Below are 72089 nucleotides of genomic sequence, written 5' to 3' on the forward strand. Positions count from 1 at the left end.
TCAACCTCCTATTGTTCTTATATTGTAAAGGGCCATACACACTAGAAGATTCTCTGAAGACTTTTTCGTGCAGATTTACCTTTTCTATGTAGTGCAAGGGCCTACCAGATTGCATAGGATTTGAAAGTGTTTGTTGGACCTCATATTATTTGGTTTTGGTAAATCGGAAGGATAAATTGTTCTGACAATCTTCTAGTGTGTATGGCCCATTATACTCACCAGCTAGAGCTGAGATTTACAAACTACGGCCCTCCAGCTGTTGCAGAACTACACATCCCATGAGGCCTTGTAATTCTCTGACATTCACAGATATGACTAGGCATGATGGAAATTGAAGTTCGTGAACAACTGGAGGGCCATAGTTTGAAGACCTCTGAACTTGAGCTTTGGTATATGCTGACTTTGAGATTTAGCATGTGGGTGGGGGATGGGTAAGTAAAACTGGGCATTTATACATCAATAAGGGCTTGTGGTCAGTGAAGGTTTTAACATCATTACATAAACATACAGAATCATAGGTGGGAATGGATGGACTGATGTATTTTAGATAAATCATTAACTAGGTACTAAAACATTGGCCAAGGAATAATTGTTTGAGGGAAAGCAATAAAATTTGAAAAATTCGACATACTGTTAACAGGCAATGCGTTTAGGGACACATAGGAGAGAATGGTGGGGTGGTTAGTGGGTAATTTTACAAATGGTTAAAGATAATCTACATCTTTACTACTATGTGCATGCGGACAGAGGGTAGTTTACAAATAATGGCCTGTGTCAATTGCTGTACATCCAAAAACATCATAATTCGGGTGAAACTAGTAATACATGTAATGTAATGTAAAAAATCAAACATACCTTGATATAGTCCTTCTGCAAGACCTTGATGATGGCAGAGCAGGTCTCAGGGATGATGACTCCAAGAGCTTGGGGGGAGATGCCTGTGGTGAACTTCAGATCCTGCAGGCTTCTCCCTGTTGCAAGATACCTCAACGTCGCAATTAACCTTTGCTCAGGAGTAATTGCAAGCCGCATACAAGTATCCTGCTTCAGAATATAGGGGGACACCAGGGCAAGAAGACGGTAAAAGATGGGATCCGTCATCCTCAAATAATTCCTGAAGTCATCAGGATTATTTTCCTGGAGCTCCCTCAGCAAGGACATATGAGAAAATTGATCACGGTTAAGCAACCAATTTTTCGTCCAGGAGGTCCGCTTCTTCTTCCTATTGCTCGTACGTCGTCTCAGAGCCAAAACTCCAACACTAACGACAGCAACGGACGAATTCACGGTCGCCATAATAAATTCTCGAACGATGTCTCGGAAAATAGCGAAATGTCGTCAACCAAACAAATGCTACCGAAATCAGCGCGAGATGCCCAGAAGGGTCACGGCCAAACACTCACTTCCTCTTTTGTAGCGGCGAACGTGCGTGGAACGTAGTGACGTCATTTTCTGTCGGAAGACAAATGTCCTGGGCAAGTTTTGAGCACTTTTCAACAGACAAACAACAAACACACCAGCCGCGAACATTTGTAGGACGTTCTGTCGGCCGACGATCGGTACGTGTGTACGGGGCTTAACTGTGAGGGGTTATGGTGTTCAGGTACCACCACCAATACCAAAGGCCCAATTTCAGTTTCAGTTCCTGCCGCTAATAACCTTCCAGGTACCCATCACTCCACAGGTTTGCATAGCTGACACCCAACCTTGGCCAGCTCAGATGACAGCACAGCTCCCACACTAGATCACTAATAAGAACACATACAACACTTGATCTTTGCCAATTTTAAATTGGTATGGAATTTTTAACAGCAGGACCCGTTCCTGCGCCCAGCAAGAGAAACTGCGAGGGGTTGCGGTGTTCAGGCACCACCAACAACCAAGGCCCAATTTTTATGCACCTGTTTGACAAGTACATGCGATTTCAAATTTGTATGGCATTTTTACCAGCAGGGCCCGTTCCTGCGCCCAGCTAGAGTAACTGCGAGGGGTTGGGCTGTTCAGGCACCACCAACAACCAAGGCCCAATTTTTCTGCACCTGTATGATAAGTACATGTGATTTGAAATTTGTATGTATATTTGTATATGACATTTTTTCCTTTAGAAATGTCAGTATTGCTGAAGCAGGCTACATACATGGTACAGATGCACTACTTTACATTAAGGGGACCCCCTAGACATGATATTTGAAGGAATTTTTCATTTTTATAGTTTCACATTAAGCCTCATTAAAATCAGTAAATCAGTGCTCCTTTAAAAATGATTGTTTTTAAAACGTTTTCTTGCATTGCTACATGTTCCCCTAGGTCAGTACCCGGACCCCCATACACTATTTTTGTGCAATAACTTGCATTTAAGCCTTCAAAATGAGGCTGTTTGATTTTTGACGTTTGAGTCCCATAGACTTCAATGAGGTTTGTTTGTTCGAACAAAATTTTCCCCTGTTTGTGGTGTTCTGGTGCAAACCGAACAGGGGGGTGTTTGGCTCATCACACACATATATACATATACATATACACATACACACACACATATACACAAATATATATACATACCGTATATACTCGAGTATAACCTGAGATTTTCAGCATGTTTTTTCATGCTGAAAATTCCCCCCTCGTCTTATACTGGAGTCACTGTCTTTTTAAAAATGGCGCCGTCCATTGCCGACGTCTTACCACGCATATGCCTAATGCCCGGGAATAGCCAATTATGTACGGGTTTTCCCGAGCTTTGGTGGCGCATTCACGGTGACGTATTGGCGCCGCGCGGCACGATTTTTAAATCAATGGCGTCTCACCGAAAGGTAAGGGAAACTCCTCCACAGCCCCTGCATTTTCTCATGCAGTGCTGTGGGCATGGTACAGGACATTCTCCTGTACCATGCCCGCAGCAATGCATCTCCTGTGCCATGCCTGTACCTACTGTGCCATGCATGTAAACACTGTGCCAGGCCTATACTATCTCCTGTACCATGACCTGTACCATGCCTATACCATGACCTGCGCCATCTCCTGTACCATGCCCGCTGCCCCTGTTTTGTGTCTCGTGGTGGTCCAGTTGGGTCCAGTAGTTGCTGCATTTCCCACCCTAGGCTTATTGACTCGAGTCAATAAGTTTTCCCACTTTTTTGTGGTAAAATTAGGGGCCTCGGCTTATATTCGAGTCGACTTATACTCGAGTATATACGGTATATATATATATATATATATATATATATATATATATATATATATATACATACACACACACACCCACATATATAGGTATATATATCCTGGAACATGTTCATTTGCAGAAAGTGTAATGTGGCTAGAATTAGGAACTGACGTGTGTGCTAAGCAGGAAGTGCATGTGTGGAGAGATGCACTAAAATACATTCCACCTCCTCCCACCAGCTAACTGACATATCCCCCCATGCCTAAGGGACAACAAGACCCCTCCCTGAATTACCCTGCAAATGAGCACTAGCTCGTCGGCAGAAAACAGGGAGGGAGCCATTGTTCGTCTTCTCGTGCGAGCAGCAGTGTGACTTCCGGGAACGTGTGCACACAAAAATAGGGACGTTTCTGGTCGCCTGTGTTGGGGCGATCACTTGTTCGTGAGAATGCCACGAAATGGATACATTTCACAATACACATCCAAAATACACAATATACACAATTACAAATAGTCAAATAAAAACGTGAGCTGTGTAGAAACAAATAAGCTTTATTGAACATGTATAGACATCATGAATCACTGTAGCAGTCATGTGAAATTACCCCCATCAAGGATTCTTTATTCAAATTACAGTGAAAAGATAAACTATGCTACATGGATATTGGGTACATGGATACATGGATATAGAGCTTACAATCTGCAAGGGTCGGGCCCAAGAAGTTGTACACACCTTAGCATTAAGCATAAAAAAAAGCAAAGGAGCAATGTTAAAAAAAAAAAACACATACATTTATGGTTAGTGTTTGCATGAACCTGCCTTTCCATTTAAACCACTATCAAATCACTAGAAGACATGGCTCCACAGAGGCATGAAAATAAAAAACACATGTTCAGATTTGAGAAAAACACATACTTTTTCAAAAACACTAATAAGCCTTTGGAGTAGCAAAAGGCAAAAGTATTCATCCAAAAACAGCCTTACTGGGGTATGGGTCCTTAGGCATGCTAGCAAACAGCAACCCCCCCCGAAATAAAAAGCCAATTCAGACACAAACACATGGTGGCCTCTTCACAGGCAAAGCAATCCACTCTAGAGCATGCCTTTATATAACATAGGTTATTCTACACCCACCCAGTAAAGGAAACGCCCAGCAGTATAATTAATTGTATCTGTTCCTGACTAAAGTGCTCACATCAGTTGACTAATGACTGAAAGTGTTTTTTTTTTTAAAAAAAAAAAAGGAAAATGGACAACAGCACATCTGTATTTGTGCAAGTAGAACCTCAGAGAAACTTGTAGGTAGGTAAGGGATTCGAACCCACAACGCCAGTTCTGCAAGGCAGAAGTACTAACCACTTAGCCACTTGTTGGTCATGACAATTTGAATTGGATTAATGATGTTGGTAGACGTTAGTGGTAGATGAAGTACATTTTTGTGGTGAAAAAAAGTTTATCATGTGGTTTGTGAAGACAGCTGTGTGTGTTTTAAGATAAGATTTCTGTGATATGGAAAGTAGCCAAGTTGAACTGAAAAGTGTTAGAAGTGGCAAAGTACTTGAGCATGCTCAATTGAACCCAAGAACTCTTTGAGAAAAAATAAGATATATATTTATATATATGTTTGCAATAATATATATATATATATTTTTTTTTGGGGGGGGGGGGGGGAGATATTATTCTTGCTTGCTAGCAAGAATAATATTTCTTACCCCTCAAAATAATAAATTCTTTAAACTTTTAGGCCCCGTTCACATAGGGGCGACGCTACTTCGCACCGCGACCTCAGAGCGGCCGCCACGGACTTCATAACATTGAAGTCTATGGCGGTCGCCTCCTGGTCGCCCCAAAGAAGCTCCGGACCCTTTTTCTAAGTCGGAGCGACTTGTGTCGCTCCTATTAGAACGGGTCCGCAGCTTCCCTATGGGAGGTGACCTGTGAGGCGACCAGGTCGCCTCACAGGTCGCCTTAGTGTGAACGGGGGCTTAAGCTATTTCTAACATTGTTTACAATAAAAATGCTTGAGCAGGGAACCCCAAAAATATAGCAAGGATAATTGTTTTTAAGAATTCAGCAATTGATAGGAATATGAAATGTCTGCATTTAAAACATTAATTTCTGTACTGCTCGCCTCTCATCGCCTGGTATTGATGGCCGAGTGCACGAATTTAGCAATCGCGAGCAATGGAATTCACTATATCGCCGGCTTGCGATTTGAAATTCATTATTTTTCAGGTCTATTCTGGTGTTGAGCAGCACATGTGCTTTCTCCCAGCCGTAGACTGCGGGAGGTATTTTTTAGCTTTTACACTTTTTAAGAAATCTCTTTTTATATTTCACTTTTGACACAGTTTAAAAGCAGCTGATCTCCAAATGATATCCCACATCTTTCAGAACAATTTGTGATATTTTTTCATGCTCAAAACGTGATTTCCAACAAAATAGTTGTACTTTTAGCTGTTTTTTGACTCTCGCGCTGACGTTATTTGAACTTAGTGAATTCGGAAATTGCAATAACGTTTCTTCCGGCATTATAGGGAATTCCAATCTCACCTTCTCTCGTTCGCCATCGCGTTAAAAAATAGTAGATCGCGTAAGCGCCGCCAAAGGCGATGTAGTGAATTAGGCCCATAGTAACATAGTCAGGTTGAAAAAAAGATACAAGTCCATCTGGCTCAACCAATAAAAAACAAAACAAAAAAAAAACAGTATTGAAAACCCAACCATACAATCCCATATACACAATCCTATACCCACTGTTGATCCAGAGGAAGGCAAAATAAAGTCTATACTTTTTACCTGCAGTAATGCTATTTTTTTAACTCTGATCAAATTGGGGGGAAAAAAAATATTTTTCAGTTTTATAATGAATTTTGTAAAATATACAAGAACAAAAGAGTGTTTTTGTCTTAAAATAAAAGATCATTTGTATGTGTAGCACCCTCCTAGGTAGGTGCTAGTGAGAGAGTATAGTTTTTGGCTCTGTCTGCCTATCAAAGGGGCAGCAGGGAAAATTATATTGTTTTCTGTCTACCAGAGAGCCGGATCTGTTAGTGAGGTCTGCTGTGCAGTCTAGAGGAGTGTTTCACACTGGTCCAATAGGGAGGCATGTTGGACAGTGGGAGGAAACCTGACCAATGGGTGCACAGGCTTTGATACAGTCCTGGTGATTGGTAGAGACAGGCTGTCTCGGTGCATTCTGGGATACTGTATAAAAGCCAAGAGCACATGTTTTGCAGGGTTTTTGGCTGGTGAGCAGAGTTCTGGAGGGAGGGGCCGGCTGTCTCCTCCTCTGTAGCAGTGGCACGTGGCATCAGGAGGTTGTACTGAGGGCCAGAGGAACAGAGCTGAACCCAGAGGTACAGGAAAGCCGACTGAGGGGGAGACACCGGAGACCCTATAAAAACAGTATCGTAAGTACAGGGGCTTGTGTCAAGGGGCCTGATCTGAGGGGGGCCACCCTGGAGTAGGATAGTCAGTGGACGGGTGTCAGTGGTCAAGAACAAGGATACTAGGAGAGTGCTCTGAAGAGAATTTAGTTCATCAAGTCATCTGGATAGAGACTTAATCCAAATTCACCTAGTGGCAGGGTGAATCAGCAGCCTGGCTGCATCATCAGATAGGAGTCCTCACATCTTGTGAATAGTTATTCTGGAGTATTCCACTATTCCCTTCTCCCATCTCTATTTAAAATAAAACACCAAAAACAACTACAAACCACTGGACTGAGCATTGACTGAGCCAAGAAGTAAAGTGTTAAATTGTGAATACCAGAGTTGCTAACGGTAACCCAGGGGGACCCAAAAGTGTGTTATCCAGCAGTCCTCAAGGGGGCACTGCAACATATGTATTTGCTTGTTATTTAGTAATCACAGCATTATTGCAAAATCAATAGGCCCACAGCATAAGGGTCCTTTCACACGGGCTTTACGCTCGGCGGACTCAGTTTTGCTCAGCCGGGATCAATCCGCCGATCCCCACTGAGCAGGCGGATGACAGGTTTGTCTCCGCTCACTGTGCTGAGATGGACCTGAGAGCCCCACTCTCCTCTATGGGAAATCAGGTGAAAACGGACCGCCTGTCCGTTTTCATCCGATCCGATGCTCCAGATGGATGGAAAATAGGGTGGCAGTTTCTGTTCTTTACAAAAGTTCTTATGTAATGTGATTCAGGGACAGGCGCTCAACCGCAAAAACACCCATTTGAATCTTTGGGCAATCATTTTTCCCTTTCTGGCAAAAGTTATTTATTTTTTTTAAATCCTTCCCAACTACAAATGAAAGCGGTATTACCCTCAAAACCAAAAATGTAATATATTGCAGCTTGCCAAACATTAGATTTGGTGGCTGCATTTGTTTTCTTTTTTTTTTTTTTGACCTGGTAATCTGGCCAGTAAAACATCTCTTCTATTAGAGTGCCCCCACTCTGGATGAGGGAGCACAGGGGGCACTTTTGGACAGCAGCATTGTCAGGCTAGGGGGGAGGGGAGTGTTAGATGTGCTAGCACATTTATATACACTTACAAATTAAAACCAAACACCAGCTAATACTTTATAAGTAGTCACAGCAAACTATTTTTTTCCTTTTGGGTTAAAGGTTTTACATAAATAAAAGCGGATCATTGTAAGCACCCCTGACTGTGGTAAATGGTTTGTCTTCTCCCATTAACTGCTACATCTGCAGGAGAGATTGTTCTTTAAAAAAAAACAACAGATTTACTGACCAGATCACCAGGTGGAAAAAAAAAACATAAAAAAGAAAACAAATGCAACCATCACACCCAAAGAAATGGTAAGCTGCAAAATAATTAAATGTTTGCTTTGTTTTTTTTTTTTTTGTTTTACATTTACTTAACCCCTTCTGGACCGGAAGGATTTTCCCCCTTAATGACCAGGCCGTTTTTTGCGATACGGCACTGCGTTACTTTAACTGACAATTGCGCGGTCGTGCGACGCTGTACCCAAATAAAATTTATGTCCTTTTTTCCCACAAATAGAGTTTTACTCTGGTGGTATTTGATCACCTGTGCGATTTTGTGCTATGAACAAAAAAAGAGCGACAATTCTTAAAAAAAAAAACAATATTTTTCACTTTCTGCTATATAACATTCCCAATAAAAAAAAAAATTAAAATCAAATTTTTTCATCATTTTAGGTCAATTTCTATTCTGCTACATATTTTTGGTAAAAAGAAGTCCCAGTAAGTATGTATTGATTGGTTTGCGCAAAAGTTATCGTGTCTAAAAACTAGGGGGAAGATTTATGTAATTTTTATTTATTTATTTTTTTACTAGAAATGACGGCGATGAGCGATTTTTAGCGGGACTGCGACATTGCGGCGGACACGTGTTTCCAACAGCAGATCGTCGTTCTGTCTCCACAGGGAGCGATCGCGGTGCCCAGCCGCAATCACGGCCGCCGGACCCACTGATCAGCTTCCTCTGAGGGAATGGGCCCACATGCGTGCCCCCGCTAGCGGTCCTGTGAAGGGACATACAGTTACGTCATTTCGCGGGACAGAGCTGACCTGCTGCATTAAAACGGGCAGTCGTTAGGGGGTTAAAGAGTCCCATGATAAAGGGGAAATTGTCACCAGGTGCTTTAAATGTCCATTTCTAGGATCATCTGTTCCTTAAGCACAGGGAACGGCGTCAGTCCTTCACACAGCTGGATGAGTTCTCTTCGGAGACCCTCCTCTGTGTACATGAAGCAGCATATACTGCTCCCTGCAGGTAAGGTTTGTATACACAGCTTTATCTGCTCTAAGACATGCCTTCTAAGACTGGCTGGGTCAACTCCATACAAGTCAATGTGGAAGACATATGTGGCATTTCCATAAGCCACCGGAAATGCTGGGGTGCCGAGACTGAGGAACCCAGCAGAAGAAGGTGGCTGGGTTGGTGGCCCTCTGCTCACAAGGCTTTCATGTTTAGTTTGATATCCATCTGTACTGCCAGCAGAGTTTTCAGCAGACAGTTCCAAAGATCCACTTGTATTACATGCTTCAGAGTAGATCCAAATGACTCCCTTTTCAAAAAGCATCTCCAAATTGGATCTGTGGGTGGTAAGAGGAAGCCAGTTCTGCACCAGGAGACCCCCAGGAAAGTGATCTTCTTTGATCTTTGTTCCATCAAAGAGTTTGAGCACCTCAGCAGGTTCCAGAATAGTGCAACTGATTGACTGTCCCACATTGTCCAGACGAGACTCCAACAATTTGATATCTTTCTCAAACTGGTCAGAGGGAACTAATATAGACACCAATGCCTGGTGGAGAGAAGATAAGAATGTATTTTATGTATGTCTGGCCAAAAAAAAATATTCTGTACATCGCTGCAATACATAGACTTTTTCCCCATGTTTTGTCTTTTTAAAAAATGCCGTAAGTGCAGACAATTTTCTGCTTATCCTGTCAGAAATCACTAGCTCCTAACTTCCCGTATGAGCTTGTAGTCAGGTGCAGTCTACTTTCTACACTGCAGGTGGCGCTAACCACAGCAGCCCTGCAGATGGAGAGCAGGTCAGGAGGAATGTGGTTCCTCTATGCGGTTTCCTGGGTTACTGGGGAAATGATCTGAATGGATGGCCGCAACCCCACGTGACTTTGGCGACCATCTTGAGTCAGGCAGAACCTTTTTAAGACCCTGGCTCCCCGGGTTGGGTACACTTTTGGTTAGTTGGTAGACTAGGGACAGATACCCCCACCTGTGAGTGACACAACTGGAGCTGGAGAAAGGTTCCTGATGAGGAGGGAAAGCGTAGGGTTACATCTTTCCTGGACACCTTCCCGATTGGGTAGGAGATGGCCACAGGGGCCTCGCAGCCGCCTAATTTGCCTAACGCGTTACCCCAGTTTTAAGGGACAAGGGACCTTAAAGTGTTTGCTACCCCAGCATGTCATATTCCTGATATGTGCCTGCTGTACCATATCCTTGTATGAGAAAGTCTCCTGTTCTTTTTGTATTGCTTGCTTTTTGTGAAATCCCTGGTTTTCCTGCCAGTCCCTCTGCTTTCCTATTAAAAACTTACCTTACTAAGCAGGAGAGTACAGCATGGTCAGTTCTCTAGCTATGCTGGGAACTCAGCCTGCTCTCTTCCAATGATCAGACTTGTCCTGACATGCCCCTCCTGCACAATCATTTACTGATACGCTCAGTGTGCTTTTTTTCTCCTTTCCCAGCTCTCATGCAGCTGTGAACAGAGGGAGCAGAGAGAATGTGATCATTTTTAAAAAAGGGGGAAAAAGGTATTTATTATGTTTTTTTTTTTTTTATCTATTCACAAATGTTATGCCTTTTGTTAAAATTTTTAATGGAATGGGTTGTTTTACAAGGTGATCATTTACTTTGAGGTTGCTGTGCTCAGGCACCTTTCCTGCGTGCACATTTCTGGAGCCGGACAATTAGTAATCAGCTGAGTTTGGCTTGGGTGGGGATTGGCTTGGCTGGAAAATGCCTCGAGCGAATGAGGGGGACAGGCCAAATGGTCAAGTGCAGGGTGACATAGCGCTTGGTGCCTTTTCAGCTAATTTGAAAGCATCTGCAAGGAGAGGGCGTGGGTGAGAGGTGGACCAAAGCCTACAGGCGATTACAGGTTAGTGTGTGACACAGGCAGTCAGTCACTTTATTAGGGGTCACAGATGTAAGAGGCGAGTGGAGAGCCTAAGGTAAGGGGGGACACTGATATAAAGGTCCCCTCTTTATATCCAGACTTGTATAAAGTACTCGAAATTTCTACTTGAGTAAAAGTACAAGTGCTCGATCAAAAAATTTCTTGAGTAGAAGTGGAAGTGCTCGCAGAAAAAGTTACTTAAGTAGAAGTACTAAAGTATTCAACATTTTTTTTACTTAAGTATTGCAAGTAGTTTTTTCAAAAAATTTGCTACTTAAGTACTAAAAGTAAAAAGTACCAGTAGTTTTGAAAAAAAATTTCTACTCAAGTACTGAAAGTAGAAGTACAAGTACTGTGTTATGTAGTTATTAAAGAAAGAAGTCAAAAGTTTGAACATCATATTGTTTTTATTATTTCAAATGATTTATTCAAATGATTAACCTGTGTTTGTTAGTAGTTTCTTGATGCACTTTAAGCGCTGTAGCACCAATTATTTGTTTGTTTCATATTTTCTTTTTATTGGAAAGATTTGGTATAGCAGCTTTTATTATACACAGCCTTTATTTTCCTATGCGCTGATTTACAAATGACATTATACACATTTTTTTGAGCTTTATGCAACCTGCCATCTACTGTTCTGGCAGTGGTAATTTTTTTAAAAGTAACGAGTAACTATGCAGCACAAAAAAAAATACTTGAGTAGAAGTATCAAAATCATCGAAAAAATGTAGTGAAGTAAAAGTAGAAGTAGGAGAAAAAAATTCTACTCTAGGAAAGTACAGATACCGCATTTCGGTACTTAAGTACAGTACTTAAGTAGTTCTACTTCGTTACTATACATCTCTGTTTATATCAGTGTCTTCACACCCCTCTTACATTAGTGAACCCCTTTACCTTAGTGTATTCACTCTGCAGACTCTGGTGTGTAAGGGAATTCTGCGGACCCTGATGTAAGGGAGAATGTCGTGGACTCTGAATTAAAGGGGAATTCTGGTGTAATAGGTTCTCTGGTCACCAGAGCCCTCCTTACATCAGAGTTTACAGATTTCCCCCTTACATCAGAGTTACAGTGCAAAGGAGAACTCTGCGGACTCTGAGGTAAGGAGGAACTCTACAAACTCTGATGTAAGGAGGGCTCTGGTGACCAGAGAACCTCTTACACCAGAATTCCCCTTTACACCAGAGTCCACAACATTTCACCTTACATCAGGGTCCGCAGAGTTCCCCTATACACCAGAGTCCACAACATTTCCCCATTTTTGTATTTTTTTGTACTGTTCACATTACTTATTAGGGATTAGGGATTCTATTGTATGTTGATACATCTTCATATGTTATGATACACTGAGTAGCGCAGCATTTCTGTTTGGTTTATATTATCCCCCTTCATGACCAGGCAATTTTTTGTGATACAGCAATCACGCCAATTTTCTTTTTTAATCTGTTTATTGGTTGGCACTGCGTTACTTTAACCACTTCACCCCCGGAAGGTTTTACCCCCTTATCCACTTTAAGAAGGGAAGGATTTGCCCCCTTCCTGACCAGGCACTATTTTGCGATTCAGCACTGCGTTACTTTAACGGACAATTGCAGGGTCGTGCGACCCTGTACCCAAATAAAATTTGATATCCTGTGCGATTTTTTTTTGCGCTATAAACAAAAAAAGAGCAACAATTTTGAAAAAAAAAAAAAAACAATATTTTTCACATTCTGCTATATGACATTCTCAAAAAAAAATTTAAAATCAAAATTTTCTAACATTTTAGGCCAATTTGCTTTCTGCTACATATTTTTGGTAAAAAAAAAAAAAAAATTGCAATAAGCGTATTTTAATTGTTTTGCGCAGTTATCTTGGACCACTGACATTTTTGACACTTTTGGGGGGACCAGTGACATTACTACAGTGATCAGTGCTAAATAGTATACACTGTTACTGTATAAATGACACTGGCAAGGAAGTGGTTAACACTGGGGGTGATCAAAGGGTTAAATGTGTTCCCTAGATGTGCTTACTAACTGTGTGGGGGATGGATTTAACATAGGCACAGAGAGATTGGTGATTCAGCTTAGCTTAACTGAATCACACGATCTTTCCCTGCCTCTCTGACAGGAGAGCTGTCTTGGCTTGTTTACACTCCAGACGGCTCTCCTGTCAGTTTTGCCAAAGATCGCGGGAGGTCGACGGCGATTGAGGTCTAATCACAGCGGGAGCGCAACTCCGGTGGCGTGCGCCGCCAAAACCGCATGCACATAATTACGTAGATTTACGTGATTATGCGCAGCCGAGCCGCCCTGCTGCAGTAAATATGCGTGGGGCAGTCGGCAAGTGGTTAACTGACAATTTTTGGGGACCAGTGACACTAATACAGTGATCAGTGCTAAAAATATGCACTGTCACTGTATTAATGACACTGGCTGGAAAGGGGTTAACATCAGGGGGGAATCAGAGGCTAAAATGTGTGCCTAAGATGTACATACTCACTGTGGGGGTGGTGCTTTGACTAGGGGAAGGCAAAGATCTGTGTTCCTGCTTAGAAGAAACACAAGATCAGTGCCTACCCCACCATAAGAATGACAATCTGCCTTGTTTATATAGGCAGATTGTCGTTCTGCCTGTGCCCTGCCTAATCGGCGGGCGCCGGTGAACATGTAGTCCACGGTATCCAGTGCTGGGCTCCCGCTGTGTAGAATCACAGCAGGAGTGGGTCACAAGTGGTGCGCACACACACCCCAGACCCGCAAGGATGAAATCACGTACTAGGTACGTGATCTGGCGCAGAGCAGCAACCCTGCTACAGTATATGTACGCAAGTGGTTAAACCTGACATTTTACCTAGTGAAGTCCGAAAAAGTAAATTTTAATGGCCCACAATAATATTACTTACAGAGATTTCATAGAAATAACGCATGTAGAGAAGGATCGGTTTGACTCTCTGAGAGGAGAGCTGTCTTGTCTTGTTTACTCTCCAGCTCTCCTGTCAGTTTTGCCAAAGATCGCGGGAGGTCGACGGCGATTGAGGTCTAATCACAGCGGAAGCGCATACACCATGTCACCATCTGGCGTGCGTTCCGCGGATACCAGGAAGTGACGTCACTGGTTGTAGCGTAACCGGAAATACATCTACGTGTTTCGCCCCACCTTCCAGTGCATCATCAAAGGTCTTTACTTTTACAGACTTCACTTTTGGCACTTTTCCACTGCAAGTACCGGCTCGTACCGGCTCGGCTCTACTCGGCCCTGCTTGGCCCGGTTTGCTTTTCCACTGCTGGTATCGCATGGTATAGTGTCGGAACGGTTCGGTACGGTACGGTATAGGTTTGCTTTTCCACAAAAGTAGTACTAAAGTTAAGTGGGTGGGATAACAACGGGGTGGGTGTGATTCTCTGACTAATCAGTGGCTAGTAGTGACTGCATGCAAAGGATTGTGGGATATGGTACCAGTTTGGTACCTGTTGGAACCACAATCGAGTAGGTACTGTTTTTTCAGAGCCGTACCGTACCGTACCGTTCGGTTCCATGCAGTGGAAAAGCAAACCTATACCGTACCGTAATGAACCGTTCCGACCCTATACCATGCGGTACCAGCAGTGGAAAAGCACAAAAGCGTGCCGAACCGGTACGGTTCCATGCAGTGGAAAAGCGCCATTATTCTTGCTAAGCTGTCCAGAGATTTGTTACAAAGGGGTCACAGGGACAGAGTGCCAGCATAAAGGGGATCTCTTGCATTTTTGTATCAGCTTCAAGCCCATTTAACCCTCAGACTGAAATAGCTGAGGGTCCATCATTTCTGGTGAGTGGGGACAAGTCAGATTTCTGGCATCCCCTGCAGAAAAAATGTAATTTCTCTTTTATTCATTGGCAGTATAACCCTACGGTCAAGAAGATTAAGTGCTGTGTCTGTCAATGAACATCAGAGAAATGGATTTTACAGTAAGTCAAAATACCATTTTCTCTTTCGTTCATTGACGGACACAGCACTTTATATTCTTGACTGTAGGGTTATTCTGCCCTACGGTCAAGAAGGTGAAGTGCTGTGTCTATCAATGAACATTAGAGAAATGGATTTTACGATAAGTCAAAAATCCCATTTTTTGGAGAGATACTCCCAATAGGAACACGTCTAAAGGGATCCAGACTCAGAAGCTTTCCTCATTAGTTCCCTGCAGCTGCACAGCTGATTGATAATTATGAAACCACTCCCATTTTACTCCCTCAGAACAGAGGAACAAACAGGGATTTCTTCAGAATAACAAAAAGGTAGGAATCTGCAACAAAGGTTGATTTAATCCTTGCAATGTACAAATATCACCCAGAGGGGAATGTTTTTTTTCTCAGCAAAAGTGGAGTTATGCTTTAACTTATACTTCAAAGCCCCATTCCAGGATATCTTTCAGGCTAAAGGCAGAAATCTGACAAATGAAGCGTTAGAGGCCTAGGCTCTTCATTGTTGTGTCTATTACACTATCTTGTGTACCTAGATTACTGATTGAATGGCCTTACCCATTTATGGCAGGTAGGGCATTTCACATGAATATACAGTCAGGTTTATAAATATTGGGACATCAACACAATTCAAATCTTTTTGGCTCTATACACCACCACAATGGATATGAAATTAAACAAACAAGATGCACTTTACCTGCAGACTTTAAGCTTTAATTTGAGGGTATTTACATCCAAATCATGTGAACGGTGTAGGAATTACAACAGTTTGTATATGTGCCTCCCACTTTTTAAGGGACCAAAAGTAATGGGACAGATTAACAATCATAAATCAAACTTTCACTTTTTAATACTTGGTTGCAAATCCTTTGCAGTCAATTACAGCCTGAAGTCTGGAACGCATAGACATCACCAGACGCTGGGTTTCATCCCTGGTGATGCTCTGCCAGGCCTCTACTGCAACTGTCTTCAGTTCCTGCTCGTTCTTGGGGCATTTTCCCTTCAGTTTTGTCTTCAGCAAGTGAAATGCATGCTCAATCGGATTCAGGTCAGGTGATTGACTTGGCCATTGCATAACATTTCACTGCTTTCCCTTAAAAAACGCTTTGGTTGCTTTCGCAGTATGCTTCGGGTCATTGTCCATCTGAGCTGTGAAGCGCCATCCAATGAGTTCTGAAGCATTTGGCTGAATATGAGCAGATAATATTGCCCGAAACACTTCAGAATTCATCCTGCTGAATTTGTCAGCAGTCACATCATCAATAAATACAAGAGAACCAATTCCATTGGCAGCCATACATGCAAACGCCATGACACTACCATCACCATGCTTCACTGATGAGGTGGTATGCTTTGGATCATGAGCAGTTCCTTTCCTTCTCCATACTCTTCCCATCACTCTGGTACAAGTTGATCTTGGTCTCATCTGTCCATAGGATGTTGTTCCAGAACTGTGAAGTTTTTAGATGTTGTTTGGCAAACTCTAATCTGGCCTTCCTGTTTTTAATGCTTACAAATGGTTTACATCTTGTGGTAAACCCTCTGTATTCACTCTGGTGAAGGCTTCTCTTGATTGTTGACTTTGACACACATACACCTACCTCCTGGAGAGTGTTCTTGATCTGACCAACTGTTGTGAAGGGTGTTTTCTTCACCAGGGAAAGAATTCTTCGGTCATCCACCACAGTTTTTTTCCATGGTCTTCCGGGTCTTTTGGTGTTGCTGAGCTCATTGGTGCGTTCTTTCTTTTTAAAGATATTCCAAACAGTTGATTTGGCCACACCTAATATTTTTGCTATCTCTCTGATGGGTTTGTTTTGTTTTTTCAGCCTAATGATGGCTTGCTTCACTGATAGTGACAGCTCTTTGGATCTCATATTGAGAGTTGACAGCAACAGATTCCAAATGCAAATAGCACACTTGAAATTAACTCTGGACCTTTTATCTGCTTCTTGTAAATGGGATAATGAGGGAATAACACACACCTGGCCATGGAACAGCTGTGCAGCCAATTGTCCCATTAATTTTGGTCCCTTAAAAGGTGGGAGGCACAGATACAAACTGTTGTAATTCCTACACCTTTCACCTGATTTGGATGTAAATACCCTTAAATTAAAGCAGAAAGTCTGCAGCTAAAGCACATCTTGTTTGTTTAATTTCAAATCCATTGTGGTGGTGTATAGAGCCAAAAAGATTAGAATTGTGTCGATGTCCCAATATTTATGGACCTGACTGTATTTCAATGATATACTTAGCCTTTTGGGTAGAGCTCTTAATGAGTTGCTTACCTGAGAATGGCAAATCTCCAAAAGTTGAGGCAGGAGTGATTTACTGTTTTATGGTTTCTACTTAATGGAATTGTTTAGTACGAGGACAAAACATGAATAAACTTAGCATTATCAAAAATTGAGAATTGTAATTAATAAGATGATAAAGATCACCTTGGAGTCAATCACTTTGAACATCCTGAACAAGTTGGGTGGAAGGCCCTCACCACGAGTCAGGCGCACTTTTTTCACTTGGGGGTGATCAGAACGAAGTTTATCTATGCAATATCTCTGGATTATACCAGCCGTGCCTTGTCCCCTCATCCAGGGGGCCACCCGAAGGCCTTGCAATACAGCAGTGCCACCCCCATCGACCAGCAAGAAGGATTCAAAGCCCACCTGAAAATGAAACACCAACAGGACACATTCAGTAATACTGTATAAATATGCACAATATTGACAAAAAATGTGGCCATCCCTCCAACTAAAAATGAAAATCAGGCCCCCTACAGGATTAAGCCAAAATTTACTAGTATGCACCGCATACTATTATTATTATACAGTTTACACAGTGCTTTAGAAATAAAAGGGGGTCAGTATAATTACAATACAGCTCAATACAGAAGGAACACAAAGTCAGAGGCACTGTGAGCTCATCTTCTCAGCCTGCTGCAAACAGCGTGTACCAGCTTGTATTTAAAGTATGTAAAGTAAGTAAAATATGTACAGTAGCTTCTGACAGGCTGTGCAAGGAGCCCCGTATCTCCAGAACCATAGGGTGCTTGGAGCCCCAAATTTCAACCATTGGTGTGGTAGGACTTCGTCTACCTACTCCCCATATTTGGAGTCTCTGTGACTCCAGGTCCCCAAGCCACGACCCTCGAAGCTGGATCTTTTTTGTTTCTTATGTTTATGGCAGGTGGGATTCAGCCTTACCTGCCTCCCCTGACTGCACGTCCCTGGGTTACCCCCTATTCCTTCCCCTTTACTTATATGATTGGAGATTCCTGGATATGTAAGTGAATAGCATACCTCCCAACTTTCTGAGATGGGAATGAGGGACACCTATTAGCAAAAGTATGTATGCTAAGGACATGCATTCTGCCACACCACCCCTTAAAGAAGAATTGTGCAAAAACATCATTGTTTAAACCCACAAGTGGCTGTTAGAATTTACAAATGCAGACATTTAGAAATTGGATGAAAGGTTTAGCACTGTGAAACACTTTTTGATAGATATGTATTGCATTTTATATACAACTATATAGATCATACCAAAATGGGGGACAAATGAGGAAGAAAAAGGGACAGAGGGACTTTGTTCCAAATCTGGGACAGTCCCTCAAAATCAGGGACAACTGGGAGCTGGGTAACACCAGTGGATGGTATGGACACAACGCTTCTATAGCAACCATTGAATGCAAGAAGCTGTCACATTCGTCCACACCAAACTCCTTAAACATTCAGAGTTTGGTAGAACATATAAACAGTAAGTGTTTGTTCCCAACGTAAGTTTGGACTGAACATTCAGTTCATCCTCAATGACATCATTATTTATCTAGAGCCCAGTGTAATTAAACAATGTAATGCTAGCCATACACTATACGATAAATTGTTCAAACTCATTTTTGAAAAAGAACATTCGTGAGATCAAACAATAGTGCCATGTAATGACCGATAAATCATTCAATGGTCATAAATTAATCAGTTTTTTGTTTGTTTTTTACATATGCCTAGTGCAAACAGTTTGGATGAGAAACACATTAACTTTTCAATTAATAGTCAATTAATGACCGAATTTTGGCCGATTTTTCGTATAGTGTATGGCCAGCATTATTATATCAAAGCATAGATCCAGTATGAACCATGTGATCACAGTCAGGGAATGCCTTCCCATACTCACTATTTTCCCTTCACTCTTGGCCAAAAACATATGCCTTCGATGATCCTTCAGCCATGCATGTTAGTGGAAAGGTAGATAGTCTATTCCTTTGTAAATACCGTCTGATATGGACATCAACTCTTTGTAGTCCTCAGCTGTGGCCGGTACAAAATCTATGTGTGCCATGGATGATACTGACATGATGGTGTGTTCGATGTAAATAACGATACAGGAAACAAATCTCATACATGAGCAAAGTTCATCAAAGTTCATCAAATGTGGCACTCCCTTGGCAAAAGACAGTTAACACCAAAGTACAAATGAAGATGTGGGCAATAAAACTGATTATTAGTCAATTTGTTTAAAGGTAAACTACAACTGCTATTGGTCAACTTTATTCACTTTTTGTTTTACTATTTTTGGAATAGTTTTAGCTTATAAACTGGTTTAAGCAAATATTTTATTGTACACATTATTACACACAAATCCATTGAGGAGTATGTGGCCTACTTGCCCTGCACATGGGGGTACCTCTCAGCATATACGCATTCACCAATGCCCAGGACCAGGCGGGGCTGTGGTCTGGGGTGAAGATCAACATTAAGGCGGAACCTCAACTTAGAAGTGAGCCGTACACCTTGCACAGCTATGTAACAACATGTAGATTCCTTCTGCGTAACACTTTGTCCCATATCGCTGCCCACCTTGCCTTCTGAATGTAGCATTTAGAGGGGGGCACCGCTGAGCTTGCATCCAACTCCACCAGTCTGGCTTTCCTCTGCTACTTCACGCCCAGTGACAGAATAGGGTCCTGACCTGCACTAACTGCGGACCTCATGCATGCACTTAATTAACTCCTTCAGCTTTACCTTACCTGTGGCTAGGGTCATGGTGTCTCCATATCGCAGGTTCGGGCCCAATTGCTTTTGGGGAACTGATGCTAGAGAGGGAGTTAGAACATAAACCCAGTACTGGGACAAGGTCATCCAGAGTCCAGGGTGAACATGCCAAACTGCACACTCCCCCCTCAAGATGTATGAGCATTATATCTCAGCAAAAATGAGCACTAGTCTGCATGTTTATGCCCTAATTCCACCTCCACCAAGTACAAAATCCAGCACATTTCTCCCCCATCCACACCAAGTCCCCCCCCCCCCCCAGCACAAATGCCCAAATGCCCCTACCCCCCTAAAAAAAAAAAAAAAAAAAATCACTCCTCCTAGGACAAATCCTCTAACCCTTAAATTTTCCCTCTGATTACAACCCCCCCCCCAATAAAATGTCCCCTCATAGCACAAATACACCCTAATCATCCCTACCAGCACAAACCCCCCCCCCCCCAAAAAAGAAAATGAAATCATCTCCTAGCACAATTGCCCTCACCCTCTACCATATCACCTCTGCTAGCACAAGCCCCCCCCCCCCCCCAATTCCCGCTGCTAGCACAAATGCTCTTCCCTCATCCCCCCTCCCAACACAAATCCCCCCTAAATTTCTTCCAGTACACCCCCAAATTTTCCCTCCTAGAACAAATCCCCTCGCTCCAATTTACCGCACAGTGCACCCCCTTCCTCACTTGATACCACAGTGCCCAAGCCAGCCGCACCTTCTGCCCACCCCTTGTCCAGGCCATGTATAGACCCATTCACTGCTGGAGGACCTATCACCCATGCCTGGTACCACTCTTTGCTGTCTGCCTGCTATTACATTCCCACCTATTCATGGTTACCCGTAGCAACTACACACTTCCCACCAACTCCTCTGTTGAGTTAACCCTTCGTGATGGCTTTTAATGGGGGGGTAAATGGGCAGCTGTCCCAGTCCTTATTATGGGGCCCTAAGCAGCTGCCCTTTGAGCCCACGCTGCCTGAGAACATCTGGAGCAGGGCTGGCACCAGGATGGGCGAGGCAGTAAAATCTGACACTGCTTCTGGCGCTATGCTACAGTGAGCACATGTGGTGTGACTCCAGTCTTCTCCCTCCCCCTTGCTTTGCTGCAGTTCCTACCTGCTCCTGTGGGTGGAGATGCTGGTTGGACTGCTAAAGAATAGAGACCTGACTAATAGCTTTTACAGTCATGTGGGGGCAGGTCTGGAGAGTTCCATGGTATGGGGGGGGGGGGGGGCAGCAGCAAGGCAAGAGCTATGGCAAGTTCCTTAGATAGTGCTTTGTCTCCCCTCTCCCAGCCCTGCAGAACATCATTTCTGTGATTTTCTGCAGGGTTAGGAGATGGGAGACAGGTGTGACACTCTGCAGGGCTCGAGATAGGTGTGGCACTCTGCAGGGCTTGAGACAGGTGTGATGCTCTGCAGGGCGGGGAGACAGGTGTGATGCTCTGTAGGGCAACAAGACAGGAGTGATGCTCTGCAAGGCTCGAGACAGGTGTAATGCCCTGAAGAGCTACAATGTAAAGTAGTGAGTGTACAGCTTGTATAACAGTGTAAATTTGCTGTCCCCTCAAAATAACTCAACACAGCCATTAATGTCTAAACCGCTGGCAACAAAAGTCAGTACAACCCTAAGTGAAAATGTCGAAATTGGGCCCAATTACCCATTTTCCCTCCCAGTGTCATGTGACTCGTTAGTGTTACAAGGTCTCAGGTGCGAATGGGGAGCAGGTGTGGAAACTTTTTTTAAATAAAATTAGACTCAAATTTTACATCGGATTCCATTCGAGTTTGAACTGTAAACATATTGTTGAAATCGATGACTGTGTGTGTTATAAGTGTACCATTTCGAAATAATGCTGTTTTTTTTTTTAAGCCAAAGGTGATTTAAAGAGTCATTGCAATTATTTGATGAAGATTTTTCTTTTGTTTGTCCACTTTGCAAGTGTAAAACTAATTAAAAGAAATCAGTAAAATATAAAATATTTAAAAGCATTTGTACTTGACATTTTTTTCTCAGCTGGCTAAAACTTCTGCACATTATTGTACATAATCCAATGTTGAAAGTAAGATACTACTTTTATTATTAATTAGAACACTTTGCATATTTTGAATAAATGTAATATTAATAAAACAAGATCAATGTGCATAAATACCAATCAGATGTTTGGTTACTTAGCTGCCGCATTAGAATTGAAAAAAAAAAATCAAAAATTTTAGATTCGACCGATTCGAAATTTATCGTTTCGAACATTTCGAATCAAGAAAAGAAATTGGTAAATTTGAAGAAAAATCTAAAAATTCATAGAATGAATTCCGAATACGAATTTCCAATACAAATCCTGAATATGTATTGAAGGAATCAACTGAATTTAACAAATCTAAACGAAACAAAATTCATTTTTTAGTCATGGATATGTCTAAGAGGTACAAAGGAATAGTGCCCCTCGCGAAGGCAGATTCTGGAAACTGTTAAAGGCAAAGTTCAAAACCTTACAATACAAACTGTATCTCATTAATGATGCTCTCTGTTGAACTTACATAGAGGAAAACTGAACGTCGGACAACTTTATAACTAAATTGCCATGAGTGAGATGTTTTCTTTGAGAAATTATTGCCTTCTAACGTAAGCATTGCTTCTAGGAGGGTCAAGACAGCAGAGAGGTGAAAACACGGGAAAGGGTAGGGAAAAAGGGACAGAACAAAGGATGGGGAAGAAGAGAAGGGTATGCAATAAACACCTGTAGAGCAAGTATTGTAGCCAACCTAAAATTGTGACTTATATCATGATGACCAGGGTTCCCATAATTGGGATTGATTGAGATAGGTACTTCTATCTGCCGCTAAAATAATTTCATAAGTAAAGTGGTCTTGGATCTGCTTTATCACATTTAACACTAACACTGAATAAGGTGATTTCCAGAGTTTTGTGATGTTCTGTCTAGTAGCTAAGAGAATGTGCATCACTACTTTGTGGTAGTGTCGAGGTAGGGTGTATATATGAAGATTTAGGAGTGCCATATTGGAAGATTGGGTAATAGATACAAGCGTGACCTGTGTAATCAAGAAATACACCTCTGTTCAATAGGGGGTCAGGAGTGGACAAATCCATAAAATATGGAGTAGTGAGCCATTGGCTCCACAATTTGACAAACACTCAAGAGAGGTATGTTTGATGAAGGTAGCTATTTAATAATAATATAATAATTATAAAAATAATACTAAATAAACACCAAAACCTGGAATAATAATAATAATAATAATAATAATACTTTATTATTATTAATAATAATAGTTTATTGTATTTATTTTGTGTTAGGGTGTATATTTATTATTATTTTATTATTTATTATTATTATTTTTTAATGGATTGTGGTTTAAGGTTAGGGGTTATTTATTTATTATCAACTAGTATTAATTTATTGTATTTATTTATTTATTTATTAATATTGATTTTTTTACTAATCTGTGTATTTATTTTACGTTTATTTATTAATTTATTATTATTAGTAGTATTAACACCCTAACCCTAACAAAAATAAATAAATAATAATAAGACAATAAAATAAAATAATATTAAACCCCTAACCCCAACCATAACCAAAAAAAAAAAAAAAAAATAACAATAAATTATTAATAATAATGATCATAATAAACAACAGATGATAGTTTTCTCAATTGACTATTAAAAAAACACCAAAGCTCAAAAACGCTGTATAAAATACGCAAACAAATTACGGAAAAGTGCTCAAGTGTGAATGCAGTGTCAGGGATACAAATTCAAACATACATATTCTGGTGAACTTACTGGTACACCATTTGGCCACCCATTGGATCACTTTATTCGACTTGGAATTGCTACATATGTGCCATTATTAGTGAAATTGCCTTTGTTATAAGCCTTAATTATAGAATGGGATGACACCAGTGCACGCAAGAATTTGGATTTACTTGATCACCATCTTATAAACTGTTTCATCCCGTTGTGGAAGCTTTACAAGGGTCATACACTAATGTGCATTAAGTTTGGTGGGTCTACTGACTTGCCAATAACTTACCTTTATCCCTTTGGTTTATACTGTGTGCATAGCCTGGAACTAATGCATATGCATTGTCATTTCTGCAACCTGTGGTTCATTTACTCATGGGGTGAGAGTGTGGAGCATAGTGATTCTATGACTATGTAGTCAGCTGGGGCTAGAACAGTATTGTGGGACCTCTTGTTCTATGAATATTAATATCCCACTGTTTCAGCCTGGAGACTTTTCCTAGAACTCATCATCCCAGCATTTGGGATTTACAATTGTTCCTGCCTTGGAGTTCTGTTTAGAACCTCACATAGTGATTTATTTAATTAGAGTCTGATTTATGGACTCATTTTGAATGATTAAAGCCCCGTACAAACGTACCGATCGTCGGCCGAACGATCGGCCGTCTTTTGTCCAGGGCTGTCGTGTCTGTTGAAAACTGCAAAAGACTGCACACGAATTTTGTCGGCCAACAACAGCCGACTGCAGAAGTGATGTCATGTGATGGTTAACTTTCCTTGTCTTTTTTCTTTTCTGAGCATGCCCAGTCTTGCAAATCTGTTGTCTGTCGGCTGAATTCTGTACTGACTGGCGAACAATCGGCCGTTCTGGTGTTGGCATACAAAAATTTTAATGCTTGCACGACAGATTCTGTTCGGCCAAAAGTGCGCTGTCGGCTGTCGGAAGCATCATACTAACAAGCCTACAATCGGCCGATCGGTCGTCGGCCGAATCTTTTCGGCCGACAATCGGTACGTGTGTACGGGCCTTAACCCTTTCGCTGCCAGGCCCTGTGCTCCACTTTAAAACTTAGCGGGCCAAGCCATTTTTTGCAAGTTTTCCACTGCTTTTTTATTTTTTCTCTTACAGCTTTTAGAGTTAAAGACCCCCCAAGCTTTCAGAGTTTGTTAAAGACCTCCCAAACCATATATTTTCTGAAAGCACATGACCAATAGAATACAAAGAAGGTGCTACTGATTTTTAGGGTACAGTGATATTTGGGCAAATGTTTATCAAGCAATATTTTTGCTAAAAATACACTAAAACCATTATTAGCAGATAAAAACAAAGCACATTTTACAAAATTCCTGCTTAATATAAAAGGTAACCTGTATTGAGTTAAAAAGTAACCACTATTTGTAAATTTTAGATTGTGCCTATTTGCAAAATGGTGACAATCGAACATACACAAAAATGGAAATATCCAGGCTTCTCAAAAAATCTAGAGGTTTTCATTGTTCTCTTATAGCTTTCAGAGTTTGTTTAAGACCCCCCCCAAACCATATATTTTCTGAAAGCACGTGACCTGTAGAATAAAAAGAAGCTGCTACTAATTTTAACGCCCTGCGAAATTTGCGCAAATGTTTATCAGAACTATATATTTACAAAAAATTTTCTAAATTCATGTTTAGCAGATATAAACACAGCAAATGTCACAACATTCCTGCTACATTCCTACTAAATATTAAAGCTTAACCAGTATTGAGTTACTAAAAAACAAATATTTGTAATTTTTAAATTACGCCTTTTTGGGAAATGCTGAAAATTGAACGTACGCAAAAATGTAAATAACCACATTTCTCTAAAAATCTGAATTTTCATTGTTCCCTTACAGCTTTCAGAGTTTGTTTAAGACCCTCCAAACCATATATTTTCTGAAAGCATAGAACCAGTAGAATAAAAGGAAGGTGATACTGATTTTTAAGACCCTACGATATTTGCACAAATGTTTAACAAATCAATACTTTTGCTAAAAATACACTAAAATCATTTATATCAGATACAAACACAGCACATTTTACAAAATTCCTGCTAAATCCCTACTAAATATAAAAGCTAAATCTGTACTGACTACTGAGTTAATAAATAACAAATATTTGTACATTTCAAATTGCGCCTTTTTGAGAAATAGTGAAAATCAGACGTACGCATAAATTTCTCAAAAAATCTGGAAGTTTTTTTTTTCCCTTACAGCTTTCAGAGTTTATAAAAGACCCCCTAAACCATATATTTTCTAAAAGGACATTGCCAGTAGAATAAAAAGAAGGCTCTACTGATTTTTAAGGCACCGCTATATTTGCACAAATGTTTATCAAACCAATATTTTCACTAAAAATACACTAAAATCATTAATAGTGGATTTATACATGGAAAAATGTACAAAATTCCTACTAAATATACAAGTTAAAACTGTATTGAGTTAATAAATAACAAGTATTTGAACAAATATTTGTACATTTTAAAATTGCACCTTTTTGTGAAATGGTGAAAACTGAATGTACGCAAAACTGTATATAAAAACAATTTACTCTAAAAATCCAGAGGTTACCATTTTTCGCTTACAGCTTTCAGAATTTAAAAAGTCCCCTCAGGCTTGCTTTACACTGGTGCAATGCGGGAAACCCTGTGAATCCAGTGCGGGTTCCCGCATCGCACCTGATTCGCTGGCAGTTGCCACCGCGCTCTGCAAACTGCTGTGGGTGTTAATGACACCCACAGATCGGTTTTCAGATCGCAGTGCGAATTGTGATTTTGGGCAGGAATCGAATCGCAATGGTGTGTGGCTGCATCCGATCCGATCCACTAAATACAGAAGGATGGGGATATTCCCCATCCATCTAGCAGATCTGATCAGATGGAATTGGACAGCTGGTCCGTTTCCATCCAACCGCCCCATAGAGAACAGTGTGCTGTGTCCGTATCCGCTCTGCATCAGCGGAGCGGATGTGGACCTGTCATCCACCTGCTCAGCAGGGATCAGCAGAGAGATACCTTACTGCTTGACAGAGTCCGCTCCACTGTGTCGGCTAGTCCGGGCGCATGCACACCCTGCCGAATACGCCGGGGCCCTGTGTAAGGAGGACTTGGATCCATTTGCGGATATCACAGGAGCAGCGATCAAGCTCCATGCTAGGTGAGAAGAGGGGCCATCTAGGAGAGGAGAAGGGGAATATTACATGTACATGCCCATACCATCTGGGAAAATGTGAGTGCAACTACTGCTCAAGTCTTGTTTTATGTCTACAATAAAAATGTTAAAATGCTAGGGTGGCTATGCGCTTGTCTTCCTTTGATTTTTGTACAGAGCTTTTGTCTGCCCCCCAGTGGAATCAAGGAGAGCTGCAATGACCTGGCACCTGGAAAGTTTTTATATTTGTTTTAATATGACTACCTACCAGCCAACTCTGAAGGACTAATTGGTCAGCGCATGAACTGGTGAAAAATCTTTTTATGCTTTTAACTCACATACATACATACACATACTAGGAAACATTTAGACAGGAGCCAATTAACCTACCAGCGTGTCTTTGGAGTGTGGGAGGAAACCCACAGAGGCACAGGGAGAACATGCAAATTCCAGGCAGGTAGTGTCATGGTTGGTATTCGACTTAGTGACCTTTTTGCTGCTAGGCGAAAGTGCTAACCACTACACCACTGTGCCACCCACACACCTCTGTGCCGCCAAGGCCCGGCCGCCGAGAAGCCACATATTTGCGTGTCCTCTGCGCCAAGTGGTTAAAGTGGTTTTAAACCTCAGACATGAAATATAAACAAAGCATATTCCATCTATAGGTTGTACTTGTCTCAATTCAGAGCACTAAGGGTCATTTCTGTCTGCTGCTTCCTTCCTCTGCTATCAGCATGAGTTACCTCTGACAAGTTTTCCTGATACCAAGAGACAGGGGAGGGCACAGCCTTTGATTGACAGTCTCTGTTCTTGTGTGAAGGGGTTGTGTCCCTTCCCTCCAATCAGCTCTCAGAGCTCTCCTCACTGATGTAAGTTATGCTCTCTGAATCCTGCTTTTCAGAGCTAAGTCCTACACAGCTATCCTGTGTAATTTCTGCAATGGTTTTAGAGAAGAGAGAGCTCAGATAAACAGGTACAACTTGTGTAGGAGGATTTGTTTAATCTCTGTTTATCACCTGAGGCCAGTCACTTCACTGGGTATATGTGAAGGTTTACAACCACTTTAAAGTAGTTCTAAAGGCTATACTTTTTTTTAGCTTAACTGCTTGCCGACCACCCCCCCTGTATATATACTGCGGGCGGCGGCTACTACAGGCGAAACCATGTACAAACACATCCCACACAGTGAGAAAGCACTCCCTAGGAACACATTTAACCGTTTTTTAAGTAATGTAGCGTTTAACCCCGGAAAGTCTGCTAGAAATAAACAGGTCTTACTTACCTGTTCAGAGGCTTCCAGCCCAGGTACCAGTTCCAGAGCACACAGATGAACACAGGCTCAGTATATTAATTTTTTTTGTTCTAAGTTTTATTGCAGTACTTGAACAGGAGACAGGGATGAGGGTTATAGATACTCCAAAACACATGTGAATCTTGGAGGACAGATTCTCAGGCAGAGTTTTTCTATACAGACAAGAAATGGAACAAATGGCGCAAGCTGTTAGCACTACATAAAAACGATAGTCGATATAATAGCACATCAAGGCTATGATAAAGTCTTAAGGTGAGATGAGGAAATAGTCTGAATTCTCAGGGCCAGGCTGTTGGGGAGCAGAAGCGATCTCCAAACATGCAACAAACAAAAGAGAAAACAGGCGCCTCTGAGTTAAGACTGCGATTTAATATGGCAAACAAGTAATAAAAACTTACATCAAGGTAAGTATAAGCAAACAAGATGGGTCCTTCCGGTGTCCATGTGGAGGCTGGGGCTTGGAGTCATCACTGTGGGTCTGTAATCAACTCCTCTCTTCCTCTTCCTGTCCAGCAGGAAGTGGGGGGTGTCACAGCAGTGAGATGGAGGCTTGGACAGCAGGGTGAAACCGCAGTGAGATGGAGGCTTGGGCCGCACGGTGGCCGTGATGCTCGTCCATAGGATCTTCCGGCGTAATGACTGACGCGTTTCCGAGCATGCGCACTGTGGGGGGAAACCAGCGCGAGCTCCTTTTTCAAAGTCTGATGTAAAAGGGAAAGAGAAGGACCAATTTATGTGTTACGGGACAATGCCCTCTGGTGGTGAAGTTATAAAATTACTATCAAAGTAAACATGACTCTACGTTATGGCTGTATGAGGAACAATGCCCTCTGGTGGTGAAGTTATTAAATTACTATCAAAGTAAACATGACTCTATGTTATGGCTGTATGAGGAACAATGCCCTCTGGTGGTGAAGTTATTAAATTACTATCAAAGTAAACATGACTCTACGTTATGACTGTATGAGGAACAAGGGTCCCTCTAGAGGTCAAACCAGTATAAAAAAAAATAAACAATAATATACATGTGATACGATGCATGAAGAGAATAATGCCATAGACTATGAGAGGAAAATTAGAAAAAAATAATAATATAATAATAAAAATAAAAAAACCATGGGATGAATTGAGAAAGAAATGATAAATGTGGAAATAAAATTAAATATGAATAAAAATAATAAAATATAAAAAAATAAATTAAAATAGAAATAAAAATCAAAAATGGGAAATTAAAAATTAAAAATAAAAATAAATGTAAACAAAATAAATAAAGAATTGTATATGATGTATGCATATCATTAACTGAGACTAAATATACAATAGATGGATGGAATGGGAACAATGATGAATATCAACCTGAAAGAGGTATGAATGTGGAAAGTATAATCATTCGGTGGAGACAAGGGATAAATGCTAGACAGTGAGTGGATGAGGAATTGTTAGCAGCAGGAGGTGTAGGAAGGGGGGTGGAAAAAAAAAAAAAAAACTTTTGGCCAAATTTGGCACTGTATGGATTACCTAAAGTGAACCCTAGAGGGGACTAATTAAAGAATGGTGGATACATCCAATTCTTCGTTCATCCCGTTGGGCGAAAGTGTATTGAGGGAATAGATCCAAAACGTTTCACGTTCGCACAGTTTGTGAAATCTTTCGGCTTTGGGAAGGTCTTTTGATATTTGCTCAATGATCCATACCTCAAGAGTTTTTCTATAGCATACTTAAGTATTTCTGGAGAAAGAGAGAACTGCCAGCTAATCTGAGACTGTATAAGAGCAGTCACAGTCCTTGTAGCAACCTCTGGCATCTAACACTCAAAGCACAGGCACACTTGCAGGTCTAGGCAAAAGGTCCTACTCAAAATGTCCCCTCTTTAGTAAAAGAGGTCTTTCTCCAGCCCAGCTTTCTAAGGTAGTGTCCTCCAGCAGGTTTCCTTAAGTCCAGGTTCCTCAAGGCCTGACAGTAACAACTCTTCAATAGCATAGGCTGCCTCCCAGGGGCAGAGGCCCCAAGACACAGAGCTCTGAGCAAGCCTTCCCAAACATACATCTCCTCTAGAGCCACCTTCTGAGAGTCCCCCTCCAAGGGATTGGCTGAGGTCAGATAAATATTCATAGCCCAAAGATTGATCTTCCCACTCTATTTCCACATGTAGACTTACATTTAATTAAAGGAGCACCCGATGTCCAAAGAAATGTGACTTCTAAATTTGTAGAAGGGGGAGGTTAGTTTCCCAAAACGTGTTGGCTTGATGTGCATGTTACTTTTTAATAAAAGTCTACAAACCATATTTTAGAAGTAACATTTTTCTAGACACTGGGTGCTCCTTTATTTCTATCTAAGTCTACATTCTGAAACAACCTTAAGATCACACAGAAAAGGCAGCAGCCCAATCCCTGAGAGGGTCCATCACCACTATCCACCGTAAGGCATTCTTTCCTTTTTCCCCACACAATCAGGGTAGCCATCAGAGAATTTGGGGCCCCTTACAAAGTTTTAGGCCTGGGAGCTTCAGGCTTGACCACCAACATTCCCCAGGGCCTCCCAGCACCCCTGCACCCACATGAAAAGAATGCATTAAGGGCAGGTGTTCCTCCCACTTCTGCCATCACCTGACCCTGCCGGATGGCTGTGCCCCTCAGGATGCCCGGGCCCCCTACATGTGTATGGGCTGTCCCCCCCTGATGGCAGCCCTGCACAAGACTACTCACACAGGATTAGAGACCAATCCAGTCAGTCCAGCGTGGTCTCCAGCACAAGCTAGACATTATTTCTGGGAACTTCTTTCAAAGACAGGCAGATCAGTCAACCCAGGTTTGGGAATAGACCTGACTACAGCAAAGTTAAAGAGGTTGTACACCGAGAACATTTTTTTTTCTCTTCTTTACATCCTGAAAGAGAAACCCATAATGAGCTAGTATGCATCGCATACTAGCTCATTATGAAATACTTACCTTAGAACGAGCCCCCGCCGTGCCGTCCGCTTACCTGTATGACGGGCGACATGTATAGTCACCGTCTTCTGGGATCACGGCATCCGGCCATCTGAGTGGCCGGAGCCGCGGTGACGTCACTCCCGCGCACGCGCGTGGGAGCCGACGGTCACGGCACGGGGCTCTGAAGGAACGGCACGATCTGCCGTTCCTTCAGAGCGCATGCGCCAGTGACGTCACTGGCTGCATTAAAGGTAAATATCTCCTAAACGGTGCATGTTTAGGAGATATTTACAGTACCTATAGGTAAACCTTAATATATGCTTACCTATAGGTACAACTTCCTGAGGAGGGTTTACTTCCTCTTTAAAAACTACATTTATCCTGCTGAATGCTACAGGAAGCTATTTTTTTTTTAAATATTAATATTATTATTATTATTTTTTTTTGGAAGTTCTTTGTTAGACTAACGTTGGTTCTCAATACATTTTTCCTTTAGGCCACAAAACATCTGCTTGGCAGCTTTTACTATTTATTTGGAGACATTTTGCTGTCTTTTTTGCTTGTAGAAAGTTCTGCCATGAAAGTTATGTTTTCCCCAGATTTTTTTACTTTCAACTTTGTTTAACTTTTCTGCCACGGAGTAGTCTTTTGTTGGTCACTTCCCCAATACTGCTTGATGTCCTTTTTTTTCCAGAACATTCTGGTGTCCTTTTTTTCCATGTATCTCTACAAATCAAGACTGTTGTATTGAGAAACATAATCTTAACAAAATGTACCAAGATGTAAACAACTGTATAGTATTATGCCCTTTTCCCCCAATAAATAGCTCTGAAACTGCTCTGGTTATAAGGGCAAGGCCATAGCTTTATTGGTTTTAATAGCATAATCATGCTAAGCATAAAGATAAATAGCAGAACACAACTGCTGAGAATCACATTCCTAGCCAACACCATAGATCTTTAACCACTTCAGTAATCCCCTGCCCTCCAAATAAAACATCAAATAAATTGTCTTTGGTAGGGTAAGGCCACAGCTTTATTGGATTTAAATATTATTCAATAACAACTTTTTATTGCACACTCATAACCCAACATAAATCTGTGCTGGTCATATACAAACTGTCATCACCCAATATCGTCATAACAGTGTATTGCCTAAAGACCAATCTTCACCATATGTTTCAGACAAACGCCCAACAGTCCCATCCCTAATTTATTTAAATTGTTTCCCCATTCCTCGTCCCCTCCACTCTTCTGTACCTAGCCATTTATTGGAGGCATAACGGTAGGGAGGGGGTGCAAAACTACTATTTCTCAATTGCCATGAATGCAGGAGGATAAGGAGTGAGCAGATGGTGACCTCATCCAACTGCTGCTGTTCTTTTATGGTCCAGTCAGAAGGTAAGGGTCAATTCCCGTGCCAGGGCCTACTCTTTAGTTTTCCAGAGACGGAAGGTCTAAGACCTCAAAATGGTTGCTCAGTAGCCTATAGTCATAAAATTGTGGGGGGAATTTGTGCTTTCGAGTAATATAAACACATATCAAAATGCAAATGAATAAAAGCAGCCAGCATAAATAAGTTGATTTCAAATAAAAATACATTAAAAGTCTGTGTGCAGAGCTACAATGAGATTAATGCCCCGTACACACGTACCGATTGTCGGCCGTAAATATTCGGCCGATTGTAGGCTTGTTAGTATGATGCTTCCGACAGCCGACAGCGCACTTTCGGCCGAATAGAATCTGATGTACATGCTTTAAAATTTTTGTAGGCCGACACCAGAACGGCCGATTGTTCGCCAGTCAGTACAGAATTCGGCCGACAATCAGCAGATTTGCAAGACTGGGCATGCTCAGAAAAGAAAAAAACACACGGAAAGTCAACCATCACATGACATCACTTCTGCAGTCGGCTGTTGTTGGCCGACAAAATTTGTGTGCAGTCTTTTGCACTTTTCAACAGACACAACAGCCCTGGACAAAAGACGGCCGATCGTTCGGCCGACGATCGGTACGTGTGTACGGGGCTAAAGGCAGTCCATATTAAATGATGAAAGAAAGGAAGATGAGACCTTGTACCAGCTTCAGTGTGAGTTTACAGCACACCACACCACAGTGACAATCCAATCTCCTTACCAGTAGAGCAGTGGTTCTTAACCTGGGTTCGATCGAACCCCAGGGGTTCGGTGAGTCAGTCTCTGGGGTTTGGCAGAGGACTCATATGATTCGCGATGACACGCACACCCTCCACTAGTACCACTTCGCTGTCAGGGACTATTTCTCCAATTTCGGGCGTGTCCTTCCGCTCCCGCTCCGCGCCATCATCATGGAAACAAACAACATCCCCACAGTACAGAGACCGGACCTGGCGGAGTGATTCACATGTCATGTGACACTGACACACTGTGAGTCAGTGCACTGACGGCGAGGACAAGGACAGACGGAGCAGAGTGAGATCGGGGACTCGGAGACTAGAGGGGAGAGAGGTCCAACTCCTAGGCCTAGGAGGAGGCTTAGTGAGTGGTGCCTCACTCAAGTGACTCACTGAGTGAGTCTGACACCAGTCTGGCACCAGACTCAGGCCAGAGCAGGCCGCGCACTAGTAGGCCAGCGCAGCAGCCAGCCCAGAATCAGGAGGACTAAGGTAGGTAGATGTGGTGGTGTTCTCTGCAGAGAAGTGTTTTACTAAAAAGGCGTTTCCCCCCCCCCCCCCCCCACTGTGTATGACAGTTATACACAGTGAGTGAGTGTGCAGTATTGGTATGGCATTTTTTTTTTTAAGTTAGGAGAGCCTTTTTTTTTTTTTGGTTAGTTGGTTGGTAATGCAAATGGTCAGTGCTCAGTATTAATGCAAATGGTCAGCGGTCAGTGTTAATGCAAATGGTCAGCGGTCAGTGTTAATGCAATGCTTTTGTTCTTTAATGGTTTTGTTCATTTTGTGCACCTATGTATAAATGCATACCGTCCTAAATATATACTTATGTTTTGAATTTGAAAAAAATCATATTTTATTTTTCCAATTAAGAAGGGTTCGGTGAATGCGCATATGAAACTGGTGGGGTTCAGTACCTTTAACAAGGTTAAGAACCACTGCAGTAGAGGGATAAAGCAGGCATGAATAGGAATCTATGTAGCACCAACTTCCATCAACAGGTGAATGGCTCCACACAGTTTGGATCTTTACTACTACTTGGCGAAAAGTATGTGAACATCACATAGCACATAGAAATGAGCTTGTTAAGGGCCATACACACTATAAGATTTTCTGAAGACTTTTTCCTTCAAATTTACCTTTTCTATGTAGTGCAAGGGCCTGCCAGATGGCATACAAATTGAAAGTGTTTAGGTTTGACCTCATATTATCTGGTTTTGGTAAATCTAAAACAAAAAGTCTTCAGAAAATCTTCTAGTGTGTATGGCCCATTAGGCATCCCATTCCAGAACCATAAGCATTAATACAGGGTCTTCTTTGCTGTTAACACAACCTGTCTGTGGAAGTTTGTGCCCATTCAGCCAATTGAGTGTTTTATAGATCAGGTACTGATTTTGAACAAGAAGACTCTTAATTCATCCCAAAGGTGTTCAGTAGGGTTGAGGTCATGGCTCTTTATGGTGTTGGCTTATTTCCTTTGTGCACAATCATGCTGAAACAGAAAAGGACCTTCTCAAATTTGTAGCATTAATAGTACACTTGACTGGAAATACCTGAGATCAAAAATTTTGAGTGGTGTCCACATATTTTTGGCCATTTAGGTAGGTTTGATGATCTGATGCCCACTAACTTTTAGCCCAATGATCCTGCAAGATTGTCAACCAAAGGGTTAATGTCCATTTCTAGCAGCAACTGTTCAGTTGATAAAAAGAAATGTGTCAGTCCCTCACGCAGTTGATTGAGTTCCGTTCGTAGACTCTCCTCTCCATACATAAAGCAGATTATGCTCTGTCCAGCAGGCAGGGACTTTATACACAACTTAAGTTGTTGTACGACGTGCATCTTACAGAATGCTGGGTCAGTGCCAAACAAGTCAATGTCGAATCGACATGTGGCATCTGCATAAGGCACTGGGAATGCTGGAGAACCAAGGCTGAGGAACCCAACAGAAGAAGGTGGTAGGGATGGTGATCCTCCGCTCACTTTTTTTTCATGGTAAATTTGATGTCCTTCTGCATTGCTGCTTGAACTTTGTGCTTGTGAGTAGATCCAAGTGATTTTCTTTTCAAAGAGCATTTCCAAATTGGACTTTTGGGTGGAAAGTGGAAGCCATCCCTGCATCAAAAGACCCCCAGGAAGCAGATCTTCTGCAGTCTTTGTCCCATCAAAGAGTTTGAGAACCTCAGCAGGTTCCAGAATGATACAATTGTTCAACTGGCCCACATTGTCCAGACGAGCCTCCAACAATCCGATGCTTTCCTCAAGTTTGTCAGAGGGAAGGATCATAGATACCACAGCCTGTTGAAAAAAAGAGAGTGAATGCATTGGCATGTATGAATCCTTTTAGGTGGTTCTAAAGCCAAAAGGTTTTGCATTAAGGTAAAAAAAAAACAGTAGGGTAAAATTAAGGTAAAAAATATTCTGTGCTGCAGGATTCCCCCAGCCCCCCCCCCTTTTTTTTTATACCTGAGCCTGATCCCATCCAGCAATGTGCATAAAAGCAGAGACACTCGCTACTGTCTCCCTCCTCATTGGGCAAATTGATAGCAGCAGGAGCCACTGCCTCCAGCTGCTGTCAATCAAATTCTGTGACAAGGGAGTAGGGGACAGACAAGGTGGCTCGGGAGCGAGCACGCACATGATCCCCCATGGACAGCAGGTTTCCTGAGGGGGCACTGGCAGAAGAGGAGGGGCCTGGAGCATGTTTGATATTTTTAATTTAAAAAAAAAGAAGGTTTAATATCACTTTAAGTGGAAATATTGGCAAAATAAAAAAAAAATTACATGTATAATGCGGTTTGTCACTAGCATTAACACACCAGTTTCTTTGAGCTCCCCATAACAGTTTTATCACTTGTTGGCCTTGCCAGGAGATCAGTTATTTTCCACTTCCTTTATCAGAATGCCAACGCTGTTTATTCTGCAGTGAAATCACTTTGTTGTCAACCATTGGGTAGGATCGGTGCTTTAAGTGGGCCAGTATGCACTGGTACTCAGTACCACCACTTCCAAATATTGCTCTTGAGCATACCGCCACCTCTCCGTGCGCCTTAGCGTACCAGTACGCTCATTTTGGACATCTCCACCCTCAATTGCCCCCCCCCCCCAAGAATATTTCCCACTCCAGAGCTAGACCAGTCACCACCAGTGAGTCCCCCTGCTCCAGAGTCCCATCCCGGGCCAGGGGGGGTGCTCTGTGGGGACCCTGATGTGGGGTGGGGGGGGATTTATAGGCTATAATAGAGTACCGGCACCTCTTTTTGGACACTTAAAGCACTGGGTAGGATAGTCATAATAAAGCCCAACACCAGCTAAGGTTCAGTTCACACTAGTGTGGGCCGTGCGGCCTGCACTTGCTCGGGCGCGGCAGCCCCCAGGGAAAAGGTGGATGCACCTTTTTACAAATAGGACCACAAGGAAACCGCTTGGTCTTTTTGACCATGCAATTTTCTTGCAGTTCCCATATCCACAAATTCACTGCGGGCTGAGATGCGTGGGGATGCCATTCAGAATGAATGCCAGCCCTGAGCGTCTCATAAGAGCAGCACGATTTGGCTGTTGGTGGTTGTGGGTGAGGGAAAAGTTGGGATTCCTGCACCCGCATCCAGCCTGCACACTGCAGGCTAGTGAGAACCAAGCCTTATCATTTTTAAGCAGTTACAGTAAGTAATTTTTCCCTATTTTGAAAAAAGGTCTAAATCATATGAATAAAAGGACCTTCATAAACATCCCAGAAGTGTTAGATGCCCCAACCCATCTAACTGGACAGCTTGGCCTACTACAGGAAGTAAAAAAAGAATCTCATGGCAGGATCAAAAGGTAATAAAACAATGTTATGGAAAGTGTAGTGTAGAAAAACCCAAATTGTTGTATTAATGCTATTGACCAACTGGAAGAGATTTACTTTTCCTTCCTATTGTGTCTCAAGACAGGAAGTGAAGGAAAGTCTCCCCAAAGGGACACAGACAGCAACAAATAATACCTTGATTTCAGCCATATCCTACTCTTTTCAAACTATGTTAAAAAAAGTTTTTGCTTTAGTTTAATTAAAGCGGAGTTCCAGTCATTTTTTGTTTATTAAAAGACAATACATGATCCAGCAGTGTATGTACCCCAGCCGTGTTCGCCCCATGTCCTTCTTCGGCAGTCCTGGGACCTCTACTATGGGCACCCGGCTATGACAGCTTGTGGCGCCGGGTGCCCACTGCACATGTGTAAGCCGGGCTGTGCTCTGTGACTGGTCCTGAAGTCTTCTAGGACCTTTCATGTGTCCCAGAAGGCTTTGAGAAAGAGAACTTCTGCTTCAAATCACCTAAGGCGACCATAACAGAAGTGGGAGCAGGTACCTGTAAAAATCGGGTACCTGCCCCCCTCCTCCCCAAAAGCTCAGTTTCACAAACAGGAGCAGGGGAGGAGGCCTTAAAGCGGAAGTTCCACTTTTGGGTGGAGATGAAAATAAAGAACAGTCAGCAAGCTACTGAATTGCAAAGATGCCAGCTGTTCCAGATTTGCCTGGACAGCCCCACATCTTGGCCTTCTGCCCCACTGAGGCTGTGTCCTGGCCCATGTCCTGGGAGTTTGCGGCATCAGGTGTATTTGATATGCTACATCTGCCAGAGGTGGGGGACTTGACAGAAGTGGGAGCAGGTACCTGTAAAAATCGGGTACCTGCCCCCCTCCTCCCCAAAAGCTCAGTTTCACAAACAGGAGCAGGGGAGGAGGCCTTAAAGTGGAAGTTCCACTTTTGGGTGAAAAGCTTTAAAAAAAAAAAACAAACTGCTAGCAGGTATAAATTTTATGCTGCAAGAGTTGACTAATGTACATACTTTCTAGCAGCCTCCAAGCCCCACCTACACCTGAATACCAAACCAATCCGATGGACAAAACTCTAATATATCTTGCTTGTGTCAAAGCTTGCCTCCTCCCTCCAACTTGCCTAACTGTTGGTCCGTTGCTTTTAATGGCCTGCCTCATTGGGTAACTGAAATGTGTTTTAGACAGAGGAGGCAAAATTCAACAGTACCAGAAGTTCCACAGCAGCTTGGTGTTTTTTTCAGAAGAACACATTCACGATTTAGACTTTATAAAGTACTGTATAGTTTTGGACTGAGTTGGAAGACAGGAAACAAGGTTTGTTGTGGCAAGAAGCAGGGAGATGAAAGTAAAGAACAGTCAGCAAGCTACTGAATTGCAAAGATGCCAACTGTTCCAGATTTGCCTGGACAGCCCCAAATCTTGGCCCTCTGCCCCACCGAGGCTGTGTCCTTGGAGTTTGCAGCATCAGGTTTATTTGATATGCTACATCTGGTCATCTGCACAGTAGCTTAAAAAGGCATTTATTGTGGGAAGTGGGGCGGTGAGTGGCCAAGCGCCCACATATTTAGAGGTAGGGTCTGGGAGAGACCAATTTGCAAAGTAGACAGAACAAGCTTGTCTCAGGCTGTGGCTGCTTTCTAAAGAAAACTGGCTCATTTTGCTTTGGTGAACTTAGAATGTGTTACCCGATTTAAACTGAAAGATCGTTTAGGCTTTAAATCGAATATATACAGTATATTCTTAATTTCAAAAGATCAGATTGATATAAATAATCCTATCAATATATGTTTTTTTATATAACGTGTAATTATATGCTGTATGTACTTGAGGGAAGCCATGTGTGCTCATTACACATTCAGGCTTTACTTCCATCTTTGTAATGCTAAACAATGGTTGTGCTGGAAAAATATATACATATATTTATGATATGTATATGATAAATGTGACAATTTCTCTTCTAATTGGTTGTTAGGAAGCATTATTAAAATTTCGGTTCCCTGCCAAACAGAATTTTTTAAAATGTATTTTTTGCTTTAGTACATTCCCCAGAGCAGTGCCCAATCCCTCATCCTATTTGTTTAAAAATCCCTCGCCTATTAGCCTAGAACAGTGGTCTCCAAACTGACACTCCAGTGGTCAGATGTGGCCTTTAGCATGCCTTTCTCCAGCCTTGGGACACTTTTCCTCCCACTCTCACCAATGATGGGATACCATCGATAAGGCATTATTCCTCCCACTCATACCAATTCCTCACAATAAAATCAACGATGGGGCATGGTTTATTCCCAATGACACCAGACTATCTTCTACTCCCACTGGCCACCATAAAGCCTGAAGGACAGTAAACTGGTGCTTTGTTTAGAAATTTTGGAGACCCCTGACCTAGAAAATGGCCATTACTGTTTTTGTTAACATTCAGCTCCATTTGACTTCAATAGATGTCAGATTCGCCACCCAAACTTTAGTTGGGTTCTGCAAATTTGCCCCAAAAGCAATCCCAGGTAGGTTTGGCTCATTCCTAGTATTCTTTATCTGTTTGCTGGAGTTCAGCCTGATTATTTTTAAACATTCATGTTTGCCACCACATGGTGGTCTGTAGACAGAATTAACCACGTGCAACCAGCTTTAATTGCAAAATCAACCAAATGCATTGAGGCAATTTATCACCTACACTTTTGATTTTTTTTTTTTTGCAATTAAATGGTTAACCATGATTACAAATTTCCATGCACAAGAGAAGCAAATAACTCCAGCTTGGAAGTGCAAAACATGTATAGTTTTTAAAGGCACTTTCACACTACTGCACTGTGGTTTTCCCACACCACAGATGCAGCTTCACTTTCCATAGAGTTATGTTGTGTCCCCCATGTTTGGTGCGCTTTCTGAAAGCGCAGCAAAACTCATGCATGTTGCATCGTTGGTGCGCTTTCAAAAAGTGCACCAAACACACAGGACACAATATAACTTTGGGAAACCACCGCTAACCCACTCCAAACACGCGGGTAAGCTGTGCTGCACCCACCAGTAAGCTGTCCTGCATCCGTGGTGAGGGAAAAGCATAGCACAGTGTGAAAGTCCCCTAAAGGTTGTTTAACCAAATGTTTAATTTGTGATTTTCTGCAATGAGTAGACGACATGGGAATCAGTTCAGTGGTTGGGAAAATCAGAACATAAATAGACCTTGGAGTGGATCAGTCGATACTTCTTCAGCATGCTTGGTGGAGGGTTCTCTGCACGGGTCAAACGAATTCTTTTCACTTGTGGATGATCAGAAAGAATTTTGCCTAAGATAAATTTCTCAATTTTCCCAGCTACACCTTGTCCTCTCATCCATTGGGCCACACGAAGACCTTGCACCACAGCTGTCTCACCGCCATCAACCAGCAAGAAGGACTCAAAGCCCACCTGAAGATTGAAGAAGAGACATCAACAAGACATGTTCAGATGAAAAGAACTAGTTGGACAACAAGTTGAATCGTGATTTAATTTCTTCCAAAAAATATGTGTCCAAAGTTTAGAATAATACCATAGAATTCATAAATCACAATTGCCTGGGTTCCTGAATTGTATGATGTCTAATTAGCAAACAGCACTACAGGCAAATAATCAAGCATTAGAAAGTGAGGTATTAGCTATAATCCTGACCTGATCATTACTATTTGCAGCACATTATAGAAAACTTTTGGCTATTCACATTATTTCCTGACCCCCAGGGAAGGTTATCATTTATTATATGTACAGCAATCATACAAATTCTAGACATACACTATATAATAAAAAATATGGTCATATCTCCCAATTGTAAATGCCACAGCATACAAATAGTTTAGATAATTGTGGGCTTCCAAGTTTGTGGCACCAGTTAGTGAAGGCCCTTTTTTTTTCCAGCATGACTGAGCGCCTATGTACAAATCCAGTACAGATGGGCCGTACACCCTCTGGTTCTGTTCGCACCGGAACTCCTGAACCTGGAGAAAGTTCGGACCCGAACCGTGAACACTATTAAAGTCTATGGGACCCGAATTTGAAAAATCAAAAGTCCCCAATTTTGAAACCTTGTATGCAAGTTATTGGGTATAAAAAGGGTATGGGGGCCCAACAACTCCCATGGGGGACGTGTAACAATGCTAAAAAAAAACTTTTAAAAAAGATAGTTTTTAAAGGAGCAGTGACTTTAATGTGAATGTGAGACAATGTAAAGTGAAACAATAAAAATGAAAAATTCCTTTAAACATAGTGCTTTGGAGGTCCCCTTAGTCTGCCTGTAAAGTGGGGCATTTGGACCGTGTAAAGAACCTGCTGCAGCAAAACTGACATATGTAAAGAAAAAAAAAAGACTTTTAAACTGATTATCGCAGCTGCAAGCCATTGCCGGCAATTCAAATATAAAAAAATGGAGTGGGATATACGCCAAAATGTAAAAATAAAATGCCATGGCATGGGGTCCATACCAGGCCCTTATCACCCCCACACCAAAATTTTTTAAAAAAATGTTGTGGGGTCCCCCCAAAATGTATACCAGACCCTTATCCGAGCATACAGCCTGGCTGGGCCAGGAAAGGGGGGGGGAATGAGTGAGCACCCGCCCTCCTGAACCATACCAGGTGACATGCCCTCAACACCCCAAAGCACCTTGTCTCCATGTTGATGAAGACAAGGGCCACTTCCCCACAACCCTGGGCAGTGGTTGTGGGGTTCTGTGAGCAGGGGCTTATCAGAATCTGGAAGCCCCCTCTAACAAGGGGGCTCCCAGATCCCTAACCCCCCATGCGAATGAGTTTGCATCAATCATGACGCCTGACGCACTGCCGGACTCAAAAAAGAAAAATAAAGCTCCCCCTGGCCTGCCAGGCTGCATTCTCGGATAAGGCTTTGGTATGGATTTCAGGGGGACCCCACCTCGTTTTTTTAAATTTTGACATTGGCTCCCCTTAAAACCTATACCAGACCCAAAGGGCCTGGTAGGGATTGGGGGGGGGGGGCCCTATGCTGTTTTTTTTTTATGCCATGGGGTTTCCATACACTACACTATATACTCACACTATGCTACACTACACTATACTCACACTACACTGACACTCCACACTCACTCACAATAACACTAACTAGCTATCACTGAGCCCTGCTCTATCTATATCCAACACCACACTGCAAAAGGTTCCGGTAATAAGGAACCATTTATAGTGCAGGGTGGGACTATGAGCACTGAGCCATGATTGGACAAAGTCATCATTAATTTGTCCAATTAGGACTTTGACAGTACTCTGTGCCCTGATTAACCACTTTACCACCGGAGGATTTTGCTGTCTTACGTCCAGGCCACTTTTTTGCGATTCGGCACTGTGCGACTTTAACTGACAATTGCGCGGTCATGCAACGCCATACGCAAACAAAATTTACATCCTTTTTTTCGAACAAACAGAACTTTATTTTGCTGGTATTTGATCACCTGTGCGATTTTCATTTTTTGCGATATTAATAGAAAAATGCGACAATTTTGAAAAAATAACAATATTTTTCTTCTTTGACAGTTAAAAAATATCCAATATATTAAATTTTTGTCATATATTTAGGCCAAAATGTATTTAGCTACATGTCTTTGACAAAAAAATTCTCAATGAGCCTATTTTTAACCGCTTTAAGACCGGAAGATTTTACCCCATTCCTGACCAGGCCATATTTTGTGATTCGGCACTGCGTTATTTTAACTGACAATTGCGCGGTAGTGCGACACTGTATAGCACTTTTTGTGCTATAAACAAAAAAAAGCAACACTTTTGAAAAAATAACAAAAAATAACAATATTTTTCACATTTTTTATATGAAATTCCCCCCCAAAAAAATGTAAAATCAAATTTTTTTAACATTTTAGGCCAATTTGTTTTCTGCTACATATTTTTGGTAAAAAAAAAATCGCAATAGGCGTATTTTGATTGGTTTGCGCAAAAGTTATCGCAGCTACTAACTACTGGAAATTTATGTCATTTTTATTGTTTTTTTTTTTAACTAGTAATGGCGGCGATCTGCGATTTTTTTCGTGGGACTTCGACATTGCAGCAGACAGATCGGACCCTTGACTGACATTTTTGACACTTTTGGGGGTACCAGTGACATTACTACAGTAATCAGTGCTATAAATATGCACTGTTACTGTAAAAATGACACTGACAGGGAAGGGGTTAACTTTTATTGGGCATCAAGGGGTTAATGTATGCCTGGTGCTTACTGACGTGTGTGGGGGGAGGGGATTATGTGACACAGGCACAAATCGCAGGTTCAGCTATGCTGAATCCTGCAATCTGACCCTGCCGGTCACTTAGGAGATCCGCCCACTTTGTTTACACAAGCGGGCGGATCTCCACACTCGATCCCCGACGATCGGGGAAGAGCAGCGGTGATCACCGCCGCTCCTCCCCTGGCCCGACTCCCACTGTAACTGGATACAGCAGGAGCAAGCCTCCGGCTGCGCGCACGCGCCGCCCACAAGGGAAGGAGTCCAGTGACGATAACAAACCACTTTGCCGCAGTAGTACCCATGTCAGCGGTCGGCAAGTGGTTAAGCAAAGCCTTGCACCTGACAGGTGTATTGCTTCAGTCAATCAGGGCATTGTGGGGCGCTCGGCGGGGGAACATCCCCCCAAGCACCCCGCAAATTCAGATGTCCACAGAACAGGTGTTCAGGCCGAACTTTTGCTAGGCCCTTTTTTTTTTTTTTGTCGTGGGAGTTTCCCTCAAAATCAACTCCAGACCTGAGGGTCTGGTATGGATTTTTGGGGGATACCTGCGCCAATTTTTTTTTTTTTTTTATATTTTGGCATGGGGTTCCCCTTAAAATCCATACCAGACCCAAGGGACTTGTGTATACAGCACCAAATGTAATGCAATGCTGTTCTTCACTACACTTACACTACAATCGCACTGCATTATACTCACACTACACTATAATCACATTACACTATACTCACACTGAGACTTCACACTCATTCACAATACAACACACAGGTTCTGGTGCAAAGAAACCTTTTATAGAGAGGGTGGGACTATGAGCACTGAGCCATAATTGGGCAAAGTCATCATGACTTTGTCCAATCAGGGCTTTGACAGTGCTCTGTGCCCTGATTGGGCAAAGCTTTGGACCTGACCAATCAGGGTCCTAAAATGCACTGTGCCGAGCACAGTGCTTTGTGGGGTGCTCGGCGGGTGAACGTCCCGTTGAGTGCCCTGCAAATTCAGGTGTTCGGTCTGAACTTTTGCTCAGTCCGAGCTGTTCACCCAACTCTAAAAGCCAGCTCCATGAACATTTTGATTGAGGAGTTTGGTGTGGAGGTACTCGAGTGGTTTACACAAAGCCTTGACCTTAACCCTACTGAACATCTTTGGAATGAATTGGAACTGAGATTGTAAGCAAGGTCTTCTCATCCAAAAACCATTACCTAACCTTAGAAAAGTTTTTTTGGCTTGTGGGGAGGTGCAGCATGGTACGGGGGCAGAAAACACTCAGAACCCAGTTATTAACTTTAAAGTTCACAACAAGGCCGGCAAATAGGCACCCGACAGAGAACACTCACATGATGTAACAGCGATGTGTAACAGAGCAGGTCTCAGATGTGTCAGCAGCACCTGTCTTGAGGGGCAGAATGCAGCCTGGCTGGTCTGTGCCCAAATAGGGAGGCTTCCAGAAAGGATGGTGTGTCCCTATTCTTTCCCTACTCATCTGGAAACTCTCCCTACCACTAATCACTGTCCCTGACAGACGGGTTACCTGTCCCTACGTTACCCACAAGCAAAATACGTGCAAAGCTCAGTAGCCAGGGTCTTAAACAGACTCTGCCTAACCTGAAATGGTCGACAGAGTCACATGGGGCTGCAGCATCCTACTGGATAGCTTCCCCAGTGAGCCAGGAAACCATAGAGGTACCATGTTCCTTTAACTTCATCTCAATCTGCAATGCCGCCACGGTTGAGTGCCACCAGCAGTGGACAAAGTAGACTGCACCTGCCTCCAGGATAGATAAGCACAAATAATGTCTGGGGCTTACACATAGGGAAGAGGAACTCCAGCTTTTGAGTTTTAGCTTTTTGAGAAAATAAGTAATAATAGAAAAGCAGCAGGGAGATTTCTGGAACATCGTGTACACACATTGTACATAAAATGTCCTCAGTCTGTCATACTGTAGCGAAGCAACATGACTAGGGTAGCTCAGAGGTATCCATATGACTACCACATAACCCCTTATAAGCTCCACCCCCTCTTTTACCCCATTAAGACACAAGGTGGAGCTAAATGGCCTTCTGACCTTTTATTAAACAACATAAGTAATAAATAACAATAAAATACCAGTAACATAAACCAAAGCTAGATGTCCCCAGCCACAGAACACCGACTTGGGAACATTACCACGTGTCCCACCGACCTTACAGGTCTAACACTACCTGGTCCCTCTCATTGGATCACACCCAACCAAAGGACACCATACCAATTATGGTTCCCCACTTCCAAGGGGTCCCAACAGCCATCTCCTTACCTACCCCTCCAACTGCGTACCCTATCTCAGGGAGGGAGGGCGGGACATTCATTCGATGGCTCCCCACTCCGAATGTTACTGTACCACCCCTTCCTACAGTCTTTTCTTCTATGCTCCTCCCCATCACCCCGCCTACTCGACCAATCACGTAAGAAAGACTGCCACCTCTCTCTTTTAACTCTCTGCTGTCTGGTTCCCCTTCCACCCTGTCATGCCAGCCCTACAATTCATTCGGTCCTCCTCGCTCCCGGCCTTCCTTTTTCATTGGTTGAGCAGTTGGGCTGCAGACTGAAATGGAAAGGTCATTTTTAAATGACATTATAGAATAGCTTACTAATAGATGTTATGTACAGTATATTTTTTTAGAAGAAGTGGAGTTTTCCTTTAAAATTCTTCATCAACTGGAACATAAACTGGAAGCATGAACAATTTGTGTGTATTTTGTAGTACATTTGCAATAAGCTAATACACTAATTTATACTTGCCATAATTTTTTCCAGCAAATGCTTACAAAGCCATTTATGATTCACTAGGAAATTATGGGTCATTCAAGTGTCACACATTTCTCAGAATAGAAACTCGTGGCTTAAAAAAAATCCTCATTTATAGAGTTTATAAAAAAGAACTGAAGCCCATTTTTTAATTTAAATTATTAGAAGTTGAGGTTATATTGCTATCCAGTCATCCATTACACCAATTTTGTCCTTTCTTAGCACAGATACATTTTTAAAGTGATACAGTAGTAATGGGGTATATGATGCAATAAGTGTTGTATGTACATAAAGGTCTATGCAGAACAGCAAATTTTTTCTAGGCAAATAAGTAAGAAGAACAGCAGTGCTCAGAGTGTAGTATGTTAACAGATTTATTTTGGTGAAAATACAAATGGCAAATCACATTGTGTCAGGTAAAATCAGGCTCATCATATAGTAGGAGCTTCCGATGGACAGTCTCACAACAGCAGGAAACCTCAGACCAAGATAGGAATAATGGGTGAATACATCTGCAGGACCAAGAGAGCAACCTGGGGGCACCAAACTAAATGCAGCATTAGTAGTACTGAGAAATACTAGTAAACTAGAACCTACATGGGAAGAAGAAATTGCACTTTTTGCATGTAATCCGTGAGTGGTCAGCTCCTGCATCTGGGATGGTGAGCCTCTTCCTACAACTTGAAGCCAGGAAAGTCCAGATGTTAGGCTACATGACAGCTTAGATGAGGAAGTGGAAACCAACAAAATGGCGGACAGCTTCTTGTGGGATGCAGAGTACACCAGAAGTGATGTCATCTGGATGTTGGGGGGCGGAGCTATGCTAAGAAAGCTAGGAAAGCTTGAGAAAAAGGCTTGGGCGGCCTTGAATTGCATAGCTCTGCCCCGACATCTAGATGACATAACTTCTGGTCTACTCTGCATCCCACAAGAAGCTCTCTGCCATCTTGTTGGTTTTCAGTTTCTCATCTAGGCTGCCATCCAGCCTAACATACTGTACTCTAAGGAGTAGTAGCTTTGTCTTCCTTGGGCAGGTTTTTAATGTTATATTTACCAGGCAAAAAGGGAGCAAGAAAATGAAGTTCATTGTTAGAGTTTACATACACCAGTCAGCCATAACGCTATGGCCCACCCAATATTGGTTAAGTCCCCATTTTGCAGCCAAAACTGCCCTGACCCGTTGGGACATGGACATGGACAATTTGTTGGAATTGATTAACTGCCATTGACATCACCAGTGACACTAATAGAGTGTTCAATGCTAATAATATGCACAGTCACAGTACTAACGACACTGACTAGGAAAGGGTTAACATCTAGGGGCAACCAAGGGGTTAATTGTGTGCCTAACAATGTGTATTGTGTATTTGCAGGGAAAGGAAAAAGCGATTGTTCCCTCTGTAAAGTGCCCTGTGTTGATTGTTGAGCCCTCTGTAAAGAGCCCTGTGTTGAGCTCTGGCTGTGATTTGGCCAAGCCGGTCAGTAGGTCCTGGCCATAAATCATTGGCTGGGATCTGCTGACAGACCCCCCTACTGTGTCAAATCACAGGGGAGTAGGCGGGAGTAGGCTGGCGGGGGCATGCGTCTGAAACCCTGAAACAGGCAGCGACGTACGGGTACGTCACAGGGTCTGTAGCTGCAACCCTGTTGCAGTATATGTACTGTGGAAGGTCAGCAAGCAGTTATTTACCAATGGTATTTCTGTAATATGCAGCATGAGGGGGGTTAATGCGTATTGCCATTGATTCATTAGCGACCAGTGACCTTCATGTTGCAGCATGAAGGGGTTAATTAACACTGACACTGGTGCCATTAATGCAGCACAAAGAGGTTCATTAACTGCCACTGGTCACTAAGGCATAAGTGGAAATACACATTAACCCTCCTCATGCTGTATATTACAGAAACACCATTGGTAATTAATTTACCACCACCCCTCACCCCCCCCCCCCCACTCCATCTGACAGGGAAGTTAAGGGCTGGTCCTAGGCTTGCGCTGGGTGCAGGAGTGCACTGGGCACATTGTTGCAGCTCTGACTGGCTCTGCAGTATTGTAGTGCGGCCAATGTGTACAGTCAGTGTATGTATCCAGCCAGGTTTTAGGAGCACTTCACTTGCGCCCCCTTCCCCCAGTAAATTGTGTCACCCAGGGCTTCTGTCCCTCCTGTCCAAATTAAAGCCAAACATCAGATACATACACTATATTACCAAAAGTATTGGGACGCCTGCCTTTACACACACATGAACTTTAATAGCATCCCAGTCTTAGTCTGTAGGGTTCAATATTGAGTTGGCCCACCCTTTGCAGCTATAACAGCTTCAACTCTTCTAGGAAGGCTGTCCACACGGTTTAGGAGTGTGTCTATGGCAATGTTTGACCATTCTTCCAGAACCGTATTTGTGAGGTCAGACCCCTTAGTTCCAGTGAAGGGAACTCTTAAGGCGTGAGCATAGCAAGACATTTTGGGCAATTTCATGCTCCCAACTTTGTGGGAACAGTTTCCTGTTCCAACATGACTGCGAACCAGTACACAAAACAAGGTCTATAAAAGACTTGGATGAGCGAGTTTGGGGTGGAGGAACTTGACAGGCCTGCACAGAGTCCTGACCTCAACCCGATAGAACACCTTCGGGATGAATTAGAGCGCAGACTGTGAGCCAGGCCTTGCCGTCCAACATCAGTGTCTGACCTCACAAATGCGCTTCTGGAAGAATGGTCAAACATTCCTATAGACACACTACTAAACCTTGTGGACAGCCTTCCCAGAAGGGTTGAAGCTGTTATAGCAGCAAAGGGTCGTCCAACTCAATATTGAACCCTACGGACTAAGACTGGGATGCCATTAAAGTTCACGTGTGTGTAAAGGCAGGCGTCCCAATACTTTTGACAATATAGTGTATATTAACCAACTGACGTTGAACCTCAGCTTACACTCTATAAGTAGTTACAGTAACAGTTTTTTTCCTTTTGGGGAAATGTTTTTACTTAAAGAGTATCTTCACTTTTGTTGAGAAAAACATTCCCCTCTGGGTGATCTCTGTACATTACAAGTAATTTAACAAACTTTGTTGCAGATTCCTACCTTTTGTTATTCTGAAGAAATCCTGGTGTGTTGTTTGTGTTCATATGCAATGTAAATCTGTAAGGGAGTGGTTTTGTAGTTATCAATCAGCTGCAGGGCTCTAATGAGGAAAATTACAGGATCTGCATCCCTTTAGACGTGTTCCTATTGGAAGTATCTTACGAAAAATGACATTTTTGTTGAAGGAGATGCCAAAAATCTGACTTGTATCTTAGTGCAGACTTCTGGTAAAATTGGTGAGCCAATCACACAAGCAGGAAATTATGTTTCTGGGGTGTGGTCAGTATACATTCTGTGTACAGAACACCTCCGCGTAGCCATATTGCATTGCACTTTCAGAAAATTACAGAGTTGTAGATTGAAAATGAAAAGCAATTTTTATTAATTTTCAATTACAATATGACTTATGTCGCAATTGTATATGCTATGATTTTTTTTTTTTTTTTTGATACTTTTTTCCCCCACAAAATTGGAGTTACCCTTTAAATTAATAAAAACTGACCATTATAAGCACTGCTGTCAGTGGTAAATGGTTTGTTTCAACCCTCTAACTGCCACTTTATCTGGACATAAAAAAAAAATCAATCTTATGAAATTTTATTTTGCACTGAAGCAGTTACGACATCTTTGAAATTCTAACGCGTTTCGTCCTAAGCTTACCTCACAGTTCAACATGCTATGAGGAAGGCTTAGGCCGAAGAGCATTAACATTTCAAAGATGTTGTAACTGCTTCAGTGCAAAATAAAATTTCAGAGGAAGGAGCGATTGTGTGCCGCCCTTGGTTTTTTGGATTCATGTTGCAAAGGGTGGCTCAACACTTGCAAAGGGCGGGATAGCCAGGGCACCGACACACAGCCAATTATCCTTTCACTGCGGTAGAGCTTGGGTGTGTTCTTATACCGCTTTGTCATGAACAAAATTCCCCTTGGGGTGGGACTTTAAAGGCACTAAGTACATAAAATGTGGCCTGTCTCTCCCAAGGTTTGAAGATTTTGAAACATCTTCAAACCTCAGGAGAGAGAGGGCACGTTTTATGCTCACTAATACTAGAACCTGATACTAGATACTAGAGTCTGTCAGGCCTCAGTAACCTAGAATCACACTGGTGGGGCTAAGTATTGCTTACTAACCATACCTACCTCACAGCCTTGTATATGTCTTGGGTGGTAATCAAATCCTTAGGCGAATTGGCAGCTCTCCTGAGATCATTTTTTGAAATGCTGACATGGAAATGCTGTATACACCAATGGAATCTATAAGGTTGATGCCAACCACAGTCCTGAAGAAGGAGCTGTAAAAAACCCCGAAACACGTTGGGTGGAGGACATCAATCCTTTTTCGTCTATTAATATTGGTGTAATATGTATATGCAATCCATGTACAATCATGTCCATATAGCATTGGTGTTTTTATGCTAACTTAAATAAAATAGATTTTTATTCATATTATTTACTACTTAGTGCCTTTAAAGTCCCACCCCAAGGGGAATTTTGTTCATGGTTTATCTAGCAGGGATGTGGCACATTTATTGGAGATATCTCACTGATTCTCTTTAACTAATATACCTAGGACTTTTTTCTCAGAAAATAGGTACAGGAACTCAAACACGCCCCCCCCAAACACACACACACACACCAAACTGCATCAAATAGTGGGCGTGGTCAAATTTCAATAACAGTGGGAGGGTTTTAAAGAGGCATTAAATATCAGGAGTGCATTATGTACATGGTGCAGAGTTCAGGGGATTTATAAATATAGTGCAGAGTTTGGGGGTGCATTACTTCCCCGCACACTGTAGTTGGCTCTGCCTCTCTCACTTGTGGGGAGATCATCCACAGGGTTTGTCAGCATCTGCCCTGCACCCCAGGCCCCTGCATCGCCCTTGTTCTCATTCTGCACTTAGTGGGAGACACAGGAGATCAGATCTGTGGGAGCCGTTGGGAGACAATCTGTCACTTGTAAACACAGAAGCCAGACTTCTGTGTTTACAAGTGTAGCGCCCTCCTAGATAGGTGCTAGGTAAATTGTAGGTTTGCTCCATCTGCTTATCAGGGGAGCCTGATCAGTAGTTAGGCCTGCTCATTGTGCTCAGTGTGTATTCATCTGGTCTGAGGGAGTGTCCCCACTGTATCCAATAGGGAGGCATGTTGGACAGTGGAGGAAACCTGGCCAATGATAGACAGGCTTTTGTAACCGTCCCAGTGGGTTGGCACCCGGAGAGGTGCATCATGGGATAGGATATAAAAGCCGAGAGCACATGAGGAAGGGTGTCTTTGTGCAGGAAGCCAGGTCCCAGGAGGAGGGTGACGGCTGTCTCTTCTCCTGTCTGATGAGGAAGGTGGTCACAGGTGGTGGGCCTAGTGGACCAAATGTGTAATGCTGAGCCAGGAGGTCCAGAATGCTGAGCCAGGAGGTCCAGGATACTGTCAAGTGGAGCTGAAGGCAGAGCAACCCAGGGAAAAACAGTGTAGCTTGCCAGGGGTCTGCCCAGGAAGGGGATCACTCCAGTGGAGAGCCAGTGGACAGGGGTTAGCATGCACGGGAAGTAAGAAAGGGGGTGCCAAGTTAGGACCCTGAAGAGGAAGCAATTCAAGAACATATCTTCTACTTCACTTCAGTGGCAAGTTGAAGCAGCGGCCTTGCCACACACATTACAGTCAGTTGTCCTCAAGCTTTGTGCATAGTTCATAGTTGGCGTATCCCACTCATCCCTTCTCCCATCCCAGTTCTACAATAAAACACAAAAACCAAATCCCCTGGACTGTTCATTGACTGAGCCAAGAGTTAAAGTGATAAGTTTTAACAGACTGTTGCTATGGGTAACCCAGGGGAATCCAATCTCAGCAGCTCCCTAGGGGGCAGTGCTACACAAGGGATAATGGTGAGCAGATAGCAGAGGGCCTGAGCCAAAGGTGGTGGAAGTGAGTTCCACCAAGTTCCAACTGAAAAAAAGCCCTGATTATACCACTTTGTCTGGACAGCTTGGCCTGTTAAAGGAATTTGAAAAATAGCAGATTTACTGGGTGGATCACCAGGTGAAAATAAAGGAAAAAAGCCTAAAATAAGAAAAAGCTAATGCAACCATCACATTCAAGGCTCGCTAAGCTACAATAATAAATGTTTTTGGGTTTAATACAACATTAAATGATAGATAGGGATCCAAACTGGCATTTTCATGCATATTGTGGGGCAACAAAGAACATTTCATTCTGTACCCTTCAATACTCACTATTTTCCCTTCATTCTTGGCCATAAACATGTGTCTTTGATGATCCTTCAGCCATGCATGGTATCTTAATGGCAGATAGTCTGTTCCTTTGTATATACCACCCGAGATAGACATCAGCTCCTCATAGTCCTCAGCGGAGGCCGGTACAAAATCAATGTGTGCATTGGGGGATTCCGACATTTTCAGAGATGTATGGTAACTGTCAAGATCAAGAGAGGACAGGATATGAATGAACAAAGTTCAGCAGACGTGTCACACCCTGTGCTGGTGGTAACAAGTCCGAAAAACAATTTCTGCACAAAATCAGCCATGGTACATATTGGGGTCATTTTTTTTTATAATCCACTTAGAGAATTATTTATAACCAAAGTACAAAGGAGAAAGCATGTAATTACCAAAGTAAATATGTAATCTCAAAGTGGATTTATAAGTAACTTTATGTTTGCAGGAATGCACTCCTGGTAACAAGGAACAACAATCAACTTTTCTTTTTTTTTTTCAATATAAGCATAGCTCCCCGATTTTAATGGACTGTCCCTGATTTGGAACAAAGTCCCTCTTTCCTCCTCCTTTGTCCCTCATTTTGGTCTGATTTATATAGTTGTACAGTATCTCACAAAAATGCGTACACCCCTCACATTTTTGTAAATATTTTATTATATCTTTTCATGTGACAACACTGAAGAAATGACACTTTGCTACAATGTAAAGTAGTGAGTGTACAGCTTGTATAACAGTGTAAATTTGCTCTCCCCTCAAAATAACTCAACACACAGCCATTATTGTCTAAACTGCTGGCAACAAAAGTGAGTACACACCTAAGTGAAAATGTCCAAATTGGGCCCAAAGTCTCAATATTTTGTGTGGCCACCATTATTTTCCAGAACTGCCTTAACCCTCTTGGTCATGGAGTTCATCAGAGCTTCACTGGTTGCCACTGGAGTCCTCTTCCATTCCTCCATGACGACATCATGTAGCTGGTGGATGTTAGAGACCTTGCGCTCCTCCACCTTCCATTTGAGGATGCCCCACAGATGCTCAATAGGGTTTAGGTCTGGAGACATGCTTGGCCAGTCCATCACCTTTACCCTCAGCTTCTTTAGCAAGGCAGTGGTCATCTTGGAGGTGTGTTTGGGGTCATTATCATGTTGGAATACTGCCCTGCGGCCCAGTCTCCGAAGGGAGGGGATCATGCTCTGCTTCAGTATGTCACAGTACATGTTGGCATTCATGGTTCCCTCAATGAACTGTAGCTCCCCACTGCCAGCAGCACTCATGCAGCCCCAGACCATGACACTCCCACCACCATGCTTGATTGTAGGCAAGACACACTTGTCTTTGTACAACGGTTGCGGTCACACACGCTTGACACCATCTGAACCAAATAAGTTTATCTTGGTCTTATCAGACCACATTACATGGTTCCAATAATCCATGTCCTTAGTCTGCTTGTCTTCAGCAAACTGTTTGCAGGCTTTCTTGTGCATCATCTTTAGAAGAGGCTTCCTTCTGGGACGACAGCCATGCAGACCAATTTGATGCAGTGTGACGTATGGTCTGAGCACTGACAGGCTGACCCCCCCCCCCACCCCTTCAACCTCTGCAGCAATGCTGGCAGCACTCATACGTCTATTTCCCAAAGACAACCTCTGGAAATGGCGCTGAGCACATGCACTTAACTCCTTTGGTCGACCATGGCGAGGCCTGTTCTTAGTGGAACCTGCCCTGTTAAACCGCTGTATGGTCTTGGCCACTGTGCTGCAGCTTAGTTTGAGGGTCTTGGCAATCTTCTTATAGCCTAGGCCATCTTTATGTAGAGCAACAATTCTTTTTTCAGATCCTCAGAGAGTTCTTTGCCATGAGGTGCCATGTTGAACTTCCAGTGACCAGTATGAGAGAGTGAGAGTGATAACACCAAATTTACCATGCCTGCTCCCCATTCACACCTGAGACCTTGTAGCACCAATGAGTCACATGACACTGGGGAGGGAAAATGGCTAATTGGGCCCAATTTGGACATGTTCATTTAAAGGTGTACTCACTTTTGTTGCCAGCGGTTTAGACATGAATGGCTGTGTGTTGAGTTATTTTGAGGGGACAGCAAATTGCAAACCATGGCAGGGGTGTGTGTCCTATGCCTACATACTTTATCTAATAGGTGTCCTTCATTTCCATCTCAGAAAGTTGGGATATATGTATGATATAAGGCTGGGTTCACACATGTGCGATCACAGACATTGCATGTGATTCACAACGCATTGCTGTGCAGATCACATGCAATGTCTGTGCGATGCAAATTTAGCCATACAGTTTGTCAGAAATCGCACCGCATTCGCACCAAAATGGGGCAGATACCCTCATTTTGGCCGCACTGCATGGGTGTTCATACCTATGTAATCCGATTTCTGCACCATTTGACAGTTTGCACTGCGCTCTGCAAACCGAACTGGGGTGTCATTAACTTTACATTGACACCCCCAGCAGTTCGCAGATGTCAGTGTGAACCAGTGTGCAATTTAGGTGCGATGCAGAAACCAGCACTGAATCACAGGGTTTCTCAAATCGCATCAGTGTGAACTGGGACTAGGATAGGCAACCCATTGAGAGGTAGAGATCTACCTGTAAAGAAGATAACTTTAAAAGGCCCCATTAAAAAGTAAGGAGGGTTTGAAGAGTTCACAGGTCATCAGTATGTAACACAGGGTTCAGAGGTCAGTAGTAACGCAGAGTGCAGGGGTAGGGGCAAGTATCTAACAACTTACAAAGCCACCCAGAACTTAGCCCCCAACTACATCACCAACCTGGGTCTTTAAAATACCAACCAAATTATTCTCTTCTTTCCTCCAAAGACCTTCTGCTCTCTAGCTCCCTTTTTATCTCCTCCCATGCCCACCTCCAGGACATCTCCTGAGTCTCTCCCATCCTCTGGAATTCCCTACCCCAATCTGTCCAATTATCTCCTACTCTGTTTGCGTTTAGATGATTCCTGAAAACCCAAACCCTTCTCTTCAGAGAAGCCTATCTTGCCCACACCTAACAACTGTACTTGTGTTTTCTCCATCAGCTCATCTTCCACAGTTATTACCTCGTGTAACACTTGATCCTCCCTCGTTGATTGTAAGCTCTAACGAGCAGGACCCTCTGATTCCTACTGTATTAAATTGTATTGTAACTGTACTGTCTGCCCTCATGTTGTAAAGTGCTTCGCAAACTGTTGGCGCTATTAAAATCCTGTATAATAATAATAATAAAAAGTAGCACAAAGTTCACTGCTCAGTAGTATGATAGTAGAGTGCAGGAGTTAGTACATAGTGCAGAGGTCAGTAGTATCTAATGCACATGGCAAGGGTACCATAGCCATATCAGGCCACATGCCCTCAACATGGGGGAGTAGGTGCTTTGGGGTGGAGGGGCTCTGCCCCCCCCACCCCAAAGCACCTTGTCTGAATGTTAATGAGGACAAGGGCCTCTTCCCAACAACCCTAGGCTGTGGTTATCGGGGGTCTGCTGGTGGGGGGCTTTTTGGAATCTGGAAGCTCCCTTTAACCCCCCAGATCCCGCCCCCCCCCCCCCCATGTGAATGGGTATCAGTTACATAGTACCCCTACCCATTCACCACAAAAAGTGTACAAAAGTAATAACCACACGTGACATTAGAGGGGGTGATGCCACCCGGTGATGTAACCAGATGGCCCCTCCCCTTGCCTATTAAATGGCGGGAGGCCTGCTAGGAGGCGAAATCGGTTTTATTTATTTTTTAATAAAGGATTTGTCAAAAACTGTCTCATGTGGTTATTACTTTTGTACACTTATTTGGTGAATGGGTAGGAGTACTATGTACCCGATACCTATTCACAGGGGGGGGGGGGCTTCCAAATTCCAATAAACCCCCTGCTCACAGACCCTGACAACCACAGCCCAGGGTTGTCAAGAAGAGGCCATTGTCCCCAACAAACATGGGAGAAGGTGCTTTGGGGCAGGGGCAGCCCCTCTTGCCCCAAAGCACCCACCCCCCCATGCTGAGGGCATGTGGCCTGGTATGGTTCAGAAGGGGGGGGGCATATGATCATCCCTTAAGGGGACCCATAAGGGTCTACTATGGATTTTGGGGGAGACCCTACACCATTTTTTATTTTTAGAGGTTTTTTTTGTTTATTTTTTCAATAGCCGGGTGCCGTCAATTGTAACTACGAGTCATTTTAAATAGGGATTTGATTCATTTTTTTCTTTATAAATGTAATTCTTGCTTTAGCATGTTTTATGCATGCTACAGATGCGCCACTTTACAGGCACGTTAAAGGGAACCCCCAAGCACTATATTTACATTTTTCATTTTTACTGTTGCACTTTAAGCATCATTAAAATTACTGCAACTAAAAAAATATTCTTTTTTTTATTTATTGATACATGTCCCCCAGGGCAGTACCCAGATGCCCATACCCATTTTATGGGCAATTACTTGCATATAAGCCTTCTAAATGGGTACTTTGTTTTTTCCTGTTCGGCTCCCATGGACTTCAATGGGGTTCGCTGTTTGGGTTAGAACATTTCCCCTGATCGGGAGTTCTGCTGATGGGGGGGTGTCCGGCCCATCCCTAGTCAGTAGTATGTAATGCACAGTGCAAGGATCAATATTAAGTAACTTAGAGGTCAGTGGTATGTATTGCAGGGTGCAAGGGTCAGTAATATAAAATGCACAGTGCATGGGTCAAGACTAAGTATTATAAAATTACTGTACATGGGTCTAGAGTAAGTAATGCAGAGTACAGGAGTCAGGAGTAGGTAACAGAGTTCAGAGGTCAGAAGTATCTAATACACAGTTCAGAGGTCAGAAGTAATGCAGAGTTTGGAAGTTAGTAGAATGTAACAGAGTGCAGGGGTCAGGAGTAAATATTGCAAAATTCAAGAGTCTGGAGAAAGTAATAGAGTTTAGTTGTCATCAGTATATAAAGAGTGTAGGGGTCAGGAGAAAGTAATGTAGTGTGCAAAGATAAGAAGTATGAAACACAAAGTGCAAGAGTCAGGAGAAAGTAATCCAGTGTGCAGAGGTCAGTAGTAAGTAAATGAGAGTTCAGGGATCAGTAGTAAGAGTGCAGAGGTCACTAGTAAATAATGCAGAGGCAGGGCTCACTACTAAGTTTAGAACTACCTCTTTGAGAGCCGCTAGGTTTTGGGTCCCCCTAATCCTGCACAGCCAGGCAAGACGCATTTTCCAACTTGCATCCACAGTCAGTGAACTGTCCTTGGGGTTGTTTTTTTATGTTTTTTTGAGGGAATTTGAACTTGGATGGGGATAAGGGGTTATGGGATGCCCAAACTGAGTTCAACAATAACTTGGAGGACAACTTCTCTATGTACAACTTGCAGGAAAATGGATACTACACTGTACTTCCTTCTGGAATAATGTTAGTCCTTACTGGACCACTAGCAAATATCTTATTATAGAAGCTATATGTCCTCTTAGATAAAGCAAAGTCCCAACTGTATGTAGGAGCTCTATGTCCCCTTAGTGGAAAATGCCAGAGCACCTGGTTTCTATGAGAGAATCACAGAGCAAGGGGGTTAAGGTAAGTTGTGACACTGTCCCTTTTTAAGGCTAGCTAAATATTGCATACGGCTGCCCTCTCCCTTTGTTGGCTCTGGGGGTGGTATGTAAAGGTACTTACACTCTCCCTTGAAATCCTGCTGCTTGGCAAAGACTGCTGTTCAGGCCTTCCGCTGTACACGTCCTTGCAATACAGGGTGTCTCCTGGGCGAGACTGAAGGGTGGTGAAGATTCCTCTGGTCAAACTGCTCTTTTCCCTAATTCCTCAGCTCCAGGATCTTCTTCAAGCCTCACAATCCTCCACTCAGCACTCCATAATCCAACCAGAAACCACACCACTGGAAATGCTCTTCAATATTTATGAGCACATTTTACCACCCTGCCAGGCCTCCTGCCTTGGGATTGGTCAAACTCCCATAAATATTCAGATTCCTCCCTCTAAACCTCTGCTCACTAGCTTCTAGAAGTTTCTGGAAACTTCCAGAACCAAGGGGAAGCAACAGAAAGCTGACTTGCAGAGCCCTCCAGCCTGACCTAAACTTGAACCCCACAGACATGCTCATGGGCTGAAGTCCGCTGTCTGCTGATGTTGCAGAGCCACAGAGCCATATGGTTGTGATCTTCCCCCAGCCTGGACAGGCAGCCGGCTCAGCTACTAAGCGAGCCGCTGGGAGCCTGAGCCGGCCGCTCCCGCTCCCCTCCAATGAGCGCAGGGGTGACAGAGCAGAGAGAAGGTGACTGACAGTCACCAGATCTCTGCTCACGGAGCTTCGAGAATGGAGTAATCAGCAGTATTTGATCGCTCGGTTTTCAGCCTTAGAGACAGCAGGGGACAGATGTAACATTGGAGCTTTGCTACACTCCGCTAGGTAAGTATGATTCTACAAAAAAAAGAAAACCCCATACTTCTCTTTTAACGAAGATGGCTCTGTCCTTCTGGATAGAAAAGCAGACAAAGGCATTGTCAGTGAAAGGGACTCTGATCTCTATAGAGGGGGGGGGTATCAATACCAGGATGTGTTACACTTACGCAACACTCAGCATGATTACACAACATGACTATATAGAATTGGCTCTGGGTTTACTTTAAGATTAAGTGAAGATAAAAAAAAAAAAAGACAGCAGCTATAATTACACTTTAATAGATTATGTGCACTTGCTTTTTCTGTTGAAATTTTCCATCAGAAGTAATGAGATTCTTCTAACAGACATTAGAAAGAAATTTGGAATTTTAGGAAAGAAGGCATTTTCCATCAGACATTCAGACCTGTGTATATAATTAATCAGCTGGGAAATAGACTTATTATTGTTCTTATTAGAGAGAGACTTCTAATGCCCTGTTCATGGACTTTTCTGAAAATCTCTGTCTTTGGGCAATCATTTTGGGGCGTATACTCTGAAACAGGTGTGAGAAAACGGCAAAAACTGAAAATAGGACTGTCGGCAAAACTTTTTTTTTTTTCCATTTTGGATTGACCAAGTGAAGGTTATAACCCCTGTCAGATTTTTTTCAACATCTGCGTCCCATTTTGGAGAGTTCCCTTCACTTCCTGTATCATAGCCAAACAGGAAGTGAGAGACAATCCCTGCAAATTAACCACTTACCGCCCGCCCGCCCGCCGCAGTTTTACATTGGTCCTTTGACGCTAAATACCGGGGTTAGGGCAGCAGATAGTTGCCCTAACCCCGGTATTTTTTTCAAAACGGCGATCGGCATTCAGATAGGGGTGGTCCCGCAAGATCACCCTTACGGTGCGGTGGAAGAGGTGACCCCCCCCCTCCCGCCGTGCCCCGGCCATTTTCCCCACTTACCGGGCCCGCCAGCAGCGGGGAAAACGATCCGGTCCCGGATCCTCCGAGACAGGAAGTCGAGTGAGGGCAAGATGGTCCTCACTCGACTCTATGGTCTTGGAGGACCGGAGTGACATCAAACGTCGTTGCCTAGCAACCGGTTTATAGGGCCGATTTATTTTCAATGTTTTTTTTTTCTTTTTAGTGTAGTTGTGAGGTCTGGGGTCTTTATGACCCCAGATCTCACAAAAAAGAGGTCCTGTCATGCCTATTTCTATTCCTTGTAATGGTAATAAAAATGATCAAATTTTTTATTTTTTTTTTAAAAAAACTGTAAAAATAAAAAATAAAATAAATAGTAAAAAAGAAATTAAAGCGCCCTGTCACTGTTAGCTCGCACGCAGAAGCGAACGCATACGGAAGTCCCGCCCACATATGTAAACGGTGTTCATACCACACATGTGAGGTATCGCCGCGATCGTTAGAGTGAGAGAAATAATTTGAGCCCTAGACCTCCTCTGTAACTCTAAGTTGGTAACCTGCAGAAATTTTTAAAGTGTCGCCTATGGGGATTTTTAAGTACCAAAGTTTGTCGCCATTCCGCGAGCGCGCGCAATTTAGAAGCATGAAATGTTGGATATCGTTTTACTCGGCGTAACATTATCTTTCACATTATAGAAAAAAATTGGGCTAACTTTAATGTTTTCTTATTTTTTAATTTAAAAAAAGTGAACTTATCCCAAAAAAATTGCGTTTGGTAGACCAAAGATCAAAGATCTTTGGAAGACCGCTGCACAAATACGGTGTGATAAAAAATATTGCAACGATCTCCATTTTATTCTCTAGGGTCTCTGCTAAAAAAATATATAATGTTTGGGGGTTCTAAGTAGTTTTCCAGCAAAGAAAACTGGTTTTAGCTTGTGTCAAAAATAGGCCAGGTCTTAAAGTGGTTAAGGGAATTCTTTGGGGATCCCTAGGTCACCAGAAATAGTAAAACCACAACAACGAGAGAAGGGTGCACCAACCTTGTGTATTACCACTAAAAAGGTTTAATAAAATCCAAAAAGATAGCATAATTTATACTCACAAATGTAAGATATATACACGCATGTAGGAAATAGGGACCAATCGCATCCGGGACACTTCTATGCTGCTGAATGGTGTGATGGCGTCCGCAATGACCTGGCTGAAGCGTTTCGAGGGAGAACCCTCTTCCTCAGAAACTTGTCAGATTTTTTTCAACATCTGTGTCCCATTTCAGAGAGTTCCCTTCACTTCCTTTCTCATAGCCAAACAGGAAGTGAGAGAAAATCCCTGCAAATGAAGGGAATTCTTTGGGGACCCCCCAGGTCACCAGAAATAGCAACCCCAGTGAAAGATTTCCCCTCCATTACTTTTTTGGGGACACCAACAATTTAGAATTTTCTTTTGCTTTCACTTTTAATGATAATGGTAAACAGGACAAATAGAGAGGGTGAATCTCCTTAACAGAGGCTTCAATCTTAGATGTTGACATCATGGACTTACCCCTAGTCACCTACACTTGGGTTCCACAGTAAAAGGGTCACATGCTTTTACAAAGGGCTCAAAAACAGCTGCTAAATGAACATTTGAGACAGACCCACTTCACCATTCATTCTTTGGGACAGAAAGCTTGTGGGCCACTCACCCTACATGTGAGGATACCATCCTGGGACCAGGCGGGGACTGCGGTCATGTAAGAATTAAACAGTTCTGCGGCTTAGAGATTAGCCGTGGCACTGCGTGCAGTAATATATGCACAGAGTTCATCTGAAAAGCGCTGTCCGGTGTCACTACACACTTAAAAATGACAAAAATCTTTCCCTTTGTTAGTAAACGTGATAACTTTTGCACAAACCAATCAAAATGCGCTTTTTGCGATTTTTTTACCAAACATAGGTAGCATAAAACAAATTGGCCGAAAATGTTAAAAAATTTTGATTTTTACATTTTTTTGGGGGGGAATTTCATATAAAAAAATGTGAAAAATATTGCTATTTTTGCAAAATTGACGCTCTTTTTTGTTTATAGCGCATGATCAAAAAATCGCACAGGTGATCAAATACCACCAAAAGAAAGCTCTGTTTGTGGGAAATAAAGGACGCCAAATTTGTTTAGGTACAGCGTCGCACGACCGCGCAATTGTCCGTTAAAGTCACGCAGTGCCGAATGGCAAAATACCCCCTGGTCGGAATGGGGGTAAAATCTTCCGGGGCTTAAGTGGTTAAGGCGTCAGCATATCAAGACATTTTGGACAATTTCATGCTCCCAGGTTTGTGGGAAATTTTTGAGTATCGCCCCTTCCTGTTCCAACATGACTGCGCACCAGTGCACAAAGCAAGGTCCATAAAGACATGCATGAGCGAGTTTGGGGTGAAGGAACTTGACAGGCCTGCACAGAGTCCTGACCTCAACCTGATAGAACACCTTAGGGATGAATTAGAGCGGAGACTGTGAGCCAGGCCTTCTCATCCAACATCAGTGCCTGACCTCACAAATGCGCTTCTGGAAGAATGGTCACTTATTCTCGTAGACACACTCCCAAACCTTGTGGACAGCCTTCCCAGAGGAGTTGAAGCTGTTATATCTGCAAAGGGTGGGCTAACTCAATATTGAACCCTACAACTAAGACTGGGATGTCATTAAAGTTCATGTGTGTGTAAAGGGAGGCGTCCCAATACTTGTGACCATATAGTGTAAGTTTATAGCAGCGTTTTTTGGCAGGAGAGTTTAGGGGGTAGAACCCTCTGGCAGCGGATTCTGGAACAACAGCATTTTGGCAGAAACGCTGACAGCTCATAAACTCTACTAAACTCTGCTAAACACTGGTGTTAGTATGTATGAAAGTTCACTCGCGCCACTGGTGTGTTTGTTGCAAGAATTTACAAATTATTATACAAATTATTAAACATTGGTAAGCTGCAAGTTAAATAACCGTAAAATAGTTATGCAAGTAAGTGAAATATGTAACTGCGCTAACCTCTAGTAAATTGGGGTGTTGGTAACCCCACTATGTATTATATACTCCCGCTCCGTGCTAATTCTGTGAGTGTGATAACTCACATCCACACGATAAAGTGCATACAGTAATTATATAAATAGATGTTCAAAACATATCTTGCATAAAATGTTCAAAAAATATATTCATTAAAACTGGCTGGTATCATATAATAGAATAAAGGTTCCACGTAATATAGCATAAAAGTTGATAATTATTAATAAATATCAGTGCATATAGCAGTCTGGCTTATGACAGTCTTCTACAGTTCACAAAAGACTTTTGTATCCACGAAAGCCTATTTTCTTGGTAGGGAGAAAAAAGTGCCGTAGTGCAAAAAAGTCCTTCCAATAATTATCGTGCTGCAATGCCGATACTGTGACCCTTCACCGATCACCTTGAGTGCTATGTGGTAAGAAAACTCACTTACCAGATGTTGTGGATTCCTAGTGGCGTACGCCAGCAAGGAATCAACGTGCGCTTGGTTTTATATATCCCAGTCCCTCTGTGCCTCAGGGGTCCACTGGATATGGCTTGTGGTCCACGGTGTAATGGGAGATTCCTCCTTTAAATATGGCTTTATGGCTCAGGGTTAAAAAGCAAAAAGGCTCTTCATAGTGTAGAGTTCCCATACTGTGGGTCGGGACCCACTGGTGGGTCGCGAGCTGCGTCTGAGTGGGTCGCGCTGAGCCGGAAATCACTGAGAGCGGGCCAGCTTAAATGGTGCTGTACGAGCCAACACAAATTACAGAGAGCCAGAGCAGTCAAATTGCAACGGATTCAGGACCCCGCCCACGCAGTTTACAGAGGCTGGTCTGCATTTCCCACAAGGAGGATACTTGCATCAGTGAGTAACCATTTCTATGGCAATGTAATTAAAAAGGATATCGGGGAACTGGAGAAAGTGCAGAGAAGGGCAACCAAACTGATAAGAGGCATGGAGGACCTCAGCTATGAGAAAAGATTAGAGGAACTGAATTTATTCTCTCTTGAGAAGAGGAGATTAAGGGGGGGGGGGGGGTATGATCAACATGTATAAATACATAAGGGGTCCAAATAGTGAACTTGGTGTTGAGTTGTTCACATTAAGGTCAACACAGAGGACAAGGGGGCACTCTTTACGTCTAGAGGAAAACAGATTTTGTCTCCAAATACGGAAAGGTTTCTTCACTGTAAGCGCTGTGAAAATGTGGAATAGACTCCCTCCAGAGGTGGTTCTGGGCAGTGGCGTACCTAGAGCATTTGGCACCCGGGGCGGATCCTATATCTGGCACCCCCCCCCCCCCCCCCCGACTTTAAAATGTAAAAACACCCACAAAAAAATGTAATGTTTTCAAGAATATTTTTTGCACAAATTTCACAGCCCCCCATCACAGTGCCCCTTGCAGTGGCCCTCCGTCTCTCTAATCACAGTTCCCCCTTTTGCACTCTCTGCCTCCCCTGCACAGTCCTACCTTCAGCATAGATAGATAGCTAATATTAGCAATGTGTTTAAGTTTGAGTAAGAGATTGGAGACTTGCTAAAGGAGATATTCAGAGACTACAGACATGATACAGGAGATGGTCAGAGACTGCAGACATGATACAGGAGATGGTCAGAGACTGCAGCCGTGATACAGAAGATGGCCAGAGACTGCAGACATGATACAGGAGATGGTCAGAGACTGCAGACATGAAACAGGAGATGGTCAGAGACTGAGGACATGATACAGGAGATGGTCAGAGACTGCAGACAGGATACAGGAGATGGTCAGAGACTACAGACATGATACAAGAGATGGTCAGAGACTGCAGACATGATACAGGAGATGGTCAGAGACTACAGACATGATACAGTAGATGGTCAGAGACTGCAGACATGATACAGGAGATGGTCAGAGACTGAGGACATGATACAGGAGATGGTCAGAGACTGCAGACATGATACAGTAGATGGTCAGAGACTACAGACATGATACAGGAGATGGTCAGAGACTGCGGACATGATACAGGAGATGGTCAGAGACTGAGGACATGATACAGTAGATGGTCAGAGACTACAGACATGATACAGGAGATGGTCAGAGACTGCAGACATGATACAGTAGATGGTCAGAGACTGAGGACATGATACAGGAGATGGTCAGAGACTACAGACATGATACAGGAGATGGTCAGAGACTGCAGACATGATACAGGAGATGGTCAGAGACTGCAGACATGATACAGGAGTTGGTCAGAGACTGCAGACATGATACAGAAGATGGTCAGAGACTGCAGACATGATACAGTAGATGGTCAGAGACTGCAGACATGATACAGGAGATGGTCAGAGACTGAAGACATGATACAGTAGATGGTCAGAGACTGAGGACATGATACAGGAGATGGTCAGAGACTGCAGACATGATACAGTAGATGGTCAGAGACTGAGGACATGATACAGGAGATGGTGAGAGATTGCAGACATGATACTGGAGATGGTCAGAGACTACAGACATGATACAAGAGATGGTCAGAGACTGCAGACATGATACAGGAGATGGTCAGAGACTGCAGACATGATACAGGAGATGGTCAGAGACTGAAGACATGATACAGTAGATGGTCAGAGACTGAGGACATGATACAGGAGATGGTCAGAGACTGCAGACATGATACAGTAGATGGTCAGAGACTGAGGACATGATACAGGAGATGGTGAGAGATTGCAGACATGATACAGGAGATGGTCAGAGACTACAGACATGATACAGGAGATGGTCAGAGACTACAGACATGATACAGGAGATGGTCAGAGACTGCAGACAGGATACAGGAGATGGTCAGAGACTGCAGACATGATACAGTAGATGGTCAGAGACTGAGGACATGATACAGGAGATGGTCAGAGACTACAGACATGATACAGGAGATGGTCAGAGACTACAGACATGATACAGGAGATGGTCAGAGACTGCGGACATGATACAGGAGATGGTCAGAGACTGAGGACATGATACAGTAGATGGTCAGAGACTACAGACATGATACAGGAGATGGTCAGAGACTACAGACATGATACAGGAGATGGTGAGAGATTGCAGACATGATACAGGAGATGGTCAGAGACTACAGACATGATACAGGAGATGGTCAGAGACTGCAGACATGATACAGTAGATGGTCAGAGACTGAGGACATGATACAGGAGATGGTGAGAGATTGCAGACATGATACAGGAGATGGTCAGAGACTGAAGACATGATACAGTAGATGGTCAGAGACTGAGGACATGATACAGGAGATGGTCAGAGACTGCAGACATGATACAGTAGATGGTCAGAGACTGAGGACATGATACAGGAGATGGTGAGAGATTGCAGACATGATACAGGAGATGGTCAGAGACTACAGACATGATACAAGAGATGGTCAGAGACTGCAGACATGATACAGGAGATGGTCAGAGACTGCAGACATGATACAGGAGATGGTCAGAGACTGAAGACATGATACAGTAGATGGTCAGAGACTGAGGACATGATACAGGAGATGGTCAGAGACTGCAGACATGATACAGTAGATGGTCAGAGACTGAGGACATGATACAGGAGATGGTGAGAGATTGCAGACATGATACAGGAGATGGTCAGAGACTACAGACATGATACAGGAGATGGTCAGAGACTACAGACATGATACAGGAGATGGTCAGAGACTGCAGACAGGATACAGGAGATGGTCAGAGACTGCAGACAGGATACAGGAGATGGTCAGAGACTGCAGACAGGATACAGGAGATGGTCAGAGACTGCAGACATGATACAGTAGATGGTCAGAGACTGAGGACATGATACAGGAGATGGTCAGAGACTACAGACATGATACAGGAGATGGTCAGAGACTACAGACATGATACAGGAGATGGTCAGAGACTGCGGACATGATACAGGAGATGGTCAGAGACTGAGGACATGATACAGTAGATGGTCAGAGACTACAGACATGATACAGGAGATGGTCAGAGACTACAGACATGATACAGGAGATGGTGAGAGATTGCAGACATGATACAGGAGATGGTCAGAGACTACAGACATGATACAGGAGATGGTCAGAGACTGCAGACATGATACAGTAGATGGTCAGAGACTGAGGACATGATACAGGAGATGGTGAGAGATTGCAGACATGATACTGGAGATGGTCAGAGACTACAGACATGATACAAGAGATGGTCAGAGACTGCAGACATGATACAGGAGATGGTCAGAGACTGCAGACATGATACAGGAGATGGTCAGAGACTGAAGACATGATACAGTAGATGGTCAGAGACTGAGGACATGATACAGGAGATGGTCAGAGACTGCAGACATGATACAGTAGATGGTCAGAGACTGAGGACATGATACAGGAGATGGTGAGAGATTGCAGACATGATACAGGAGATGGTCAGAGACTACAGACATGATACAGGAGATGGTCAGAGACTACAGACATGATACAGGAGATGGTCAGAGACTGCAGACAGGATACAGGAGATGGTCAGAGACTGCAGACATGATACAGTAGATGGTCAGAGACTGAGGACATGATACAGGAGATGGTCAGAGACTACAGACATGATACAGGAGATGGTCAGAGACTACAGACATGATACAGGAGATGGTCAGAGACTGCGGACATGATACAGGAGATGGTCAGAGACTGAGGACATGATACAGTAGATGGTCAGAGACTACAGACATGATACAGGAGATGGTCAGAGACTACAGACATGATACAGGAGATGGTGAGAGATTGCAGACATGATACAGGAGATGGTCAGAGACTACAGACATGATACAGGAGATGGTCAGAGACTGCAGACATGATACAGTAGATGGTCAGAGACTGAGGACATGATACAGGAGATGGTGAGAGATTGCAGACATGATACAGGAGATGGTCAGAGACTGAAGACATGATACAGTAGATGGTCAGAGACTGAGGACATGATACAGGAGATGGTCAGAGACTGCAGACATGATACAGTAGATGGTCAGAGACTGAGGACATGATACAGGAGATGGTGAGAGATTGCAGACATGATACAGGAGATGGTCAGAGACTACAGACATGATACAAGAGATGGTCAGAGACTGCAGACATGATACAGGAGATGGTCAGAGACTGCAGACATGATACAGGAGATGGTCAGAGACTGAAGACATGATACAGTAGATGGTCAGAGACTGAGGACATGATACAGGAGATGGTCAGAGACTGCAGACATGATACAGTAGATGGTCAGAGACTGAGGACATGATACAGGAGATGGTGAGAGATTGCAGACATGATACAGGAGATGGTCAGAGACTACAGACATGATACAGGAGATGGTCAGAGACTACAGACATGATACAGGAGATGGTCAGAGACTGCAGACAGGATACAGGAGATGGTCAGAGACTGCAGACAGGATACAGGAGATGGTCAGAGACTGCAGACAGGATACAGGAGATGGTCAGAGACTGCAGACATGATACAGTAGATGGTCAGAGACTGAGGACATGATACAGGAGATGGTCAGAGACTACAGACATGATACAGGAGATGGTCAGAGACTACAGACATGATACAGGAGATGGTCAGAGACTGCGGACATGATACAGGAGATGGTCAGAGACTGAGGACATGATACAGTAGATGGTCAGAGACTACAGACATGATACAGGAGATGGTCAGAGACTACAGACATGATACAGGAGATGGTGAGAGATTGCAGACATGATACAGGAGATGGTCAGAGACTACAGACATGATACAGGAGATGGTCAGAGACTGCAGACATGATACAGTAGATGGTCAGAGACTGAGGACATGATACAGGAGATGGTGAGAGATTGCAGACATGATACAGGAGATGGTCAGAGACTACAGACATGATACAGGAGATGGTCAGAGACTGCGGACATGATACAGGAGATGGTCAGAGACTACAGACATGGTACAGGAGATGCTCAGAGGCTGAGGATATGATAGAAGATAGAAGAGCACTAGGGGGGCCGGAGAGCACAGACGAAGCAGAGAGCACTGGAGGTGCTGAAGGGCACGGTGGGGGGGGGGGGGGGGGGACTGGAGAGAATTAAGAGAGGGTTTGGAAAGCATTGTAGGGGGGTTGGAAGGTGCAGGGGGTGGATTGCACTGGGGGGACAGGGAGCACTTAGGGGGGTGGGCAAGGAAAATCAGGGGGGTGGAGAGCACTGGGGGGACAGGGAGTACTTAGGGGGGTGGGCAAGGAAAATCAGGGGGCGGAGAGCACAGGGGGGGGGGGACAGGGAGCACTTGGGGGGAGGGAGAAAGCACTGTGGGGAGTTGAAGAGCATGGGGGGGGGGGGGGGCTAAAGAACAGGGGGGGGTCTAGTGCACTGGCGGGGGGGGGGGGCTAAAAGCACTGAGGGAGGGATTAGGAGCACTGGAGGAGGTTAAGAACTTTGAGGGGCCAGCAAAAGAAGTTGTATAGGAGGGGGATGGGGCAGCTGTATATAGAGGAATTGATCTTTCCCTATTCTTCCTGCAGGGGGGAGAGGAGGAGAATCAGTTATTCAGCAGGAAGCTGCAGGAAGAATAGAGAAAGATGAATTCCTCTATATGTAGCAGCCCCATCCCCCTCCTATCCAGCACACACTTTTGCAATGGGCACTCACCTTCTTCCCGCCGAGGCTCCGCCCCTTATTCCCGCCGCGGCTCCGCCCCCTTATTCCCGCCGCGGCTCCGCCCCCTTATTCCCGCCGCGGCTCCGCCCCCCACTAGCAGCACGGACTAAAGGAGCTGCCAGCCACTGCAGCTGCCTTCACACTGCGGGATCTGTCTGACTCTGAACACACCGGGCAGGACACCGGCTGACACCCCCCAGTGAGTGGCACCCGGGGCGGGCCGCACCCCCGCCCCCCCCATTGGTACGCCACTGGTTCTGGGTAGCTTACTAGATTGCTTTAAAAAAAGGCCTGGATTCTTTCCTAGGTGTACATAATATAAATGGGAACTAAACATTTTTTTAGGTAAAGTTGATCCAGGGAATATTCGATTGCCTCTCGGGGGATCAGGAAGGAATTTTTTTCCCCTGCTGTAGCAAATTGGATCATGCTTTGCTGGGGGTTTTTTTTCACCTTCCTCTGGATCAACTGCGGGTACAGGATTGTGTATATGGGATTGTATGGTTGGGTTTTCAATACTGTTTTTTTTTTTTTTGGGTCGAACCAGGTGGACTTATGCCTTTTTTTTAACCTGACTAACTATGTATGTAACTATGTAATGTTGTATTTGTACGTATGTGGGCTGTTATGTAGGATATGTTCATGGGGTGCTGAGCCAGCTCCTCGGTTCTGCTGGTGGCAGTGGTGGTGGCTAGACTGGAGGTGGTATTCACTCTGCTATAGCTGTCAGAGACGGCAGCCTCGGTGTCATAGGAGGACCAGGTGGCCCGGCGGTGTCAGGAGTTCATGGCAGCTTCTGTGACCCCAGTAGAGGATCTGAAGGAGAAGAGCCAGGACACCAAGACCAGCATAGAGCTTCCCATCATGGAGACTCTGGGTGAGGTGTACTGGGCCATGGAGAGGGCAAACAGGGGCTTCACCTTCACTGTGGACCGCTGGGAGAGGAAGGAGGGTGAGTGCCATATAGCCTGCTGATCCCTGTCCTGGGGTGGTTGATTTCTGTCCTCTGCCTGCCTTAAACTGTCTATGAGGGTGCTGATTACTTATAACTATTATTTGCATTTATATAGCGCCAACAAATTCTGTAGCTCTTTACAATATTCAATTACAAGCAAGTGGGTCCCGAAAAATAACTGTATTCAGAAGTGGGTCTCGGCCCAAAAAAGTTTGGGAAGCCCTGGTGTAGAGTGTTAAAAAACTCCTTTATTCTTTAAAACCATTTAAAAACACTCCAAATTTCAAATAAAACATTCCAAAAGCCAAAAAAATAGACCAAAAATGCACTCTTTTGTAGAATAATACACTCCAAATCGTGAGTAAACTCAACTATATACAGTCTCCGTAGAGAGTATGCCGCTCCTGCCCCTCGTCAAACACTATCCAGCCTCGCGGCTGAGGTTATTACCGTGTTTGTAGGTGATTCCGCCGTACCCGGAAGTGGGATTGCGGCGTGCGGTTCACCGGGGGGTCAGAGCGAGGGAGCGTGCGTACCAACTTGACGCGTTTCGTCAGCAAAATGACGTATTTTGATTGGTTTGCGCAAAAGTTATTGCGTTTACTAACTAAGGGAAAGATTTCTGTCATTTTTGGTGTTTTTTTTTTAACGAGTAATGGCGGCGATCTGCGATTTTTTTGCGGGACTGCGACATTGCGGCGGACAGATCAGACCCTTGACTGACATTTTTGACACTTTTGGGGTACCAGTGACATTACTACAGTAATCAGTGCTATAAATATGCACTGTCAGAGGCGGCTCTCTAATTAGGCAAATTAGGCGGTCGCCGAAGGCCTCGCACTCACAGGGGCCTCGCGGCCGCCTAACATGCCGAGTTACAGAGCCGCCTCTGAGGCTGGCAGCAGGGATCTCTCTGCCATCAGTACAGTCCCGGCCAGTCTGTAAGCAGGAGAATCTGCTACGATTCGGGGCTGTGATCAGGAGCAGCTCACCGCGGAATGGGAGCTCACTGACATCTCCTGATCACAGCCAAATACTGGAGCCGCAGCGCTGACACTTCTCCCTCACAGACAGGGGAGGAGAAAGAGCTGCTTCTGCTCCTCCTCCCGACCTCTCCACCTGTGCTTGCCCCGCCCACACTCCCCGACAGTCTCAGAAGATGAGGTATGGGCGGGAAGATTTGCAAACCAGGAACAAGAAGAGGAAAGATGGTGCCTGAATCCTGATCCCTCCATCCATCCATCCATCCATCCATCCCTTCCAGTGAGTACTCTGATCTAAGGAGCACCCTTCCTCCATCTCTTTCCATTCCTTTCTTTCTCCCTCCCCTCCTTTCTTTCTTTTCTGTCTGTCCCCCAGTCTGTCCATCTGTCCCACTGCCAGTCTGTCCATCTGTCCCCCAGTCTGCCCATCTGCCCCCCTGTCTGTCCATCTGTCCCACTGCCAGTCTGTCCATCTGTCCCACTGCCAGTCTGTCCATCTGTCCCCCTGCCAGTCTGTCCATCTGTCCCCCTGCCAGTCTGTCCATCTGTCCCCCTGCCAGTCTGCCCATCTGTCCCCGGGTCCCCCTGTCTGTCCATCTGTCCCACTGCCAGTCTGTCCATCTGTCCCACTGCCAGTCTGTCCATCTGTCCCCCTGCCAGTCTGTCCATCTGTCCCCCTGCCAGTCTGTCCATCTGTCCCCCTGCCAGTCTGTCCATCTGTCCCCCTGCCAGTCTGTCCATCTGTCCCCCTGCCAGTCTGTCCATCTGTCCCCCTGTCTGTCCATCTGTCCCCCTGCCAGTCTGTCCATCTGTCCCCCTGCCAGTCTGTCCATCTGTCCCCCTGCCAGTCTGTCCGTCTGTCCCCCTGCCAGTCTGTCCATCTGTCCCCCTGCCAGTCTGTCCATCTGTC

General features: G+C 43.5%; 1 protein-coding gene and 1 pseudogene across 2 annotated transcripts in view; both read right to left on the reverse strand.

Moving 5' to 3' along the window:
• LOC309552850 overlaps positions 1-19061 on the reverse strand; it is a 95152-nt pseudogene extending 76091 nt beyond the window's left edge. The window contains exons 1-3 of the transcript XR_014226175.1: positions 18882-19061; positions 17153-17377; positions 8765-9424 (exon numbers count right to left, since the gene is read on the reverse strand). The product of XR_014226175.1 is annotated as an uncharacterized misc_RNA (transcript). The remainder of the gene's footprint in view (positions 1-8764; positions 9425-17152; positions 17378-18881) is intronic.
• A 15535-nt stretch (positions 19062-34596) lies between these two features.
• Positions 34597-52551, reverse strand: LOC309553995 (putative N-acetyltransferase 16). The gene is made up of 3 exons (XM_082255516.1): positions 52225-52551; positions 40076-40300; positions 34597-35377 (listed from the first exon to the last, which is right to left on the reverse strand). The coding sequence occupies exons 1-3, from the start codon at positions 52402-52404 to the stop codon at positions 34712-34714; spliced, it is 1071 nt and encodes a 356-aa protein (XP_082111642.1). The 5' UTR covers positions 52405-52551; the 3' UTR covers positions 34597-34711.
• Positions 52552-72089: the final 19538 nt, after the last annotated feature.

The sequence above is a fragment of the Pelophylax lessonae genome (assembly GCF_965119305.1).
Source record: "Pelophylax lessonae genome assembly, chromosome: 4".
Classification (NCBI taxonomy): Eukaryota; Metazoa; Chordata; class Amphibia; order Anura; family Ranidae; genus Pelophylax; species Pelophylax lessonae.

What these genes read in the sequence shown, in the direction of transcription:
- LOC309553995 (XM_082255516.1), bottom strand. Translation starts at nt 52,404, where the DNA reads ATGTCGGAATCCCCCAATGCACACATTGATTTTGTACCGGCCTCCGCT. An exon ending in CCAAGAATGAAGGGAAAATA is followed by an intron (nt 40,301 to 52,224) that starts GTGAGTATTGAA and finishes TTCAATCTTCAG; the next exon opens with GTGGGCTTTGAGTCCTTCTT. An exon ending in ATCGACTGATCCACTCCAAG is followed by an intron (nt 35,378 to 40,075) that starts GTCTATTTATGT and finishes TTTTTTCAACAG; the next exon opens with GCTGTGGTATCTATGATCCT.